Here is a 72,089-nt window from a genome sequence, read left to right on the forward strand (position 1 = left end):
TGATAAATGTCAGGCTGAGCAGGGTACACTACTCCACTGCTTTGCCCTATGCTCTGTATGGTTATTGGTGTGGAATTTTTGGGGTCCTCTCTGTAGTTCTGGAGACTTCAATAGACCCAGACCCGCTTCTGATAATCCTGGGAGTGTCCGAATCCCTAAACGGATTAACCAACTCCCAAAAACAACTAATCTCTTACAGTCTCATTTCGGCCAAAAAATTAATCTTGTTGTTTTGGAAAAGGAGGGAAGCGCCCTCTACCAAATTATGGCTCAGCGAATTGGCAAACACTGTACACTTAGAAAGAATTAGATATATTCTGAACAATAAATGATCAACATTTGATCAAATCTGGCAGCCTTTCCTCTCTTACTTGGACCAGTCGGCGCTGTGAATTTGTACTTTTTAACGCACTCTCAATTGTCATATTGTAATCTACCTTTGGGCAGCGTGTGCTGGCCCCGCCACCCGAGCAGTCGGGAGGGGAATAGGGTGGAATATGGGGGGGGATAAAGGGGGGTATAAGTATAAGTGGGGGGGTACATCTACCCTTTTTCTTTCTACCTGTCCCTGTTCTGTATGTCCTGTTTTGTAATATTTGTTTTGTGCCCATAACTCTGGGTCTTGTTGTTCATATCTGTTCTCTTATGTTTAGATAAGAACTGTACACGTGTCTTTCATACCTATACAACATTCTTGTGTGTGTTCAATAAAAAATATTTGAACGAGAGAAATTAACATTAAATTCTCTGGCAACAGCTCTGGTGGACATTCCTGCAGTCAAAACTTGAGACATCTGTGGCATTGTGTTGTGTGACAAAACAGCACATTTTAAAGTGTCCTTTTCTTGTCCCAAGCACAAGGTGCACCTGTGTAATGATCAGGCTGTTTAATCAGCTTATTGATATGCCACACCTGTCAGGTGGATGGATTATCTTGGCAAAGCAGAAATGCTCACTAACAGGGATGTAAAAAAATGGTACCAAAAAACTTGAGAGAAATAAGGTTTTTGTGCATATGGAACATTTCTGGGATATTTTATTTCAGCTCATGAAACATGGGACCAACACTTTACATGTTGCGTTTATATTTTTGTTCAGTATAACCTGTCAGAAATGTCTAGAAATGTCCAGATCAAAACAGCGTTTTTTAGTTAGGTTTTTTAGCCCATAGATTTCTAGTAATGTTCGAGTCACTCAAATATCACATGAATACACATTAGACATGGACAAATGTATAGAATTACAAGAACATTTGCTTTAAAGCTGCAAAATGTTCTCTGCACCCCATGACAAAATGTGTAGAATTGCAGGAAATAAGCTTAAATCTGCAATAAAAATGTCTCTCCGCCAACAAGAGTGGTGTGAACAGTTTGTGTCATGAACAGTGCTTGTGCCCATAGATATACTGTACAGGTGGCGTGCGCGGGATATTGGCCTGAGTGAAAAAGTTTGGGAACCCTGGTGTAGTGTATGAATGGATCGTGTCCAGGAGTGTGTGTACCATGGGAGACGATGTGCTTACAGCCGTCAGACGGGCCAGTCAGACCTGACCCCATTTAGCACATTCCGCTGACCCAGTTACCCATGGGCCAGGCTTTTTTGGGCCACCTTGGACTCAAGAGCACAATCTAGTACGCTTCTCACTGCAACACACATTTGCCTACACCAGCTGCACTATGCGCATAGTACAGTTGAAGTCGGAAGTTTACATACACTTAGGTTGGAGTCATTAAAACTTGTTTTTCAACCACTCCACAGATTTCTTGTTAACAAACTATAGTTTTGGCAAGTCGGTTAGGACATCTAGTTTGTGCATGACACAAGTAATTTTTCCAACAATTGTTTACAGACAGATTATTTCACTTATAATTCACTGTATCACAATTCCAGTAGGTCAGAAGATTACATACACTAAGTTGACTGTGCCTTTAAACAGCTTGTAAAATTCCAGAAAATGATGTCATGGCTTTAGAAGCTTCTGATAGGCTAATTGACATCATTTGAGTCAATTGGAGGTGTACCTGTGGATGTATTTCAAGGCCTACCTTCAAACAGTGCCTCTTTGCTTCACATCATGGGAAAATCAAAAGAAATCAGCCAAGACCTCAGAAAAATAATTGTAGACCTCCACAAGTCTGGTTCATCCTTGGGAGTAATTTCCAAACACCTGAAGGTACCATGTTCATCTGTACAAACAATAGTACGCAAGTATAAAGACTGTGGGACCACACAGCTGTCATACCGCTAAGGAAGGAGACGCATTCTGTCTCCTAGAGAAGAGCATACTTTGGTGCGAAAAGTGCAAATCTATCCCAGAACAACAGCAAAGGACCTTGTGAAGATGCTGGAGGAAACAGGTTCAAAAGTATCTACAGTATATCCACAGTTAAACGAGTCCGATATTGACATAACCTGAAAGGCCGCTCAGCAAAGAAGAAGCCACTGCTCCAAAACTGCCAATAAAAAGCCAGACTACGGTTTGCAATTGCACATGGGAACAAAGATCATACTTTTTGGAGAAATGTCCTCTGGTCTGATGAAACAAAAATTGAACTGTTTGGCCAGTTCAATTTGCGGGGGCACCGGCTAGTTGAGATAGTTGAAGTAATATGTACATGTGGGTAGAGTTAAAGTGACTATGCATAAATAATTAACAGAGTAGCAGCAGCGTAAAAAGGATGGGGTGGGGGGGCAGTGCAAATAGTCCGGGTAGCAATGATTAGCTGTTCAGGAGTCTTATGGCTTGGGGGTAGAAGCTGTTGAGAAGTCTTTTGGACCTAGACTTGGCACTCCGGTACCGCTTGCCGTGCGGTAGCAGGGAGAACAGTCTATGACTAGGGTGGCTGGAGTCTTTGACAATTTTGAGGGCCTTCCTCTGACACCGCCTGGTATAGAGGTCCTGGATGGCAGGAAGCTTGGCCCCAGTGATGTACTGGGCCGTACGCACTACCCTCTGTAGTGCCTTGCGGTCGGAGGCCAAGCAGTTGCCATACCAGGCGGTGATGCAACCAGTCAGGATGCTCTCGATGGTGCAGCTGTATAATTTTTTGAGGATCTGAGGACCCATGCCAAATCTTTTCAGTCTCCTGAGGGGGAATAGGCTTTGTCGTGCCGTCTTCACGACTGTCTTGGTGTGTTTGGACCATGATAGTTCGTTGGTGATGTGGACACCAAGGAACTTGAAGCTCTCAACCTGTTCCACTACAGCCCCGTCGATGAGAATGGGGGCGTGCTCAGTCCTCTTTTTTTTCCTGTAGTCCACAATCATCTCCTTTGTCTTGGTCACGTTGAGGGAGAGGTTGTTGTCCTGGCACCACACGGCCAGGTCTCTGACCTCCTCCCTATAGGCTGTCTCATCGTTGTCGGTGATCAGGCCTACCACTGTTGTGTCGTCGGCAAACTTAATGATGGTGTTGGAGTCGTGCCTGGCCATGCAGTCATGGGTGAACAGAGAGTACAGGAGGGGACTGAGCACGCACCCCTGAGGGGCCCCCGTGTTGAGGATCAGTGTGGCAGATGTGTTGTTACCTACCCTTACCACCTGGGGGCGGCCCGTCAGGAAGTCCAGGATTCAGTTGCAGAGGGAGGTGTTTAGTCCCAGGATCCTTAGCTTAGTGATGAGCTTAGAGGGCACTATGGTGTTGAATGCTGAGCTGTAGTCAATGAATAGCATTCTCACGTAGGTGTTCCTCTTGTCCAGGTGGGAAAGGGCAGTGTGGAGTGCAATAGAGATTGCATCATCTGTGGATCTGTTGGGGCGGTATGCAAATTGGAGTGGGTCTAGGGTTTCTGGGATAATGCTGTTGATGTGAGCCATGACCAGCCTTTCAAAGCACTTCATGGCTACAGACGTCAGTGCTATGGGTCGGTAGTCATTTAGGCAGGTTATCTTAGAGTCCTTGGACACGGGGACTATGGTGGTCTGCTTGAAACATGTTGGTATTACAGACCCAGTCAGGGACATGTTGAAAATGTCAGTGAAGACACTTGCCAGTTGGTCAGCACATGCTCGGAGTACACGTCCTGGTAATCCGTCTGGCCCTGCGGCCTTGTGAATGTTGACCTGCTTAAAAGTCTTACTCACATCGGCTACGGAGAGCGTGATCAAATAGTCATCCGGAACAGCTGGTGCTCTCATGCATGCTTCAGTGTTGCTTGCCTCGAAGCAAGCATAGAAGTGGTTTAGCTCGTCAGGTAGGCTTGTGTCACTGGGCAGCTCGCGGCTGTGCTTCCCTTTGTAGTCTGTAATAGTTTTCAAGCCCTGCCACATCCGACGAGCGTCAGAGCCAGTGTAGTACGATTCAATCGTCACTCTGGAGAAGAGCGTCCGCTAAATGACTAAAATGTAAAATGTAGGTATGGGTTTGGTGTTAGTTGTGTGTCTTTGTGTGCATACTGCTCATATTCTGTATGCGTGACATATAAGTGTGTCGGGTAAAGTACAAAGTACAGTGCAAATAGTTCAATTCAACATCATTGATTATAATTCCCTTATTATACACAGTCCATTTATAAGATTATTATCACATTTAGCAAGGTACATTAACTTACATTACAGCATTTTCTGTGTAGGACCAAGAGTTTTAACTCACCTAATGTCTCAAGTGGAAATGCCTGAGAGATGTGAGCATGTTAAGTAGGCTATGTGTGGTGTAGAACATTACAAACCCTGAAGAAATTAATAAAAAAGAACTTAGATAGAACACCGGAAATGTCCGTTGTGTGACCTGCAGGCCAATTCGATAATAAAGGCCAATCATAGTATAGCAAAGGTATATCATAATAAGCATTGTTTATACTTTTTAGACACGTACTTTAGACCTAATTAATTCTCAAAGCTTTCTCGTTCTCAGCCTGCTGTGACAGTCTTTCTCTGCTACTAATTGTTTTCCACCATGGGTCTTCCAGGTCATTTACATAAGAAAAGGACCAACCGCTCCAGAACTTTAATGAAGTCACTGCCGAGGAAATAACAGGCCAATCCACAAAGCGGCTTCCTGCGACTCTGCATGGCGATAGGGCATTTGCATGGGAATGACATGAAACCAGCAACAGTCTGGTTTCTTTTCCATAGATATTGTAGTAGCCTGTATGTATTGTATGCTTACAGAGCAGACTGGAATGAAATTAAATATCATAAAAGAGAACATTGCAAAAGGATCTCCACATCCCAAAAACCTGTAGGCTATTTTAAGTATGAGCAATATCACTCCCAGCACTTATGCTCTTAAATACACAATCGCAAAAAATATCACAAAAATGGGGTCGGGTGAATGCGTTGATTTTCATATTCTTTTGACTTACAGCTCGAATTGACCTATGGTTGGCCGAAACTGTCTGCGTGAAGGCGGGGCGTAAAGCAGTCAGTGGAGGTTAGCGCTATTCGGCTCTAAATGTGTGTTGAAACATCCGTAGTGAGAGGTTACTGAGTGGACGGGAGATAAGTGCATAACTTTTTGTTTCTTGTTTATTTTTCAGGAGTGATTTGTCGTTCAATTTTTCTTTCAGCTCTGTGATTTGTAAATCATTCTACATAATTGGAAACAGCCTAAAGACAGGGGCAGAGACACGCAGTTGTACCCGACCATCTATCGACTTAATTTTTGGGGACGATTTTTACAGAAATATTCATACAATTCTGGATCTGGTCGTTTGTAAAGAAAGTAGACTACCGAATCGAACAGAACACAGCAGTAACATGGTTTTCATTCATCTTGACAATTGAGTTTTTTGCAAGTGCCTTGATTACGGAGTCATGTCATCGAATTGAGAGGAAATTTTAGGGAAGTCGTTGAGGGTTCATGGACAAAGAGTGGACCGAATACAGCCCAATGATACGATAAGTTTCACCTACATGCGTCCCCTTTCTTGAATGTGACAGTGGGGACATAGCACAAGATCATAGGACAACTTTGCTATATAATTGTTAGCCACTATATGCAATATGCTCTAGCGCTATAAAGGAACGTTTTTCCTAGTATGAAAGTTAATACTTTATTGACTATTCTAGATTATTATTTTTTTAAACAGGTGGTTGTCTATTTGTATCGACTTATTCCATGAGACATTGACTTCCCACCGTCCGTCAGTCAAAGCGAGGTTTTCCTTGTAATGTTGTGACCACACGTTTTTTTCACTCATTCCCCAGTGAAACTGGTGTTTGAACTGTTGTCGGTGTCAGATGTGGTCAGTGTTGCGGCCAATGGGTACACGGCCCAGCTGACCGTGCCAATAAATTTACAGTTTAACTTTTTTGACACACACAATCGTTGGAGTTCGTTCATATTACGGATATTCTGGATGCCATTATGGAGTTCATATCCAGTCGAATTGCCCCACTTTGGCTGGTCCTGCTGGAGTGTTTGCTTCTGTCGACAGCAGAGGAAGGTAGGTCGGATGGGTTCGTATTACCTCTACAACGTTCTCAAATAAAAGGCTGTTTCATGTGCTGTCGCCATGCTTATTCTCGACGAAAAATGTACTGTGGGGTTATTAGGCTACCTAATAGCTTATTGAAAATATGATTTAGCCCTCTTTTGTCTTCAACTTCAGATTATTGTTACATTGTAACAGCATCACATATTACATTGTAACAACTGCACTGTTTTGTATTTGTATTTATTATGGATCCCCATTAGCTGCTGCCAAGGCAACAGCTACTCTTCCTGGGGTCCAGCAAAATTAAGGCCGTTATACATTTTAAAAACATTACAATACATTCATTACAGATTTGTGTGCCCTCAGGCCTCTACTCTACTACCACATATCTATAACACAAAATCCATGTGTACGTGTGTATAGTGCATATGTTGTCGTGTTTTTGTATGCATGTGTCATTTAGTAAAAACATTTTTTACACGTGCTTGTTACAATGTGACATGCTAGTTGTACATCATGATGGCTAATCAATCCTACACTCCTACATTTTTACTGTATAGTATTTTTATTTGTATGAAGAATCATAAGCCTCCTCTATCTAACTATTGCAATTAAACTCTGAGTGAGACTTCACCATTAATGAAGATTCACTTTTCACTTCTTGCAAGTTTCTTTATATATATACTGTATATCTTTATATGTCTTTTAAAAACAGTCCAAGACAACATACATACATGGATTAATTTAAGATAGAGAGGTGACAATGAATTAGGTGTGTGTGTATGTGTGTGTGTGTGTGTGTGTGTGTGTGTGTGTGTGTGCACATTGTTGAATTTGTGCTTGTCTGTGTGTGTGGGAGCATGTGCGTTCTGGAAAGGTGACCCAGAGGCTGGTATATATCCACCCTGCCCAGTTCTGTGGTGTTCCACTACCAATCAATCCTGAACGGCATGGCTCGGATTAGTTCCACATTACATGCTGAAATGGTGACACCTGGTCCCTTCTATCTACAAACAATTAACATGGTTCTGTTTGACAGGCATCGATAACACCCGAGCACGGCTATGGTATTACAGGAGACTTGAAGGGATTAGTTTGGTATGCCTGCTACAAGGTCACTTTAATTAGCCACAGTAACGCCAAAATCAATTCATGATTATGTTTCAGTTTTTTCCCCCTTCAGTTAAGGTCATTTTAGAGGTCTTGTTGTCCCCTGCCTCAATAAGTGTTTGAACTATTACGATTCACTCTGCATCCAGGCCTGCAACGATACTTTGTAGGCCTGCTTCACTTACCATTGAGAAGAGTTATGAGGATCTAGGCCTAGACTGTATCGTTTTCCTGTAAAAAACCCACCTCTAACATCTGTTCCCTAATTCCCTTCTCAACTCAACAGGTTGAGAAGGAAGAGAAACAGTAGGCTGGGAGTTAAGCTAATCTATTGAATGTCACCTCTTTCCCTTAGCTGTGTTAGGTTCTGAACAAACAAAGTAAAAACTCAAACTGGCGACTAGAAAAAGCTCAAACCAAGTTTATTCAACCCACTGGGTGCCTCAGCTGCAAGCACAACATACAAGTCACACAAGCACATATGTATACCCTCCGACTAAGCGGAGTCATCTCCTTGCATGTCAAAGATAAACAATCCTTAGGTCGATTCCTCTTACTGGTATTGTGATGGCCCTGCCTAAGTCTAGGACCCTCATGGGCGTGGAAGTGAGTGTGTATGGGATAGGACTGTAGTCAGATGGTCTTCGGGGTGGGCCCCTATGGCCCCCCTCCCACCAGTGTCTTCTCTCTTCAACTGTTATCCTTCTTTCGTGCTGAGTTCCACATCCCTAGTTCCACTGCAACTTGCCTGCCTTATCAGTAACTGAAACTAGACTGTTGCTCTTTGCCTCCTTCCTTAGAAATATGAATATTCAGCAATAACATGTTTGAACAGAATATTAACTTTCTGCACATTCGCTTGTCTTACTCAGTAACTTTCTATACACAGAGTTCCTATTCACCCTTCATTGACCCCCAACATATACATTTCTTATACATGTAAAGTAATCAATAAGTTCTAGTATAGTAACATTAATAAGTATATTTCAAGCCAGAATCCAACAGCTGTTAAAGATCTTATTGACTTTTTATATAATATTCAAACAGCATTTGATGATTTTTGAAGTGTTACCTCCATGTGGTCACTGCAGGACTGTGAAGGTATAAAAAAAGGGCAATGCTGGTAATTATTAATTTGGCCAAGTTAAGCTTGGCGTTCGTGGGGGGTAGATTGGATTCGGTCCACAGGGTAAAATCCTCAAAAGGGCCCCAAACCCTCTGAGATTAGTGTGTGTGTGCGTGCGTGTGTGTGTGTGCGTGTGTGTGTGTGTGTGAATGATTAAACAAAGGTTGATCCCTGCGCATATCGTATAACAGATATTTAGTGGTCTTTGTCGAGAAGAGTTTGAAGAAAAAACAGACTTCCACCCGAGTGAGCCAGTGAGCCTTCACAATCAGCCTACAAGATTAACTAACCCCCCAAAAGACACCACTCTAAAGGCTCATCCTCTCTCTGTTACTTTTCCTCCATCTCCTCTTTTTTCTCATCACTCCCTCTGTCTTTCTCTCTCTTCATACCTTCTCTGTGGATAGAGTGCCGCAATGAGTGACATTCTGCTTCACAACCCATAAACTCAGTGTCTAAAACCAGCAAATGCTGAAATAATGTTTTTTATTCAGAATACAAGAGGCCCTTATGTGAAAGAGTTAGGGCCTCGTTCCCCCTCCCCTGAACTATTTTATTTTGTTACTCTTTCCATCGCCTCTCTCTCTCTGCTGTGTGAGTGCGGCAATGCAGTCAGGACTTGCCGACTGTCTCCCCTGCCGCGGAAATGCGGATCTCTTCCCAGAAATCCTATTAAATGGAACCGATTTTTATAAGAAAAGGATTTGCATTTAAAGCAATCCTCCCCCCTCACTGACACCCCCAGCCATCATCCTCTGTGGCTTAATCCCATGATTAGCCCCTTGAAGAGTTAAACAGGCATCCGAGTGACGCAGCTATAATCTACAGGCCAATCGGCCTCTGCTCTCCAGCAACACTTGTTCTCTCTCTCTCTCTCTCTCTCTCTCTCTCTCTCTCTCTCTCTCTCTCTCTCTCTCTCTCTCTCTCTCTCTCTCTCAATTCAATTTAAGGGCTTTATTGGCATGGGAAACATATGTTTACATTGCCAAAGCAAGTGAAATAGATAATAAACAAAAGTGAAATAAACAAAACAAAAATAACAGTAAACATTACACTCACAAAAGTTCCAAAATAATATAGACATTTCAAATGTCATTTTATGTCTATATACAGTGTTATAATTATGTGCAAATAGTCTCTCTCTCTCTCTCTCTCTCTCTCTCTCTCTCTCTCTCTCTCTCTCTCTCTCTCTCTCTCTCTCCCCCCCTCTCTCACTCTCTCTCTCTCTGATGAAGTTGTCTCTGCAGACTGTGGCCTCGTCCTAGGCAGATGGGTTTCTGAGTGGGTCTGGGTTGATTATCAAGAATATTTTAGTCACAAATGAGATGTGATGCACATGGAAATGTGACAGGTGGACAGTAGTCTGTGTTGATGATGGGAATGATAAAAAAAACAGCCCACAACCACCAATCCCCCAAGCCATGCACCAATGTCCGTGACACACTGACAGGCAGGCGGAGGGGGGGGCAGGCGACCCAAGTGCTCTCCCCTGCACCTCCACCCACACGCCACTCACTGTGAGAGGGGGCACACAGAGGAGAGGGAATGAGGCCACAGCCTATCAAATAGGACAGGGACAGAGAATGACACTTATGGAGAGGGTCATTTCTGCCAGAGGGTGCCGAGGAGAGACTGCTATCAAGTCAAGTAGAAATTAGAAACGGGCTGACGGAAAGTGAGAGGGTGTGTGTGTGTGGTTTAATATGTGTGTGTGTGCAGTAGGTTCCCAACCTTTTTCAGTTACTATACCACCAACTGAATTGTGCTCTGCCCGGAGTACCCATGTAGTACCCCCTCATGTGCATTTGACCAGTAAGCCTATGGTCTCATGAGTCTTCTCAAGTACCCCCTGTGGATAGCCCAAGTATCCCCAGGGGTCTTAGTACCCCTGGTTGGGAACCACTGCAGTAGGTGATGATCTGAAGCACCTAGTTGTGAGACAGAGGGACTTCCCATGCCTGTGTGCTGTGATTCAGACACACACACACACACACACACACACACACACACACACACACACACACACACACAGAGTATACACACAGAGTATACACACAGAGTATACACACAGAGTATACACATTGCATGCTCACACTAGTTTCACCATTTCATCATACAAGGTCTTATTTCAATGTGGAACCTAAAAACCTATTTCAAAGGTTTTTTGCATTTCAAATCCCCCTGTCTTGAGCCTTTAAGAGCAGAGAACAGTGGAAGGAAGATCTTGAACTGTACCCCTCGATATGTCTGGTTTCCTTGGCTGGTGAAAGAGAGGGAGAGGAGGATGTGTCAGAATGAAAGAGGAGACCCATGCAGGGCGGGTATTCTCTTGTATCTGGGCTTGGATGTGCTGATCTTTGGATGTTTTTTTAGCCTGAATCCGTTCTACCATTCAGACTGACTGTCCTCCAGAGTCAAGCTGTCCACCTCCCACTGCGGATTAGTCACTGAGTGTGTATGTGTGTGTGCGTTTGTATTACTCTGTAACCAATGAGGATCCTAACATTGATATGGTTAATAAGGCAGATGTTAGAGAGTGTGACCTGACAGTAGATGTTGGTCATATTATTTTTGCAGTCGATGCGTGTACTTTTGCGTCAGAGCATATTTGAGTGCGTTTTTAGAAGTGTGAGTGAGAGCTGACCTTTTGTTTGGTATCTTTCCCAGTCTTTAGTGGGCAGGAGGAGCTCCCAGTCTGACTGACATGGAGATGCATGCAAACCATTTACTGTCCAGAGTTTATTATAAGGATGTGACTTGAGTGCTGAGATGGGGAGAGAGAAATGGGTTGTAAATTAGTAAAGATTGAACAACAGAACCACAAAGAGGAAAATAACCACTAAAACACAACAGACAGTAAACATGCTGAATGGAGATTGTGCACTTTGAAAACAGACCTGTAACCAGGACCAAAGTGTGTTTCCTTCAGCACATGATGATAATTGTGAACTACTCTTTATGAACTCTTTATAAACTCGTTATAAATCCTTATAAATATAATGAGTTATCTCCGTCAGATTTGTTACCATTGAGTCCCTATCAGTTAAACAGAAACAATCACAGAGAAACACAGCTGCCTTTGATTTGAGGTTGACTTAATTCTAAACCCTTTGTTCTAAACATACACAGAGACACACACACTGGTTTAGTTACGATGCCTATCAAACCATGCCAACTGTACCACTGTTTTCCCTCAGTAATCAGTGAGGTTCCTTGATCTTGTAGAAAGCTGTTCCACTGTGTCTCTCTGAGCTTCTTTGTTCTACTCCAGCTCTCCTTAATTGGTCTTTTATGAAGTTTAATCTCACCCATAGTCAGTGTCTTTTGTTAGCCAGGGAGGGAGATGTGGGAAGTCATCTGGACTCTTTCAGATCACCCCTTTGGTGTGAGATTAGCTACAGAACTAAAATCCAACCAGGGAGAAACAAACCCAGAACATTACTACTGTCAACTGCTGAACAATCTCAGCAATTAGCTAGCTGCAATGTGACAGAAATGTTGAGTTAAAGCTGCAATATGTAACTTTTTGGATGACCCGACCAAATTCACATAGAAATGTGAGTTATAAATCTGTCATTCTCATTGAACGCAAGTCTAAAAAGCAGTAGATATGTTCTATGTGCGCTATTTCTATGCTTCCCATTCATAAGTTTCGTTTTTGCGTCTTTTACTTTAGGTTTTGTACAACAGCTTCAAACAGCTGAAAATACAATCATTTTGGTTATGGAAAATATATTTAACAGTGGTTTAGATGGTACAATGATTCTCTACACTATATGTCTTTGTTTTGTCACATAAACTGAAATTAGGCAAACTATTAGAATTTTAGCAACCAGGAAATGGCGGAGTGATTTCTGCATAGTGCACCTTCATTTTCCAATGTTCTGCAGACAACAGTCTAGGATTGTTAAATACTTTTGTCTGCTGTGTGGAAATGCTGCAGTTTCTACTTCAATATGTTCTGCTGTGGCACAGACATTTCAGCCACCATATTAGAACGTTACCCAGAATTCCAGGCATTGAATCAATTGTAACTTGCACATTTCTGAGCCCAAATGAATGCCAGACATGGAGGGTAGGTTTAATACACTAAATCCCCACTGCTAAGGTCAGCCATTTTGGTTCACAGCTGTGTTATTCAACTCTGGCTGCACACCCACACAGAAACGGACCCTGTCCAGTAGCCAGTAGCCAGTAGTCTGCTCCCTACAGTAACTGGGTCAGGTTGTGTCCTGGGAGAGGAGAGAACAAGGACAGTAGTACCACCGAGCTGTTTGACATGCTTCCCTGAAGAGGAATAGATGACTAGGAGTAAAGGAGTAAAACATTTGTCTTTGTCTTTGTCTCTCTCTCTCTCTCTCTCTCTCTCTCTCTCTCTCTCTCTCTCTCTCTCTCTCTCTCTCTCTCTCTCTCTCTCTCTCTCTCTCTCTCTCTCTCTCTCTCTCCCCCCCCCCCCCTCTCTCTCTCTCTCTCTCTCTCTCTCTCTCTATCTCTCTCACTCTCTCTCTCTCTCTCTCTACATGTAAATACTCACACAGGTCCATGCGCTATCATACGTGGCCCTTATTATAAGATTAGAGAGTGAAGTGTAATGTTTTCTCAGAGGGCCTCTCGCTCCAGTAGGTATGCTGAATGCAGTGTGAGGATGTCAGTGGCCAGTCCATCACTCCTCAGCTCCCTCCAGACCAGGGAAGCAGGAAACAGGGAGGAGGGGAGTGGGATTAGAGTAGAGGGGGAGACCTAATCTCACAGGCTCAAACAGACACACATCAGGTTTTGAACATACACTACAGATGTAGGATCTTAATTTGAGCCATTTTGCTACAGCAGAAAAATAATCCTGCAGCAACAGGAAATGTGAATTACTATGTGGGTTATAATGAATGGACATTTTTGTAGGGGTTGATACACGTTAGGGCAAATCAAGTCTGAAATTTCTAAGTGGAAATTACAAACTTTAAAAGCCTTTTAAAAACTCAAATACACTGCAAGTTTCCATTTCCTGCTGTGCAGGATATTTCTCAGCAACAAAAGAGTGATCAAATTAAGATCTTACATCTGTATTGTGATATATGACGCACACTCTTGTGCGTGCAGACACACAAACACAAACACAAACACGAAGACTGCAAGGCGGTGTCTTAGTGGCCAAATGCCCTGATAAGCTCCACTAGTCTTTTTTCATCTCCTTCTCTCCCTTCATCTGTTTCTGTCTGTCTCTCCCTCCCAGCACTCGCATAAATCCTTAACCCAGGTCAGCCCTGTCCAACACACCCGCACTCTTCTCCCCACCCCTGTCTTTCTCTTTCCCGCTCTCCTCTCAGCATGTTCTCCCATCCTACTCTGTTCTCTCCTTCTCAGCCACCCTCCCACTTTATCTCTTCCCTTCTCTCCCCTCTTCCCTTCTCTCCCCTCTTCCCTTCTCTCCCCTCTCTGTCTCTCCTCTCTCCATCTCTCTCTAGGCGTGTAGGGGGTAATTGGCACTCTAGGTTTCCTTAATTAAAGCAAGGGTCTAATTGTAGCCGATGCAGAGTGAAGGCTCACAGGCCTATAATTTCCCTATGACACTCCAGAGCAGCCAGAGAGAGAGAGAGAGAGAGAGGAAAAGCGAGAGAGTGGAAGGGCAAGTAGCGGAGAGGTAGAGAGGAAAGTGAAGAAGTCGGTCTGTAATTAAAGAGAGGGTTTGTGTTCCAACTCAGAATCGGTTAGGGCCTTGCAGCAGCTATCATATTCAAGGTCACGTATTTAAAGACCGGAGACATTTGGGTTTATTCACCTGCTGTGTGGAGTGGCTGGAGTTGGAGTCTACGGAACAGAGCCTTTACTGCTCTTTAGGGTGGAGGAAGGTCAGGAGTCTTTACTGCTCTTTAGGGTGGAGGAAGGTCAGGAGTCTTTACTGCGCTTTAGGGTGGTGGAAGGTCAGGAGTCTTTACTGCTCTTTAGGGTGGAGGAAGGTCAGGAGTCTTTACTGCGCTTTAGGGTGGAGGAAGGTCAGGAGTCTTTACTGCTCTTTAGGGTGGTGGAAGGTCAGGAGTCTTTACTGCTCTTTAGGGTGGTGGAAGGTCAGGAGTCTTTACTGCTCTTTAGGGTGGTGGAAGGTCAGGAGTCTTTACTGCTCTTTAGGGTGGTGGAAGGTCAGGAGTCTTTACTGCTCTTTAGGGTGGTGGAAGGTCAGGAGTCTTTACTGCTCTTTAGGGTGGTGGAAGGTCAGGAGTCTTTACTGCTCTTTAGGGTGGTGGAATGTCAGGATGAGGGACGGCTCCAGCTTACAGGGATCAGTCTTTGGTCTACAAAAACCAGCAGGCTGTGTGTGTGTGTGTGTGTGTGTGTGTGTGTGTGTGTGTGTGTGTGTGTGTGTGTGTGTGTGTGTGTGTCAGAATTTAATTGAGAATGCCTCATAAATTCCATTAATTTCTTGAATTGGAATTTAATTTGAATTGAAGTATTAAACAGGATACAGAATTGCAATTCAAATTTGAAAGAAAGGAAATAAAATTGAATTCAGTGAAATGTAATGAAATGAAATTCAAAGGTCTCTTCTATTCAATATTAGGTGTAGTCTACACAAATATACATCTTGTACATAAAACATCAAACATTGTCACGCCCTGGCTCTGGGGACTCTTAAATGTTGAGCCAGGGTGTGGACTTGTTATGTTTAGTTTTCTATGGGTTTTGTTCTAGATCGTTTATTTCTATGTTGGCCAGGGTGGTTCCCAATCAGAGACAGCTGTAGCTCGTTGTCTCTGATTGGGGACCATACTTAGGCAGCCTGTTTTCACCAGTTTATTGTGGGATCTTGTTCCGTATGGTTTGTTGTATTACCTAGGACTTCACGTATCGTTTTGTTGTTTTTGTTCGTGTGTGTACACTTAATAAAGTATGTACGCCTATCATGCTGCGCCTTGGTCCGCTTCACATAACGATCGTGACAAACATGTCGTTATATACATGCATAAAAAATATTGTTGAAACAATTGATTCCTGACAAACTGTTAAAATTAATGATAAAGGAAAAAACAAAACTTGTATGTGAATATTCTAAGTTATTATATTGAATTAATCACTTACATTTTGTTCAATATGGGGTGGAAATACTACATTACCCAGAATGCATTAGTTTAACCCTCAAGTTGACCCAAAAGCCTTCAAAAAGAAGCCAAACAAATGAAATGGTTGGTGGAAATATACTGTAATTGGCTATTCTAAGCACTAAGGTTGAAAGAGTATATAAGAATTGTTTCTAGAGAAAAGTGATATATTCTTTGGTATCTGGAAGTGTGAACTGTCAGATTCAATTAAACTCTCATGTTCTATGACTGAGTGGAATTTATTTGAATTCTACTTCCTGTCACTCAAACTCAAATTCTATATATCCTGTGGGGTGTGGCCGATTCAATTTCAACTCATGAGTTGAATGGGAGTCAATTCCAAAATTCTGAATTGAGCCCAACCCTGCACTCTTAGAAAAAACAGTGCTATCTTGAACATTAAAGGTTTCTTTGGTTGTCCCCATAGGAGAACCCTTTGAAGAACCCTTTTTGGTTCCAGGTAGAACCCTTTTGGGTTCCATGTAAAACCCTTTCCACAGAGGGATTCTACCTGGAACCAAAAAGGGTTATCCTATGGGGACAGCTGAATAACCCTTTTGGAACCCTTTTTTCTAAGAGTGTGGTGTGTGTTTGTGTGTGTGTCTGTGCATGTGTGTGTCTGTGTGTTCAGTCAGCCCCCCGTCTCAATGATATCCTCCATTTACTGTTGGATGGGCTGTACTGGATCATATAGCGGTACATGTCTGTACATGCATATATAGAAACCCTCAGACATCCTGTCTCATAAAACATAATGATAGAGCAGTGATTAACACTGATTACACACACACCTCATACACACGGCTGACGTACTGGGCTGTGCCTGGAGGGGGTGACCGCTGTGTTTCCGCTGCTCCTTATAAATGATCATCATAGGACATCAGCAGGTGAGGAATGGCACAGTGTGTGTGTGGGTGTGTCCGTGACTCAATTTTAAAGTGGCACACCAGTTACCACCATGAAGACGGTGTATAAATTGTTTTCCTGTGAACTTGAGACAGAACACAGACTGGGGAAACACCAGGTGAGATGGTGTTTTCTCCAACCCTCCATTTCCACCTCACCACCATACCTTCCCATTCCTCCATTCCCTAAGGATGGAGTTAAACTTTTTCCACTCCTGTCTAAAGCTGAGAGCGACCCTGCCGCCCCCTACACAACCCTTCACCCCTCATCCTTCTCCCCCTTCACCCTTCATCCTCCTCACCAAATCACCCCTAATCCTCCTCACCCATTCACCTCTCATCCTTCTCCTCCCATCACCCTTCATCCTCCTCACCCCTTCACCCCTCAGCCTCCTCACCCCACCCACTCTCCTTGCCTCCAGAGTGTTGATCTCTTTATTCAGGGTGTTGGACTGTGGTTATCAGCCCTCTGCAGCCTGCTAGTCCCAGGGAAGGATGGGAGAAGAGTGTGTTTGAGAAACGGAGGGAAGGATGGGAGAGAGAGAAGGAGGGAGATGTCAGGGCTCTCAGGGACTGTCAATGGAGATGGAGAACGCAAGAGAGAGAGAGAGAGAGAGAGAGAGAGAGAGAGAGAGAGAGAGAGGGAGGGAGATGTCAGGGCTCTCAGGGACTGTCAATGGAGATGGAGAACGCAAGAGAGAGAGAGAGAGAGAGAGAGAGAGAGAGAGAGAGAGGGTTTAGCTTGTAAGAGACAGGGAGGGGTGACTGTTAAAGCCGGGCGCATGTATCAAATGAGCCTTAGTGTAACGACAATCTGTCAAACCTGCAGGATTCTTATCAAATCGGAATTATTGATGGCATGGCGCTGCTCTGTTCTAAAGACAGCTCACCCAGAAATCACACAAGTGATAGAAACCTTTCATTTTATCTTTACAAAAGCAGACTGTGCCAGAGAGTAGTGTACCAAGACAGATACAAGTAATTCCCTTTTGAGACAAAGGCAGGGTGGGGTGAGAGAGAGAAGGAAGGAAGGAAGGAATTGAAGAGATAAAGAGAAAATGTAGTATTTGTGTACGGTGCTCTGAAGAGGTGTAATCATAGATCAGAGGAAGCCTGGTAGTGGGGAGACGATGTGGGCACGGCCGGGGATGGTCATGTGACTGTCGTACCTGCAGACAGCCTGACCCCTGAGAAAGATCCCTGCAGGGAAACCCCTTAGGGATGGACAAACAGGACATGGCTTTAAAACACACCACTGCAAGGAAACCTCCTCCCATCAATAACTAATGGGCAGCTCACAATACAGGAGAGAGCCAGTCTACTAAGGGACGGCTGGGTGAAGAGACATTTTCACAGGAAAATAAATAATTTCAGCTCCGCTTGCCTGTGATATTTCTGCATTGTTCCTCTTCTGGTCTCAGTCCGTATTGAATTACTCAATCATAGCAGAACTGTTCTGGCTGTTAGAGAGCTGGTATTAGGCCGACGCTTCAGGAGATTACACAAAATCATTTCATTTTTAATCACAGCTCACGGCTGGAGGGGTGTGCATGTTGTGCAGTAGGTGTATGCACAAGACAAGCATGTTTGTGTGTGCACTGTGAATACATGAGAATGAGCTTGTTTGTTGTGTGTGTGTGTGCATGTGTCTGTTGTGTTGTGTATGTGAATTTGGAATATCCCCTTGTTCTCACAGCTAGTCCCTATGTCCCCCTTTCCCCCTGAGGACAGAGAGGTTTCTCAGCAGGTTATTTTTAATCTAGAAACAAGGGAGGAGGCATTAGGCCAGACCTGTACGATACTGACCACATACATGGAGGAGTGGGAGGGAGGGAGTGAGGGAGGGGAAGGGGTGTAGGGGAAGAGAGCTAAAAGGAGGGGAAAGAAGCAGGGTCTATTTGGCACAGTACTCTGTTTCTCACTGTTTAATGTCCCTCTCAGTAGTGACCGTACCCCCCCTCCCCCCCCCCCAGACCCAGAGACAGTATTAAAATGTCTCTGGGTCTACCGTTGAAGTGTGTGTGTCCTTCTTTACCATATGTGTAATAACATGTTGTTCCGCGTCTGTCTTCACAGAGGTCCTGATGAACACTAAGACAGAGACGTCAGATCTGAGATGGACCATCTACTCCCATGACAACCCTCAGGTGTGTATACTGACCCCCAAATGTATCATCTCATTCTCTTCTATTTTCTCACTGGGAGATTCTCAATTGGCGAAAAGTCTGTCCTCTCCTCGACACCTCTGTCCACAATGGTCTGGGTAGCCATTTGATTAGCTTGAGGGTAGTCTTATGGCTTGAGGGTAGAAGCTGTTAAGAAGCCTTTTGGACCTACACTTGGCGCTCCGGTACTGCTTGCCGTGCGGTAGCAGAGAGAACAGTCTATGACTAGGGTGGCTGGAGTCTTTGACAATTTTTTGCGCCTTCCTCTGACACAGCCTGGTATAGAGGTCCTGGATGGCAGGAAGCTTGGCCCCAGTGATGTACTGGGCCGTACGCACTACCCTCTGTAGTGCCTTGCGGTCAGAGGCCGAGCAGTTGCCATACCAGGCAGTGATGCAACCAGTTAGAATGCTCTCAATGGTGCAGCTGTATAACTTTTTGAGGATCTGAGAACCCATGGAGTGCATTAGAGATGGCATCATCTGTGGATCTGTTGGGGCGGTATGCAAATTGGAGTGGGTCTAGGGTTTCTGGGATAATGGTGTTGATGTGAGCCATGACAAGCCTTTCAAAGCATTTCATGGCTACAGACGTGAGTGCTATGGGTCTGTAGTAGGGGTGTAACGATTCGTTTTAACAACGATTCGATTTGTATCACGATTCGTGGTTGTCGATACGATTCAAGGACGATATTGGTTCATTTAGAACGATACGATCCGAAACGATTCAGTGACTTGAAATCGATTCAGTAACCTTTTAGCCAAAAATTCAACCAGTGTGACTGAAATAAATACCTGGAAACTGGACAGTGCAGGTGAAGTTTCCTAGATTCCTGTTTCTTGTAAGGACCGCAATGGTGGCTTGATAATTTCTCGCTCGTCGGCTTCTCCTGTGTCGTCCGCCATGCTATGTTTTGTTGTCTTGGCGCCTTTGCGCTGCTGCTGGCGCGATGACGTCACGGATAGGCAGACTGAATCGAGTAATGTTTAAAGCCTTTATCATTAAAAGTGCTAAGAAAAAACATCCATATAAAGTCTGACGTGCTTAAATCCAATGGGTTATTTCCTAGTATCGATACAATCGATTTATTACATTTTAAAACGATGTTAGATCGATATATGTTGTCCAAAAGGCCAACTTGCCGAGCACAGATCGATGTAGTTGGATCATAGGAATATAAATCGATACATCGATGTAGTAGATGGATCGTTACACCCCTAGTCTGTAGTCATTTAGGCAGTTTACCTTAGTGTTCTTGGGCACAGGGACTATGGTGGTCTGCTTGAAACATTGGTATTACAGACTCAGTCAGGGACAGGTTGAATATGTTAGTGAAGACACTTGCCAGTTGGTCAGCGCATGCTCTGTGTACACATCCTGGTAATCCGTCTGGCCCTGCGGCCTTGTGAATGTTGACCGGTTTAACGGTCTTACTCACATCGGCTATGGAGAGCGTGATCACACAGTCATCCGGAACAGCTGATGCTCTCATACATGCTTCAGTGTTGCTTGCCTCGAAGCGAGCATAGAAGTGATTTACCTCGTCTGGTAGGATTGTGTCACTGGGCAGCTCGCAGCTGTGCTCCCCTTTGTAGTCTGTAATAGTTTGCTGCCACATCCGACAAGCGTCGGCGCCGGTGTAGTACGATTCAATCTTAGTCCTGTATTGACGCGTTGCCTGTTTGATGGTTCGTCGGAGGGCATAGCGGGATTTCTTATAAGCGTCCGGGTTAGAGTCCCGCTCAGTGCGGATGTTGCCTGTAATCCATGGCTTCTGGTTGGGGTATGTACATACGGGGGGGGGGGGGGGGGACGTCATTGAGGCACTTGATGAAGCCAGTGACTGATGTGGTGTACTCCTCAATGCCATCGGAAGAATCCCGGAACATATTCCAGTCTGTGCTAGCAAAACAGTCCTGTAGCTTAGCATCTGCGTTATCTGACCACTTCTTTATTGACCGAGTCACTGGTGCTTCCTGCTGTAGTTTTTGCTTGTAAGCAGGAATCAGGAGGATAGAATGACTATATGATGATGTTTCAGTGATGGTATTACTGTCTAACCATCTCTTCTCAGTGGGAGGAGGTGAGTGGTCTGGACGAGGAGAACAACAGTGTGAGGACCTATCAGATCTGCCAGATGGACGGCGCCTCCAGCCATTGGCTGCGCAGCGGGCTGATCCAGCGTCGGGGAGCTTCCCAGGTGTACGTGGAGCTGCGCTTCACCGTGATCGAGTGTTCCTCCAGAGTCACACACCACCGCAGTTGCAAAGAGACCTTCAACCTCTTCTACTACCAGGCCGACTCTGACGAGGCTACACCTACACACCCATCCTGGATGGAGAATCCCTATACTAAGGTACACAGCTATAGTAACAATGGCGCCGGAGGGAATGGGCTCCTAACCAACTGTGCTATTTTGTGTGTTTTTTTTGCATTGTTTGTAACTTATTTGTACATAATGTTTCTGCTACTGTCTCTTATGACCGAAAAGAGCTTCTGGATATCAGAACAGTGAGTACTGTGACAGTGTGGGACACTAATCCGGACCCTTATAAGTAATCCCGCAATGCCCTCAGACGAACCATCAAACAGGCAAAGCGTCAATACAGGACTAAGATTGAATCCTACTTCACCGGCTCTGACGCTCGTCGGATGTGGCAGGGCTTACAAACTATTACAGACTACAAAGGGAAACCCAGCCGCGAGCTGCCCATTGACGCGAGCCTACCAGACGGGCTAAATGCCTTTTATGATAGCTTCGGACGACTGTGTGATCACGCTCTCCATAGCCGATGTGAGCAAGACCTTTAAACAGGTCAACATTCACAAGGCCACGGGGCCAGACGGATTACCATAACGTGTACTCAGAGCATGCGCTGACCAACTGGCAAGTGTCTTCACTGACATTTTCAACCTCTCCCTGACCGAGTCTGTAATACCTACATGTTTCAAGCAGACCACCATAGTCCCTGTGCCCAAGAAAGCGAAGGTAACCTGCCTAAATGACTACCGCCCCGTAGCACTCACGTCAGTAGCCATGAAGTACTTTGAAAGGCTGGTCATGGCTCATATCAACACCATCATCCCGGAAACACTAGACCCACTCCAATTCATATACCGCCCCAACAGATCCACAGATTACGCAATCTCAATCGCTCTTTCCCACCTGGACAAAAGGAACACCTATGTGAGAATGTTGTTCATTGACTACAGCTCAGCGTTCAACACCATAGTGCCCACAAAGCTCATCACTAAGCTATGGACCCTGGGACCAAACACCTCCCTCTGCAACTGGATCCTGGACTTCCTGACGGGCCGCCCCCAGGTGGTAAGGGTCGGCAACAACACATCACCAACAAACTATCATGGTCCAAACACACCAAGAAAGTTGTGAAGAGGGCACGACAACACCTTTTCCCCCTCAGGACACTGAAAAGATTTGGCATGGGTCCCCAGATCTTCAGAGGGTAGTGCGTACAGCCCAGTACATCATTGGGGCCAAGCTTCCTGACATCCAGGACATATATACTAGGCGGTGTCAGAGGAAGGCCCAAAAAATTGTCAAAGACTCCAGCCACCCTAGTCATAGACTCTTCTCTCTGCTACCGCACGGCAAGCGGTATCGGAGCGCCAAGTCTCGGTCCAAAAGGCTCCTTAACATCTTTTACCCCCAAGCCGTAAGACTGCTGAACAATTAATCAAATGGCCACCCGGACTATTTACATTGCCCCCCCCCTCCTGCTTACACTGCTGCTACTCGCTGTTTATTATCTGTACCCCCGCACATTGACTCTGTACCGGTACACCCTCGTTATTGTTATTTTATTGTGTTACTTTTTATTTATTTTTTACTTTAGTTTATTTAGTGAATATTTTCTTAACTCTATTAATTGAACTGCATTGTTGGTTAAGGGCTTGTAAATAATAATTTCACGGTATTCGGCACATGTGACAAATAACATTTTTATTTTATTTTATTTTGTATACACACACACACACTAACATACACACACACATCAACAGTCAACAACAAAACCCTCCTCGATGGAGAGAACCCCTACACCACGGTCAACAGCTGTACACATACTGACATACACAGCTGCCCTGGATGGAAAACCCCTACACCAAGGTACACAGGTACTGAACACACACGGACCCACTGGAATGTGAGCTCTTCAAATAGACTGTTGGGATGTAGGATTCCATGTAGAGATATTACTTCCTGTGTTTGTGTTGACCGTCTGCCTCTCCCTCCTGTCATCCTGTAGGTGGACACAGTGGCTGCAGACTTCCTGCTGAGGAAGGGCGGGGAGCGTAAGTTCAATGTGAAGACCCTGCGGCTGGGGCCTCTGTCTAAGAGGGGTTTCTACCTGGCCTTCCAGGCCCAGGGAGCCTGCATGGCCCTGCTGTCTGTCAGGGTGTTCTTTAAGAAGTGTCCCGCCCTGGCCAGCTCCCTGTCCTCCTTCCCTGAGACCGTGCCCCGCACCCTCGTACAGGAGGCCCAGGGGGTGTGTGTGGACAACGCCGCCCAGCAGGGGCCCCGGCCACGCCCACCCAAACTATTTTGTGGAGAGGATGGCCAATGGGTGGGCCAGCCCACTACTTCCTGTGGCTGTCTGCCCGGGTACGAACCCGCCGACGGACACACCCGCTGCTCAGGTAAGGAGGGGGGCGGTTGGAAGACAAGAGAGTATGGTATGCTGTCTCATCTGTTTAGGTGGGAAGCTATTCTCTCTGTCCTTTCACACACACTCAATTCAATTTCAATGTCAATTTAAGGGCTTTATTGGCATGGCAAACATGTTACCATTGCCAAAGCAAGTGAAGTAGATAGTAAACAAAAGTGAAATAAACAATAAATATTAACAGTTAACATTACACTCAGAAGTTCCAAAAGAATAAAGACATTTCAAATGTCATATTATGTATATATACAGTGTTGTAACAATGTGCAAATAGTTAAAGTACAAATGAGAAAATAATAAACATAAATATGGGTTGTATTTACAATGGTGTTTGTTCTTCACTGGTTGCCCTTTTCTTGTGGGAGCAGGTCACATATATTGCTGCTGTGATGGCACACTGTGGTATTTCATCCAGTAGAAAAGGGAGTTTATCAAAATTGGGTTTGTTTTCAAATTATTTGTGGATCTGTGTAATCTGAGGGAAATATGTGTCTTTAATATGGTCATACATTTGGCAGGAGGTTAGGAAGTGCAGCTCAGTTTCCACCTCATTTTGTGGGCAGTGTGCACATAGCCTGTCTTCTCTTGAGAGCCAGGTCTGCATACGGCAGCCTTTCTCAATAGCAAGGCTATGCTCACTGAGTCTGTACACAGTCAAAGCTTTCCTTAAGTTTGGGTCAGTCACAGTGGTCAGGTATTCTGCCACTGTGTACTCTCTGTTTAGGGCCAAATAGCATTCTAGTTTGCTCTGTTTTTTTGTTAATTATTTCCAATGTGTCAAGTAATTCTCTTTTTGATTTGATTGGGTCTAATTGTGTTGTTGTCCTGGGGCTCTGTGGGGTCTGTTTGTGTTCATGAAGAGCCCCAGGACCAGCGTGCTTAGGGGACTCTTCTCTCTGTAGGTGATGGCTTTGTTATGGAAGGTTTGGGAGTTGCTTCCTTTTAAGTGGTTATAGAATTTAACATATCTTTTCTGGATTTTGATAATTAGCGGGTATCAGCCTAATTCTGCTCTGCATGCATTATTTTGTGTTTTTTTCCCGTTGTACACTAAGGGTATTTTTTTGCAGAATTCTGCATGCGGTCTCAATTTGGTGTTTGTCCCATTTTGTGAATTCTTGGTTGGTGAGCGGACACACGCTCTCTCTTTCTCACTCACACAGAGAGAGCTGAGGCCTAAACAATGAAACAATGGAGAGGTGGCGGGTGGGGTTGGAGGGCGGGCGGGGGACAGAAGAGAAGAGGCTTACAGAAGCAGTATTACCAGGGAGCGTGATGGGGCAGGGCCTGGGATACTGAGGGGACTGAGGGAGGTCAGGGGGAGAAGGGCAGAGGTCAGAGGTGAGGGCGGTGTCACAGGGCTGGGCGGCTGAGGGTGGCGTTTAGGACATGTCAGGACTGTCTGTCATACCCAGTTACACAGCCATTAATGGAGGGAGGAGAAAAGAGGAGGAAGGAGAAGAGAGGAGGGAGGGAGGAGAAGAGAGGAGGGAGGGAGGAGAAGAGAGGAGGGAGGGTGAAGGTAAAGAATCTACCCATTACCGGTACATCAAAGCCAACCTGACAACAGAGAGAGAAGCAGGGGGGTTTTCTCTCTGGGGCTCTACATCTCCCATAATGAGATGAATTATCCATGTACAGCCACACACACACACACACACACAGGTGGCGAGAGACAGATGGACAGAAATGCAGATAAAATGTTTTACTCATTTCCTCTTGCTCTATCTTATCCTCCTCCATTTCAGTGGTTAGATGCAGTGTGTTGCTGCTCTGACAGGTCACTCTCAGCAGGTCACTACAGGCACACCACAGCAGAGGACTGAAATGTAGGATAAGAGCACGATAAGGCAATAAATCTCTGCCATGCTAACACAAGCACACACAAGCGCACACACACAGTGCAGACCACTCCTCTTCCTCATATCCACACCATCACACACAAAATGCCACAGGCGGTGGGTTGCCTCTGTCTAGCTAATTACTGTGCTCTTATTTCACTCTTTCAATGTGTGTCTATTGTGAAATGGGCCTCCACCTGTCTCCCACTCCCCCCTGGAGAAATGGAAAGGGAGGGTCACAATAGGGTCACATTTAGGGTTGCAAAATTCCGTGAACTTTTCAATAAATGTCCCTGTTTTTTCCGAAATCCCGGTTGGAAGATTCCCGGATTGAGGAAGGAATAAGCAGGAAATCCGGAATCCTCCAACCAGCATTTCTGGAAAACCAGGGGATTTATTGAAAGTTCCCGGAATTTTGCAACCCTAGTCACATTCCACACACTACTCTAAGGAGAAAGGTAACACACTCTCTCTCTCTCCTCTCTCTCCCCTCCTCTCTCGCTCTCTCTATATCTCACACGTTGCTGCCTCACTAGCACATCAGCATAAACACACAGCCAAGCATATAATTCAGCAGACAGTGTTTTAGCTAACTTCTATTGCTGTCTTCTTGTTTTAATGTACCAAGTTTGTCATCTCTCTCCACCAGAGAAGAGGGAAGCGTGTGGAAAAAGGCAGCGTGTGTGTTGATGTATTGAGAGTGTGCCATCAGCGGGGTGGAGATAGGCCATAAAGCTCTTTAAGTGGCCCGGCTCGAGCCTATCTGTTAGCTATAAACTTCTTCCCCCTGCAGCATCCCACCAGCAGCCAGCCAGTTAGAGGGTATTTATGAACAGCACTCTGATGTCTCTGTCTCTGGGTGGCTGTGTTGCTCCCTGTGCTCTGGTCAGAGGTTAGGTCTGTTAGGGGAAACTACAGATGTAGGATCTTAATTTGATCACTCTTTTGTTGCTGAACATTTTCCTGCAAACTTGTAGTGTATTTTAGTTTTAGAAAGGCTCTTAAAGTTTGTAATTTTCACTTTGATATTTCAGACTTGATTTGCCCTAATGAAAAATTCAAAATTCCTGTTGCTGCAGGATTATTTTCCTGCTGTAGCAAACTGGCTCAATTTAAGATCCTACATCTATCAGTATGACCCTAAGAGCAGCTCCACTCTCTGTCAATGCCTTTTATTAAGATACATTGTAGACTCTATGCAATATCGAGGTAAGGTTTCTTTTATGATTCTTTTGTGATTCTTTAGAGATACTTTTGTGTTGTACTCTGTAGCTGTTTGCACATTTTTTTAACCCTGCACTGCTCAGGTACATGTGCTCTTCTTATACAAAGGACCAGCTCAGACACAATAGGGAGAGAGGGAAAGAGAGAGAGACAGGTAGAGAGAAAGAGAGAGAGAGAGGTAGGGAGAAAGAGAGAGGGTGAAAGTTATTCCCTGTACACGGATAACAAAGAGAAAGTATATTTATACTGTCTGGGAAAGGAAGGCCAGGGCCACTTGAATTGTAATGATGTCATCTTATTCAGTGATTAGGCTGACGCAGGGCTTTTTTCTGCCGACATGTAGCTTCCTGCCTGGCAGAGTTAACGCCTTAACTGTTTAGCCTCTCTATTTGGTTAATGATAACTTGGCTCCTGTGAGTCGTAGAGTCCTCCACTGTTAGGCAACCTGGCTTTGTTTTAACCCTACAACAACCCATTAAACACAGACGCTGTACAAGTAGAATAACAACCAAAACTGTAGCCCTACCTCACTACTGATGATAAGCGTTACCATGTTATTCGATAAAGTACAATAAAATCCAACTTTATTGTCCCTCATGGGGAAATACAATTCGTAGATAACAACTAAAACAATGTTCCCACCAGACTGTTCCTACAACCTAATGAAACATTCTGGGAACCTTTAAAGAACAGACAAACTGTGTTCTGGGAACGTTCTTGTTACATCAGGTGAATGTTTTTTGCACCCTAAAATAAACATTGTAGAATAGTTTTTTTGTGTTTTGGGAACTTATCTTTTGTGATGTCCCAACAATGTTCCCACCAGACTGTTCCCACAACCTAATGAAACATTCTGGGAACCTTTAAAGAACAGACAAAATATGTTCTAGGAACGTTCTTGCAACATCAGTGGAATGTTTTATACAAACATTATATAATCCGTATGACTGGACAGTTTCTGTGTTATGAGAACATTTGCCGCAACCTAACTAATGTTCTGGGAAATTTCACATATCAAATTTTGGTTTGCTCGGAAACATTACTGGTACATTGTGTTATTAAATTACCTGGAAACCTAATGAGAACTTTTGGGGAATGTTCTGTGGTGGTTGTTACAGATGTTATGCACAACATTTTAGTGAATGTTAGGAGAACAGTCCAAGGATATTTCATTTCAATAATTTTTTGCAAAAAATATTTTGTTATCAAAAACATTATTTCAATGTTTTTGGGATGTTATCATCCTAATATTAGATAAACCCCTAACTAGAACTTAATGGGAATCTTACCTAATGTTCTGGGAATGTTCCCAGTTTGCTTGGTCAGGAGTCTAATATTACTCCTGACTTCACAGGCTAGAATTAGACCTTCAATATCCACAAATGAATACCCTTGCCAAATGAATACAGTTATGTATTAGATCTATTTGAGTAGACTTTTATTCAAACAAAAAGTGAACAGAGCAGATATTGCAATAACACACTCGTACACACTTGCTGTGCGGATCCCCCTGGCTGAATGAGCCTAGTGTGTCAGGGAGCAGGCTCGGTTTATAGGCTGTTTACACTGAATGAATATGGGTGTCCGTGTGAACGAGGGATGTGAGCGAAGAGAGGAGAGCACATTCACATCCATTTCATTGTGTTTATTTATCTTGGCAGTTATTAAAGAGCATTCCTGTACTGTTTGTCTTTTTTGGGATGCTTTTTGTCTCCCGACCTGACGCGCTATGATGGGACACTGTGCTGCTTGAAGTGATGGTTTCTGATGCTGCGGTTTGTGGTGATGTTCAGGGCCATGCTAACTTTCCTTCTCCCTCCCTCCCTCCATACAGCCTGTTCTGTGGGTCAGTTTAGGTCTGGCTCGGGGGGGCAGTGCCAGGCCTGTCCAGGGTTCAGCCATGCTGTGGTGACAGGCTCACCTGTGTGTCAGTGTCGTCCAGGATACCTCCGCGCCAACTCTGACACCCCAGATACCCCATGTACCAGTGAGTACAAACATTATTACATACATACTCTAACCTCTATTTGTTTTCACCTGATACTCTCTTTCTCTCTCTCTTTCTTTCTCTCTCTCTCTCTCTCTTTCTCTCTCTCTCTCTCTCTCTCTCTCTCTCTCTCTCTCTCTCTCAATTCAATTTCAATTTAAGGGCTTTATTGGCATGGGAAACATATGTTAACATTGCCAAAGCTAGTGCAGTACACTACCAGTCAAAAGTTTGGACACACCTACTCATTCAAGGTGTTTTCTTTATTTCTTACTATTTTTTACATTGTAGAATAATAGTGAAGACATCAAAACTATGAAATAACACATATGGAATCATGTAGTAACCAAAAAAGTGTTAAACAAATCAAAATATATTTTATATTTGAGATTCTTCAAATAGCCACCCTTTGCCTTGATGACAGCTTTGCACACTCTTGGCATTCAACCAGCTTCACCTGGAATGCTTTACCAACAGTCTTGAAGGAGTTCCCACATATGCTGAGCACTTGTTGGCTGCTTTTCCTTCACTCTGTGGTCCGACTCATCCCAAACCATCTCAATTGGGTTGAGGTTGGGTGATTGTGGAGGCCAGGTCATCTGATGCAGCACTCCATCACTCTCCTTCTTGGTAAAATAGCCCTTACACAGCCTGGAGGTGTGTTGGGTCATTGTCCTGTTAAAAAACAAATGATAGTCCCACTAAGCCCAAACCAGATGGGATGGCGTATCGCTGCAGAATGCTGTGGTAGACATCCACTGCAGGAGGCCGGTGACTGTTCTAGTGCCCTCGCCAATTTGTTGATATAAACTCAGCAAACTGCGTTTATTTTCAGCAAACTTAACATGTGTAAATATTTGTATGAACATAACAAGATTCAACAACTGAGACATAAACTGAACAAGTTCCACAGGCATGTGACTAACAGAAATTGAATAATGTGTCCCTGAACAAAGGGGGGGTCAAAATCAAAAGTAACAGTCAGTATCTGGTGTGGGCACCAGCTGCATTAAGTACTGCAGTGCATCTCCTCATGGAATGCACCAGATTTGCCAGTTATTGCTGTGAGATGTTACCCCACTCTTCCACCAAGGCACCTGCAAGTTCCCAGACATTTCTGGGGGGAATGGCCCTAGCCCTCACGCTCCGATCCAACAGGTCCCAGACTTGCTCAATGGGATTGAGATCCGGGCTCTTCCCTGGCCATGGCAGAACACTGACATTCCTGTCTTGCAGGAAATCATGCACAGAACGATCAGTATGGCTGGTGGCAATGTCATGCTGGAGGGTCATATCAGGATGAGCCTGCAGGAAGGGTACAACATGAGGGAGGAGGATGTCTTCCCTGTAACGCACAGCGTTGAGATTGCCTGCAATGACAACAAGCTCAGTCCGATGATGATGTGACACACCGCCCCAGACCATGTGGGACCCTCCACTTCCAAATCGATCCCGCTCCAGAGTACAGGCCTCGGTGTAACGCTCATTCCTTCGACGATAAACGCGAATCCAATTATCACCCCTGGTGAGACAAAACCGCGACTCGTCAGTGAAGAGCACTTTTTTGCCAGTCCTGTCTGGTCCAGCGATGGTGGGTTTATGCCCTTAGGCGACGTTGTTGCCGGTGATGTCTGGTGAGGACCTGCCTTACAACAGGCCTACAAGCCCTCAGTCCAGCCTATTGCGGACAGTCTGAGCACTGATGGAGGGAGTGTGCATTCCTGGTGTAACTTGGGCAGTTGTTGTTGCCATCCTGTACCTTCCCGCATGTGTGATGTTCGAATGTACCGATCCTGTGCAGGTGTTGTTACACGTGGTCTGCCACTGCGAGGACGATCAGTTGTCCGTCCTTTCTCCCTGTAGCGCTGTCTTAGGCGTCTCACAGTACAGACATTGCAATTTATTGCCCTGGTCACATCTGCAGTCCTCATGCCTCCTTGCAGCATGCCTAAGGCCCATTCACGCAGATGAGCAGGGACCCTGGGCGTCTTTCTTTAGGTGTTTTTCAGAGTCAGTAGAAAGGCATCTTTAGTGTCCTAAGTTTTCATAACTGTGACCTAAATTGCCTACCGTCTGTAAGCTGTTAGTGTCTTAACGACCGTTCCACAGGTTCATGTTCATTAATTGTTTATAGTTAATTGAACAAGCATGGGAAACAGTGTTTAAACCCTTTACAATGAAGATCTGTGAAGTTATTTTGATTTTTACAAATTATCTTTGAAAGACAGGGTCCTGAAAAAATGACTTTTCTTTTTTTGCTGAGTTTAAATATTGAAGGGGGTGGGACTTAGGCTGCTTCCCTGTCGCACCCCACGGCCATGTGGAAAGAAATGTGTGTGTTTTTTGCCAATTTTTACCGCACACTTGTTGTTTGTGTACATTTTATAATGTCGTATGTTTTTCCCCCAACACCACTTTCCATCAATTTGTATAGCAGACCCTCATGCCAAATTGAGTCAAAAGGTTTTTAAAATCAACAAAGCATGAGAAGACTTTGCCTTTGTTTTGGTTTGTTGGTCAATTAGGGTGTGCAGGGTGAATATGTGGTCTGTCGTACGGTAATTTGGTAAAAAGCTAATTTGACATTTGCTCAGTACATTGTTTTCACTGAGGAAATGTACGAGTCGGCTGTTAATGATAATGCAGAGGATTTTCCCAAGGTTGCTGTTGACGCATATCCCACGTAGTTATTGGGGTCAAATTTGTCTCCACTTTTGTGGATTGGGGTGATCAGTCCTTGGTTCCAAATATTGGGGAAGATGCCAGAGTTAAGGATGATGTTAAAGAGTTTAAGTATAGCCAATTGGAATTTGTGGTCTGTATATTTTATCATCTCATTGAGGATACCATCAACACCACTGGCCTTTTTGGGTTGGAAGGTTTGTATTTTGTCCTGTAGTTCATTCAATGTAATTGGAGAATTCCGTGGGTTCTGGTAGTCTTTAATAGTTGATTCTAAGATTTGTATTTGATCATGTATAGGTTTTTGTTGTTTGTTCTTTGTTATAGGGCCAAAAAGATTGGAGAAGTGGTTTACCCAACTCCGTTTTGGATAGATAACTCTTCGTGTTGTTGTTTGTTTAGTGTTTTCCGATTTTCCCAGAGGTGGTTACAGTCTATGGATTCTTCAATTACATTGAGCTGATTTCTGACGTGCTGTTCCTTCTTTTTCCATAGTGTATTTCTGTTTTGTTTTACTGATTCACTTTGCATTCTTCATCAAACCATTTGTCATTGTTGTTAATTTTGTTCGGTTTTCTGTTTGAATTTTTTTGATTTGATAGGGAAGCCGAGAGGCTAAATATACAGTTTAGGTTTTCTACTGCCAAGTTTACACCTTCACTATTACAGTGAAACGTTTTGTCCAGGAAGTTGTCTAAAAGGGATTGAATTTGTTGTTGCCTAATGGTTTTTTTGGTAGGTTTCCACAATACTTTCCTTCCGTCTATAGCATTTCTTAATATTATTCAGTTCCTTTGGCTTTGATGCCTCATGATTGGGTATTGCTCTGTTCAAGTAGACTGTGATTTTGCTGTGATCTGATAGGGGTGTCAGTGGGCTGACTGTGAACGCTCTGAGAGACTCTGGGTTGAGGTCGGTGATAAAGTAGTCTACAGTACTACTGCCAAGAGATTAGCTATATGTATACCTACCGTAGGAGTCCTCTCAAAGCCTACCATTTACTATGTACATACACAACGTGCGACAGAGCTGCAGGAGTTGTGACCCGTTTTTGTTGGTTATGTTGTCGTAGTTGTGCCTACGGGGGCATATGGGGGAGGGAATGCTGTCATCTCCAGGTAGGTGTTTGTCCCCCTGTGCGCTGAGGTGTCAGGTTCTTGTCCAGTTCTGGCATTTAGGTCGCCACAGACTAGTGCATGTCCCTGGGCATGGAAATGATTGATTTCCCCCTCCAGGATGGAGAAGCTGTCGTCATTAAAGTATGGGGATTCTAGTGGGGGGATATAGGTAGCACAACAGGAGGACATTTTTCTCTGTGAGATCACTTCCTTTTGAATTTCTAGCCAAATGTAAAATGTTCCTGTTTTGATTAATTTAGGTCTGCTCTATACCAAATTAGCATACACCCTGAGACCCTTCCCTGTTTCACACCTGGTAGTTTGGTGGATGGAACTACCAGCTCTCTGTAACCTAGAGGGCAACCAGTGGGTCCATCTCCTCTATACCATGTTTCTTGTAGGATGACAATGTCTGTATTTCTGATTGCTTTGGTGAAGTCTAGGTTCCTGCTCTTTAGGCCAAAGGCAGATGACCTCAGGCCTTGGATATTCCAGGATGAGATAGTGAAGGCTTTGTGTTCCATAAAGTGTCCAATGTTGTTAGTCGTGTGGTTTGGCCTCAGACCAGTAAGTGTGAGCAGAGCCTGCTGAGCATCTGGTATATGCCTCTCTCTCTCTTTCTCTTTCTCTCTCTCTCTTTCTCTCTCTCTCTTTCTCTCTCTCTCTGTCTCTCTCTCTCTCTCTCTCTCTCTCTCTCTCTCTCGCTCTCTCTCTCTCTCTCTGTGTCTCTGCCCTACTTTCACTTTCAACATGTTTCTCTTGTTCCCCTACCTCCTTTGTTGTCCCTTGCTTCTCTTCAGCTTCTCTTTTCCTCTGGTGTTGCTCTCACCTGCTCTTAGGTCAGGGCTGAGAGTATTGAGATGCGGCTCCTTTGTGGCGGTGTAGAGGGGGCGGGGCAGAGCCTGGTGGTCACTCCCAGTAAGGGAAGCATTGATGGCCCTGAGTGACACCTCCATGTGGATTCAGGAATTTCAATTCAGCCACGTGTGAAAGGGGAGGCATTTTTAATTGGGCACACTCACTCAGAATGGCCATGAAAAGACTTCGGAACCAACAGCAATTGGCAGAAGACTGAAACCCTGTCGAGGACCAAAATAATTCCCTGTGTAGACTCTGCTAACCTATTACACCACAGGTTTAATTAAAGCTGTCTCTAATTAAGACAGACAGTTGAATTATTTTAATCACTCCTGATATTTTTGCTAATCACAGCCCCCCCCCAACACGCCCCCCCCTAAATGTTGACTTTTTTAATTTGACGTAAATTCAACCTAAATTAAAGTAGGTCCATGTGATGGTACACAACTGTCTCCTACTTGTGGCCACCCCAACCTCCCAGAGAGCATTGTGCCACACAGCCTCATTGGCAGGAGCAGGAACTAATTCATACTGGCTGGTTGGCGTTGCAATTGTGGCAGAAATCACAATCCCCCTACTACAATCTTCAGCTGCTGATCATTATCAAAATATAGACGCATGTAATTGGAGCACCAATTCAATCCTGCATCACAATGTTGTTTCCTGCTGTGCCCCTCAGCCCCTCTTCCCCGGCGGCTCCTCCAGACGCTAGCTGAAATGTGTCTGGAGCGTAACAAATAGCAAATAAAATGCAAGTGATTTAATTGACAATGCAAATCTGAAACAGAGGAACAGTAATATGGCACATCGGGCCAGTAAAGTGCCTTCAAATGGAAAATGTCTTAGTACTTTTGGCTGATGAAGTATTTATGATTGCTGATTGCCTAATGAGGTGGTGTGTGACCCTTTCCTCTCCCCCCCTGTCCTCCAGGACCCCCCTCTGCCCCACGCAGCATCGTGACCCAGATCAACGACACCACGGTGACACTAGAGTGGAGCGAGCCCATGGACAGCGGCGGCAGGACTGACCTGAGCTACTCTGTGGAGTGTTCTCTGTGTGGGACCCCTAGGGGTCCGTGCTCCCCCTGCGGGGACAATGTCAGCTACAGACCCTCTCAGCGAGGCCTGCTGGGCCGCAGGGTGGTGGTCTGGGGCCTCATGCCTCACACCACATACACCTTCTCTATCCAGGCCCTCAATGGGGTCTCCCCGTCCAATGGCAAAGGGGCACCCAGCGATAGAGTTAACATCACCACCAGTCACGAGGGTGAGAGAGGGATGTTTGGGTTTGTGGTTGGTGTTGTATGGTTAGAAGAGGAAGTTGAGTGTTGTTCTATCTTTTAAAGTTGTTTAAATGTGTTTGTCAGTTCCAGTGCTGGTGTCTGTGATCAGGAAGAGTATCTCTACAGAGAGCAGTCTGACTCTCCACTGGTCAGTTCCAGCCCAGCCCCACTACACCATCCTGCAATACCAGCTACGCTACTGTGAGACGGTAAGGATGACCAGACACACTATCTCTCTCTCTCCTCCCATTGTTAAATAATACTGTAGCACTGACTCCCCTCAGGTCTTAGGGAGTTGACTGTTCTATCTGTGTCCATCACTCTTACCTCTCTCCCACTGGCTCAACCCGTTGTTCTTATCTGCTTTTGTTCTCCCTCCATCCCTCTCTCCCTCCATCCCTCTCTCCATCCATCGTCTATCTCTCCCTCCATCCCTCTCTCCCTCCATTCCTCTCTCGCTCCATCGTCTCTCTCTCCCTCCATCCCTTTCTCCGTCCCGCAGGAGCGTCGAGGTGAGGAGCAGTTGTGTCGCTACAGGGAGAGTGACAGTAACCAGGTGGTGCTGAGTGATCTCCGCAGGGCCACTCAGTATGAGGTGCAGGTCCGGGCTCGCACCATGGCCGGCTATGGCAGCTTCAGCCCAGCAGCCTCCTTCAGAACCCTGCCTGACGGTAAAGAAAGGCCCAGGCTTCACTCTCTCAGAGAGGCCTGTACATATCCAGGCCAACAAAGTCTTCTAGGTTTCTTCTAGTTTTGTGTGTGTTAGTTCCACCCTGTTGTTCTAGTTTATTTGCCAGAATACATTAGTTAATCAGTTACAACATTTGTTTTGGTGTATTTTTGACGTTTCCTTGTTACTAATTTTTCTATTTTTCCCTGTACCTGCACCCCCCCTACTTTTCTCTCCTTTTCATCCTTTTTTCAGGGGACGACTCTCCTAACCAGCTACTGATGACCAGTTTCCTTATCGCCATGGGGATGCTGCTGCTCATCACTGTTGTCACTGTGGCTGTCTTATGCATACGGTGAGAGCCGGGGAGAAAGAGAGGGCGAGACAGGGACATAAATTCTGTAATGTGAATAAATAAATAAATAACATATGGATCTTATCTTAACTTTGACATTTTTGTAACCTCTACCAATCGTATCTTATTGAGCTTAGATAATAACTCTGCTACCTACAAACAGTATGTCATATTTGAGCAAAACTCTCACAGAACCAAATACATTTTCTTTGTGCTTTGGAGGCTAGAAGTTATTCCACTCACTACAACCCTTTCCCTGGGCCTCATTGTTTCAGCAAACAGCCACACATGCCCTCTGAAAAAAGGTTATGGGAACATGGGGAACCAGAGAGTGAGGAAGAGAGAGAGGAAGAGAGAGAGAGGGAGGGAGAGAGAGAGAGAGAAAGAAAGCGAGAGAGAGCGGGAGGGAGAGAGAGAGAAAGAGAGGGGGGGGAGATGGAGGGAGGGAGGCGGTCAGTGACAGGATGCAGCCGTCCCAACCCTGTCTCCACAGGACCGGAGAACAATAGTCCTGACCTTGGGGCACACACCATACACACACCATACACACACCATACACACACCATACACAAACCGTACAGAGTTGTGCACATGAATACATTCATACACAAATATGCACACATACAGTACACATACATTGTGTATTTGCACATACTCTGAGAAATACACAGATGTGTGCAATCACATTGAAACACATACCCGCATGCACACAAACACACATTCTCACTCACAGTAGAGGCCTGGACCAACCGCCAGCTGAGGGTGGGACAGTATTGCTATTTTGGGCCTGTGAGGAAGAAAAGAGGAAAAGAAGAGAGAGAGAGAGAGAGAGAGAGAGAGAGAGAGAGAGAGAGAGAGAGAGAGAGAGTGAGAGAGATAGAGTGAGGGAGAGAGAGAGAGAGAGAGAGAGAGAGAGAGAGAGCGAGGGAGAGAGTGAGGGAGAGAGAGAGAGAGATAGAGTGAGGGAGAGAGAGAGAGGGAGAGAGTGAGGGAGAGAGAGAGGGAGAGAGAGAGTGAGAGAGAGCGAGGGAGAGAGTGAGGGAGAGAGAGAGAGGGAGAGAGAGAGAGAGAGAGAGGGAGAGAGAGAGAGAGAGCGTGAGGGAGAGAAAGAGAGAGAGAGCGTGAGGGGGAGAGAGAGAGAGAGAGAGAGAGAGAGAGAGAGAGGCAGGGGTCCAGTAGCTACAGGGCTGTACAGTCCTACTGGGATGGGGCCAAAGGAAGTCTCACTAATGGAGGCCTCCAGCACAGTGCACAGCAGACACAGACACACAGTCAGCCACACAGAGCAGAGTGGCTCCTGAATGGGGGAGAACAGTAGAGGAGAGCCCAGGGTCAAGGCATTACTTCATCTACCAGTCATGTATTGTGTCTGAGACAGAGAGATACCAGCTTGTTTGTGACACATAAAAACACCCAGGGAGAGATTAGAGACAGTGTTATGTCACCGGACTAACAACCTCTTTCTTCCTGTCTCTCCCTCTATCTCTCTTTCTCTGACACCTTGACGCTTTTCTCTCGTTCCCCCTCTCTCTCCTTCTTCTCCCACACTCTGTTCTTTTCCACAGCAGACACAGTAGAATGAAGGACCCAGAGCTGAGTGACAAACATGGACAGTACCTCCTGGGCCAAGGTGAGTACACACACACACACACACACACACATGCACACACACATGCACACACGCAAATAGTGCATACAGATTTGTTCAAAGTCATGTTTTTCATCTTTTAGTCTGTATGTGACCATGACTGGTTTGTCGTTTAATTCCCCCCCCCTCCTCTCCTCAGGAGTCAAGGTCTATATTGACCCCTTCACCTACGAGGACCCTAACGAAGCCGTACGGGAGTTTGCCAAGGAGATCGATGTTTCCTTTGTCAAGATCGAGGAGGTCATTGGTGCCGGTGGGTCTCACGCTTTCTCTCTGTGATGTTATTTCTTGCTGCCTGTTAACAGACTGGTTGATAGGGTGCTGTACTATCATGTATGTATTGTAATGAGTAATGTTTCCCTGGCTTGTCTCTAGGGGAGTTTGGGGAGGTGTGTCGGGGCAGGCTGAAGGTCCCAGGGAAGAAGGAGAACTACGTGGCCATCAAGACTCTGAAGAGCGGCTACACGGACAAACAGAGGCGGGACTTCCTGTCGGAGGCTAGCATCATGGGCCAGTTCCAGCACCCCAACATCATCCACCTGGAGGGCATCATCACAGCCTCCTGTCCCGTCATGATCCTCACTGAGTTCATGGAGAACGGAGCGCTTGACTCCTTCCTTAGGGTCAGTATCTACAGTGGGGAGAACAAGTATTTGATACACTGCCGATTTTGCAGGTTTTCCTACTTACAAAGCATGTAGAGGTCTGTAATTTTTATCATAGGTACACTTCAACTGTGAGAGACAGAATCTAAAACAAAAATCCAGAAAATCACATTGTATGATTTTTAAGTAATTAATTTGCATTATATTGCATGACATAAGTATTTGATCACCTACCAACCAGTAAGAATTCCGGCTCTCACAGACCTGTTAGTTTTTCTTTAAGAAGCCCTCCTGTTCTCCACTCATTACCTGTACTAACTGCACCTGTTTGAACTCGTTACCTGTATAAAAGACACCTGTCCACACGCTCAATCAAACAAACTCCAACCTCTCCACAATGGCCAAGACCAGAGAGCTGTGTAAGGACATCAGGGATAAAATTGTAGACCTGCACAAGGCTGGGATGGGCTACAGGACAATAGGCAAGCAGCTTGGTGAGAAGGCAACAACTGTTGGTGCAATTATTAGAAAATGGAAGAAGTTCAAGATGACGGTCAGTCACCCTCGGTCTGGGGCTCCATGCAAGATCTCACCTTGTGGGGCATCAATGATCATGAGGAAGGTGAGGGATCAGCCCAGAACTACACAGCAGGACCTGGTCAATGACCTGAAGAGAGCTGGGACCACAGTCTCAAAGAAAACCATTAGTGACACACTACGCCGTCATGGATTACAATCCTGCAGTGCACGCAAGGTCCCCCTGCTCAAGCCAGCGCATGTCCAGGCCCGTCTGAAGTTTGCCAATGACCATCTGGATGATCCAGAGGAGGAATGGGAGAAGGTCATGTGGTCTGATGAGACAAAAATATAGCTTTTTGGTCTAAACTCCACTCGCCGTGTTTGGAGGAAGAAGAAGGATGAGTACAACCCCAAGAACACCATCCCAACCGTGAAGCATGGAGGTGGAAACATCATTCTTTGGGGATGCTTTTCTGCAAAGGGGACAGGACGACTGCACCGTATTGAGGGGAGGATGGATGGGGCCATGTATCGCGAGATCTTGGCCAACAACCTCCTTCCCTCAGTAAGAGCATTGAAGATGGGTCGTGGCTGGGTCTTCCAGCATGACAACAACCCGAAACACACAGCCAGGGCAACTAAGGAGTGGCTCCGTAAGAAGCATCTCAAGGTCCTGGAGTGGCCTAGCCAGTCTCCAGACCTGAACCCACTAGAAAATCTTTGGAGGGAGCTGAAAGTCCGTATTGCCCAGCGAAAGCCCCGAAACCTGAAGGATCTGGAGAAGGTCTGTATGGAGGAGTGGGCCAAAATCCCTGCTGCAGTGTGTGCAAACCTGGTCAAGACCTACAGGAAACGTATGATCTCTGTAATTGCAAACAAAGGTTTCTGTACCAAATATTAAGTTCTGCTTTTCTGATGTATCAAATACTTATGTCATGCAATAAAATGCAAATTAATTACTTAAAAATCATACAATGTGATTTTCTGGATTTTTTTTTTAGATTCAGTCTCTCACAGTTGAAGTGTACCTATGATAATAATTACAGACCTCTACATGCTTTGTAAGTAGGAAAACCTGCAAAATCGACAGTGTATCAAATACTTGTTCTCCCCACTGTATATAGCGCTCTCTCTGAGCCTTCCACACACACACACAAACACACACACACACACACACACACACACATAACTCCTTCCATTCTTTCACTATGTCACTTCTGGTCTCTGACTCTCCCTCAACCCCACCCCTCTTACACATATTTAATTGTTTCTCCCAGATCTCTAACTCTTTCGTCTTCCCTCTCTGTAGTTGAACGATGGTCAGTTCACTCCCATCCAGCTGGTGGGCATGCTGCGTGGCATCGCGTCGGGAATGAAGTATCTGTCTGAGATGAGCTATGTCCACAGAGACTTGGCCGCCCGCAACATCCTGGTCAACAGCAACCTGGTGTGTAAGGTGTCTGACTTCGGCCTGTCCCGCTTCCTCCAGGAGAACTCCTCAGACCCCACCTACACCAGCTCTCTGGTGAGACTACTGCACCCCGTTCTTCCTCAACACCAAGCCCATATATGGTTATGGTGTGTGGTTGTTGACTGCATATGGTTATGGTGTGTGGTTGTTGACTGCATATGGTTATGGTGTGTGGTTGTTGACTGCATATGGTTATGGTGTGTGGTTGTTGACTGCATATGGTTATGGTGTGTGGTTGTTGACTCCTCTCTTTTATCAGGGTGGTAAGATCCCCATCCGCTGGACCGCCCCAGAGGCCATCGCCTTCAGGAAGTTCACCTCAGCCTCCGACGCCTGGAGCTACGGCATCGTCATGTGGGAGGTCATGTCCTTCGGAGAGAGGCCCTACTGGGACATGAGCAACCAGGATGTGATCAACGCCATAGAGCAGGACTACCGCCTACCGCCGCCCCCTGACTGCCCCACCCACCTCCACCAGCTGATGCTGGATTGCTGGCAGAAGGGGCGCTCGGCCCGCCCTCGCTTTGCCGCCATCGTCAGCGCCCTGGACAAGCTGATCCGCAACCCTGCCTCACTCAAGATCATGGCCCAGGAGGGTGCAGGGTGAGTGGGCACAGATCTATAGGCGAGAGGGGTGGGTGTGGAGGGTGCGTGGAGAGTCAGAGAAGGTAGTGTGGGTTTAAACACAAAGCATGAGGTAAAGACAGGGAAATGACTGTCTAACCACCTGGAGTATTGTATATCCTGTCCCCTAATAGAGCCCCAGTCTTCCTTCCAGTACTTCATTCCTAGAATACAGTCCTGTCTATCAGAGAGTCAGTCTACATGAACCTCCTACTGTCCCTCCTCTGTCCTGCTCCTCTGTCCTGCTCCTCTGTCCTGCTCCTCTGCCCTGCTGTGACCTGTCAGGCTCTAGCTGTGCCCATCATCTCCCCCTCTCCCACCCCAAATACTGACCTGTCACTCACAGCCTGGCCCACGCCCCCTCCCCTCCAGCAGCCATTGTTGTTACCTGTCACTCATGCAGCCTTAGATCCCGCCCCTATTCCGTGGACATGCCTGTGAGGCCGCTGGTGTGCTGGTGACAAAGAGTGTGTGTGTGACGTGTCCCTGTGTGTGTCCCCTGTCCCCAGGCCGTCCCACCCCCTGCTGGACCAGCGGGCCCCCCCGGCCCCCTCAGCGTGTGGCTCCGTGGGGGAGTGGCTGAGGGCCATCAAAATGGAGCGCTATGAGGACAGCTTCCTCCAGGCTGGATTCACCTCTGTAGACCTGCTGGCCCAGATCACTGCTGAGTGAGTTCACACCTACAACAATGTAGCTGTCTGTCTGTCTCTGGGTGTCTTGAAGTTGAGTCACTCTCTACGACCATAGCTCTGTATCTCTGTCTGCCTGTCTATCTGGCTGTCTGTCTGCCTATCTGTCAGTCTGTCTGTCAGTCTGTCTGTCTGCCTGTCTGTCTGTCTGTTTATCAGTCTGTCTGTCTGCCTATCTGTCAGTCTGTCTGCCAATCTGTCTGTCTGCCTGTCTGTCTGTCTGTCTGCCTATCTGTCTGTCTGTCTGTCTGCCTATCTGTCTGTCAGTCTGTCTGCCTATCCGTCAGTCTCTCTGTCTGCCTATCTGTCTCTGTCTGTTTATCTAACAGTATGTCCTTCTCCTCAGGGACTTGCTGCGTCTGGGAGTGACCCTGGCTGGACACCAGAGGAAGATCCTGTCCAGCATCCAGACTCTGACCATGACCAAGAGCCCTGTAACCATACGCTTCTAAACCCGGCACAACTCACCTTGACCCCTGACCTCTTACCCTGACCGAACACAGACACCAGCACGCACACAGCACACAGAACATCGCACACCCATGGACCTAGCTAGCACCCTGTGGTGCTACACCCACGCAGTCCCTCACCCTGGCACCAGCCGGCCCCTTCTCAGCGTAGTGACAGAGCCTCAATACGAACTTATTATAGATGACCTTCCCTACAACCTGTTCAACCTGTCCTCATTGACCACCGAGCGGTCAGTCAGGCCTGGTGCTGGGGACTGGTAGGAGGCTGCTGGAGACTCTCAGACTGCTTCGCTGGCCAGTTCACCCTCACTACTCCTCCTCTGCTTCACTGCTTGAATGTTTACCTGTGGTCCTGAACAAACTGGTGATACTAGTGGAAGCACAGATCAATGCCAACGCCAACCAAAGGACTAAAGCTTTTCTATTGGTGTATTTCATGATGAAGAACTTGAACTAGACACTTTCACAAACATGGTGACACTTTCACAAATGTTTTGTCTTGGATTATTCATCCATGTGCATTATACGATGATGTGGATGACAGCTCTTTCAACGGACTAGAAAATGTGTGTTTGGACTCTTATCGGATGGGCCTCACGTTTTCCTTTGGTTTCAAAATGGCCTCACCTTTCCTCAGGTGTTATGGGTAATATAGGCATTTAGACCAGAACAGACTGTAGTCATACAAGCCTTCCTCTCATCTTCCTCAGTGACTGTGTGTGACCCTCCTGGGTCAGCTGTGTGGGAGGAGAGCAGGACTGAGATCAGCACTTTTATAGATTGAACAGAGAAGTTGGGTTTTTTAGTCAGATATAGAGATATCTCTGTCTGTCTACACCTCTCCTCCTCTCAGCAGCTGCAGTACTTCCTGTGTTTCTCTTGGAGTATGGCTGGCTGGACATTTCCACTTCCTGTTGCTGCTGGACTGGGCAGCTCACTTCCACACACTCAGACTGAACGAGGTCCCTGACCGTGGTTACCGAGACCAAGAGAACACTGCTTAAGTATTTTCTAATTGGACGACTTTGACCAGGAAAGACATCAGTCTGGCCTCTCATTGGTTGATATTATTGGTGGTGTGTTTCCATCTTGCTCGAGTGCCATTTGATCTTCTATGTGAATTGAAATCAAAATGCCTGTTCTATAAAGTGGAAAGCCCTCCCAGGGTAATAAAGTTTGATCTGCCATACAAAGTCCCTTCAGATGCCACCAGTTTCACATGTTTGGGGAGATTGTGTGGTTCCTTGTTAACTAAAGGATTGTGGGACATGTGATCTTCACATTGAGGATCTGTTATAAAAACAGGGACCTATCTTTTATAAAGTTGCCTTTTAAAATATTGTGTAGATAAGTATGTTTTGATTCCCCCATCCTTTCTGTGTGTAATGTGTATTCAGTCACAATAAAGACACACACCAGTGTTTATCACCTAGGACTCCTGCTCCTCTTTTAACAGGCAACTGAGCTTGTAATAACACTCACATTACACACACTCCCTCTAAAGTTCTCAAATGCACACACACACACACAAATACAAAGTGAAACACATTTAAACACACACACTCTCATGCATACTATGTGAAGCATCCCAAAAGTGCACACACACTCACACATATGCACAGCCAGCTTCAGGATATTAACCATATTCCTGTAATTGTTTTAAGGTGATCCGTTTCCTTGGCAGCTCTTATTTCAAACATTCCTCCCCACAGATACTGTGACCTCCACAGTGAGGGAGTGGGAGGGGGGTTATGGTTTGGGAATTGAGCCCTTAGCTCCCTCGCGGACATTCCTCTCTCCTGCTCCTTCCTTCAGAGGGACAGCCCGTACCCCTGATCGCTCTCAGCCTGTCCTTGGCTCTGTTCTCTGACACTCTCCTGTGTGTTCTCCCCTCTGCTCCTCAGTCCTCTGGAGTAGTCCCTGCTCTCACCATGCCCCTGCTACTAACTACCCTGTTAACAGCATGTCCACAGCCCCATCTCAGAGCAGAGCAGCCCACAGAGAGCTCACCACGGACTGTTTTCTGCTGTTTTCGACTCTCTCTCTCTACTGCACCTGCTGTCTTGACCTCTGAATGCGTGGCTATGAAAAGCCAACTGACATTTACTCTTGAGGTACTGACCTGTTGCACCCTCTACAACCACTGTGATTATTATTTAACCCTGCTGGTCATCTTGAAGAACAATCTTGCCTTAATGGCCATGTACTCTTATAATCTCCACCCGGCACAGCCAGAAGAGGATTGGCCACCCCTCAGAGCCTGGTTCCTCTCTAGGTTTCTTCCTATGTTCCTGCCTTTCTAGGGAGTTTTTACTAGCCCCCGTGCTTCTACATCTGCATTGCTTGCTGTTTGGGGGTTTAAGCAGGGTTTCTGTATAGCACTTTGTGACATCTGCTGATGTAAAATACATTTGATTGATTGACTTACTCACACAGACTGTAATCTTACTCTGGGTGTTGGGTTTTGCAAAGCATTAAAGCTAATGTAGGTGCTTCTATTATCTGTGTTGTTGCTGAGTCAGTCCCAGGTCCCATGGCCCTCCTGTGCCCTGCGCTCCGCTGTTACAAAGGAAGTGTGTCACAGAAGCTTTCATGTGCTGCAGATAAACAATGAGAGGATGACCCCTCCGAGCCACCTGACCTCTGACCCTTCCCCCAATGTAAAACAATAAATGCCCTCTCCAGACCCACACTTCGAATCAAATCAACGTTTATTGGGGGTTTCTGTAGAAATCTGCCATTCAGTCCTGCTGTTAAATCCCCTCGCTAACAAAAGAGTTGGAGTGTCCCAGTTTGAAATGGTTTTATAATTGGATATTTTCAACATAGGCAGGCCCAGGCGGTGTGCCTGCATGTGGGTGAGTGTGTCTGTGTGTGAGTGGGTGTGTGAGTGTGTCTGTGTGTGAGTGGGTGTGTGTGAGAGAGAGAGATGGATAGTGAGCTAGCTCTGGTTCCTAGGGTCTGTCTGCGTGACCTTTAACCCCTATCTGAATGCCTATCCATTAGGGCTGTTGTTGAAGAGATAAAAGACTGGGCCAATCAGGTTTCAGCACTTAAAGGATTGTGTCATTCCCCTTACATTCCTGTGTGCACTCAAGTGTGGAGCCAGGGTGGTGGAGGCCTAGGAAGAGACAGAGGAGAAAGACAGGTGTGTATGTGCGTGTGAGAGAGTCTGTGTATAAAGTGGGGGTTGTTAAGAACTGTGTCTGCTTACTTTATAACAATCATTCCATATAGACCTCTTCTTATGGGCAGATGCTACGGAGAGTACCTCTCTGTAGTTGGGGATGAACATTACATCATTTCGTTTTATCCATTCAATTGTAAGTATGTCCATCCATCTCTCTGTCAACCAGTCTGTCTTGTGTCCACAACCAGTCTTTACTCAAGCTTACGTTTGTGTTTATATAGTCATCATCTCATATCCCTCATCCCCCTTGTCTGTCAATAACTTCCTCTATCCATCTTTCCCCCTGTCCACACATCCACGCCATCCCATCTTGTCCCCTGTCCCTTTATCTCTCCCATGTTGGAAGATCTTCCCCCACCATCTAAGGAGGAAACGAAGGGGCCTTCCTGCTCAACCTGGACTCAAGGGTAGAAGTAACATAGTAAATGTAAATCTGGGCTCTCCAATTATTAGTATGATATGTTAAGTTTCGTATTGTATGTATTCATTTGTGAATGTCCCTCATCCATTTCGTATGATATGTTACGAATTACAATTCATATGATATGTTACGAATTGCAGTTCGCACAATATGTTACCAATTTGCTAAACTTATTATATGTTACGAATTCCAATTTGTTGTGGCTAACGTTAGCTAAGTGGCTAACGCTAACATTAGCTAGGTGGCAAACGTTAGCTAGGCTAGGGATTAGGGTTATTGGTTAAGGTTTGGGTTAAGGTTAGGAGTTAGGTTAAAGGGTTAAGGTTAGGGGAAGGGTTAGCTAACATGCTAAGTAGTTACAAAGTAGCTAAAAAGTAGTAAGTAGTTGCAAAGTTGCTAATTAGCTAAAGTTGTCCGTAATGAGATTCGAACACACAACCTTTGGGTTGCTAGATGTTCGGGTTATACGCCCACCAATCACCCTACTTTCGTTTCTGCGTTAAGTAACCTTCTGTCTTATGTAACCATACCGAACATATCATATAGAAATTTGTGTGTCCCGGATTTACATTTACTATGTTACTTCTACTCTATGAGACCAGGCTGTCCTGCTACCCATACCCTGCCTCCACCTCCCAGGCCTGCCCTGTGCTTCAAGCCCCTCTGGCTCTTCCGGGAACAGGGTAGTAGTGAGCAGGAGAACACTAGAGTTATTCCAAGAAAAATCTAAAAAGAGTCAGAATCAATGACTTTAGGTGAGAGGAGTTATATGACGTGATATATTTTATGTGTGTGTGTCTGTAGTGGGGGATGTTGAAATGTGGCCATGGTCTACAGCTGAGTGCCTGTGATGACCTCTCATAACTTTCTTATCAAGGTTCGTTCTGTTTTAAAGATTAGCTTGGCCCCACTGCTGCTCTTAATTCTCACCAAATAGTCAGACAAGGGGATTTCTTCACTATATAACTTAACCCCTTCTTCACCTTTTAATTCCACTTCATGACTGACAACTCCAGCTGAACTCTGTGATCCCATGACAGCATTTCACAGGGCTCTGCTCCGCCATTTTATAGGCCTACAAACCTCCCTCAAAGAGAACATCTGACCTCCAAATGATCTTACCTCTTACCTTTTACCTTCTCCAAAGATTGAAGTTGGGCAGGATACAGAGTATGTGAGCGGAGTTGAAATGAACTATTTAGGCTATATTATTAGCCTATTATTTCAATTATTTGAAGGTTATAGCCTACAAATAAATAAATTGTGACGAATTTGCAAGTGTGACACACTAGGCTGGCAGGAACAATAAGCGCTCAGCATTTAAACAACATTTTGTTGTAATAAATCATTATAGTCTATAAACTGCTGTGACTTAGAATTGAATAAAAATGTACCTGGTGGTCCTCGGTAGCTCAGCTGGTAGAGCACGGCGCTTGTAACGCCAAGGTAGTGGGTTTGATCCCCGGGACCACCCATACACAAAAATGTATGCACGCATGACTGTAAGTTGCTTTGGATAAAAGCGTCTGCTAAATGGCATATTATATATACCTAAAAATGCCAGAGTCTTCAGTGTCTTTGAATTCCCTTTTAGAAACACCAGTTTGGCCAGAGTCTGTGGCTTCAGGCTCATGCGATGGTGCCTGGAGAGCATGGCAGCAGCGAGAATACCCTCGCTGCGCTTGCAGAGCCACTGGGGATGCTAGGGGATGGTAAACACCCTTCGGGCCACTCTCCCTTTCACCTCATCTAACACCTGATTTACTTAACAAAAGGGACATCTCAATAAGTGGTCCAGGTAGGTCAAGACATAGCACAAGTGGGGGAGGGTGGGCTTTCCTCTTTTGTTCTCTATTGCTCCTCTGTTGTTCCTCAAGCAAGGGGGGAGGTCGAAGACATCATAACTTCCCATCAAACCAACTCCTTGAATGCCCTACTCCTTGAAGTTTGCAGTTATGTCTAAAAAACTCTATTGTGCTCAAAACATGTTTGTTTTACTCTTTAGTGTATGCACTTAACACCTTAGCACACATGCACTCACTCATGCACACACCCACACAGACATAAACACATACACATACACATATACAGAACCTTCATGCAACACACAAATCACAACTGCTGCTACCAGACTCTTAGTATGATTGCTAAATACTGCGCAATTAAACACTTGCCCCCAAATCCCCCCTTCCCCAAAACGTGTAAATATTGGACTATAAATTGTGCCTTCCTGTATTATACTGATGCACAGGGGCGCAACTTTGGTTTTAGAAGTGGGGGGGATTGGGGGGCAAGATCTAATTGAAGTGGCACCGGAGAAGATGGCTGCCGTTTTACAGCCCTCTAACCAATTTGTAAGGGATCGGGGGTTGGCTGGGTCTAGTCAGAGTCTGACACTTCCCCGATCTACAGAGAGGGGGAGTCATCAGACTCGATCTGGTTCACCTGAGTTCTGAGCACACCTGTCAGTAATTAGTGTAGGATTTAAGGTGTGCTCAGAAGTTCAGTCGGTGCGAGGTATTGTTCCATTGTGACTTGCTAAGCGTTTTGTTCCGAGAGAGAGAGAGAGTTTGTTGTTTTTGATTACCCGTGTATCCGACCAGTGCCTTGTTGTTTGACTCCCCGTATTGCTTAACCCTCTGCTTGTCTATCTCAGTGATTACCGTACTCTGACCCTGTGCCTGTGCCCTCGACTACGACTACGCCCGCTCCCTTGGTACCTCTGCCTGTCTATGCCTGGCCCGGTTTTGACCACAGCCCGCCCGACCACGATTAAGCTATTCCCTTGTCTGTACTCTAATAAAGCATCGCCATTCTGCGATTGGATCTTACCACTCTGTCCGAGTATTCATTACACAATTGTACTATTATGTGTGTTTTTCGCGTTATTTGTAATTTATTCTGTACATAATGTTTCTGCCACCGTCTCTTATGACCAAAAAGAGCTTCTGGATATCAGGACAGCGATTACTCACCTCGTATTGGACGAAGATTTTTTCTTCAACAAGCCGGATACGAAGGATATCCTACAGACTCCCGACAAGGCCCAAATCCCCGTCACTCGCATGAGAAAGAGATGGAGATATCGTGGACGTAGGTCGGGGTGCCTTGTAAGAATCCGATGGCAAGCGAGTAAACTGCCTCTTCCATCAATCCTATTAGCCACTGTTCAATCATTTGAGAACAAATTGGATGACCTAAGATTACGGTTATCCTACCAACAGAACATTAAAAACGGTAATATATTATGTTTCACCGAGTCGTGGCTGAACGACGACATGGACAACATACAGCTGACGGGATATACGCTAGATCGGCAGGATAGAATGGCTGACTCCGGTAAGACAAGGGGTGGCGGTCTGTGTATATTTGTAAACAACAGCTGGTGCACAAAATCTAATTCTAAGGAAGTCTCAACGTTTTGCTCGCCTGAGGTAGAGTATCTCATCATAAGCTGTAGACCACACTATTTACCAAGAGACTTTTCATCTATATTTTTCGTAGCTGTCTATCTACCACCACAAACCGATGCTGGCATTAAGATTGCACTCAATGAGCTTTATAAGGCCATAATTAAACAGGAAAACGTTCATCCAGAGGCAGTGCTCCTAGTGGCCGGGGACTTTAATGCAGGGAAACTTAAATCCGTTCTACCTCATTTCTACCAGCATGTTAAATGTGCAACCAGAGGAAAAAAAACTCTAGACCACCTTTACTCCACACACAGAGACGCATACAAAGCTCTCCCTCGCCCTCAATTTGGCAAATCTGACCATAACTCTATCCTCTATTCCTGCTTATAAGCAAAAACTAAAGCAGGAAGCACCAGTGACTCGGTTAATAAAAAAGTGGTCAGATGATGCAGATGCTAAGCTACAGGACTGTTTTGCTAGCACAGACTGGAATATGTTCCGGGATTCTTCAGATAGCATTGAGGAGTACACCACATCAGTCACTGGCTTCATCAATAAGTGCATTGATGATGTCGTCCCCACAGTGACCGTACGTACATACCAGAAGCCATGGATTACAGGCAACATCCGCACTGAGCTAAAGGGTAGAGCTACCGCTTTCAAGGAGCGGAACTCTAACCCGGACGCTTATAAGAAATCCCGCTATGCTCTCCGACAAACCATCAAACAGGCACAGAGTCAATACCGGACTAAGGTTGAATCGTACTACACCGACTCTGACACTCGTCGGATGTGGCAGGGCTTGAAAACTATTACAGACTACAAAAGGAAGCACAGCCGCGAGCTGCCCAGTGACACAAGCCTACCAGATGAGCTAAATCACTTCTATGCTCGCTTCGAGGCAAGCAAAACTGAAGCATGAATGAGAGCACCAGCTGTTCTGGATGACTATGTGATCACGCTCTCAGTAGCCGATGTGAGTAAGACTTTTAAGCAGGTCAACATTCACAAGGCCACAGGGCCAGACGGATTACCAAGACGTGTACTCCGAGCATGTGCTGACCAACTGGCAAGTGTCTTCACTGACATTTTCAACATTCCCTGACTGAGTCTGTAATACCAACATGTTTCAAGCAGACCACCATAGTCCCTGTGCCCAAGGACACTAAGATAACCTGCCTAAATGACTACCAACCCGTATCACTCACATCTGTAGCCATGAAGTGCTTTGAAAGGCTGGTCATGGCTCACATCAACACCATTATCCCAGAAACCCTAGACCCACTCCAATTTACATACCAACCCAAATAATCAACACATGATGCAATCTCTATTGCACTCCACACTGCCCTTTCCCACCTGGACAAGAGGAACACCTATGTGAGAATGCTGTTCATTGACTGCAGCTCAGCGTTCAACACCATAGTACCCTCAAAGCTCATCACTAAGCTAAGGACCCTGGGACTAAACACCTCCCTCTGCAACTGGATCCTGGACTTCCTGACGGGTCGCCCCCAGGTGGTAAGGTTAGGTAACAACACATCTGCCACACTGATCCTCAACACGGGGGCCCCTCAGGGGTGCATGCTCAGTGCCCTCCTGTACTCCCTGTTCACCCATGACTGCATGGCCAGGCACGACTCCAACACCATCATTAAGTTTGCTGACAACACAACAGTGGTAGGCCTGATCACTGACAACGATGAGACAGCCTATAGGGAGGAGGTCCGAGACCTGGCCGTGTGGTGCCAGGATAACAACCTCTCCCTCAATGTGATCAAGACAAAGGAGATGATTGTGGACTACAGGAAAAAAAAAGAGGACTGAGCACGCCCCCATTGTCATCAACGGGGCTGTAGTGGAACAGGTTGAGAGCTTCAAGTTCCTTGGTGTGCACATCACCAACTAACTACCATGGTCCAAACACACCAAGACAGTCGTGAAGAGGGCACAACAAAGCCTATTCCCCCTCAGGAGACTGAAAAGATTTGGCATGGGTCCTCAGATCCTCAAAAAGTTCTACAGCTGCACCATCGAGAGCATCCTGACTGGTTGCATCACCGCCTGGTATGGCAACTGCTCGGCCTCCGACCGCAAGGCACTACAGAGGGTAGTGCGTACGGACCAGTACATCACTGGGACCAAGCTTCCTGCCATCCAGGACCTCTATACCAGGCGGTGTCAGAGGAAGGCCCTCAAAATGATCAAAGACTCCAGCCACTAGTCATAGACTGTTCTCTCTGCTACCGCACGGCAAGCGGTACCGGAGTGCCAAGTCTAGGTCCAAAAGGCTTCTCAACAGCTTCTACCCCCAAGCCATAAGACTCCTAAACAGCTAATCATTGCTACCCAGACTTTTTGCACTGCCCCCCCCCCCCCCCCCCTATTTTACGCTGCTGCTATTCTGTTTATTATTTATGCATAGTCACTTTAACTCTACCCACATGTACATATTACCTCAATTACCTTGACTATTTTATTTTACTGCTGCTCTTTAGTTATTTGCTTTTATATTTTTTTACTTAACACTTAAAAAAAAAAAAACTTTAAAAAATGCATTGTTGGTTAAGGGCTTGTAAGTAAGCATTTCACTGTAATGTCTACACCTGTTGTATTCAGCGCATGTGGCAAATAAAAATTGATTTGATTTGATTTTATATAATTTTATATTTTTTTGTATCCAATCGGATAAACACTCCAAACAGCCTACCCGACCGCTTGGAGGCTTCCGCATGGTCCTAAAGACCACCGTTGCCTCGTTTTGTATCACATTCCAATTATAAAACAGGTGGGAACAAAAATGCAATTTCAGAATGTGGGGGAATGTCCCCAGTGAAAGTTGCACCCCTGCTTATGCTAAAATGTTTATTATATTCTACTGCCTTTTACTTTATGTGGGTATTATTTTCTTTTATGATTTCTTATCGTTGTTGCATTGTCGAGAAGGAACCTGCAAGTAAGCATTTCATTGGACGGTGCATACCATGTGTATACTGTACATACGACTAATATAACTTGAAACTTAAACTGAAACTACATTACTGCATGTATACTTGGGATATCGTTTTTCAACAAGAAAAGTTCAAAAATCACTGGAGGACGTCTTTAACCTTTCACACAGGCCCCAGCTTAATCTCCCATTTTAACTCCAACCCCTTCTCACCTCTGACCAACCACTCCTCACCTCTGACCCCCACAAGTGTAAATCCCTTTAGCCAATCCCCCTTTTCTGTGCTGCTACAGCACCCTGTGTTTCTCTGCCTTTTCTTCTGCTGTTCTCTCCTCTAGTAAGCTCTGTTCTTTCTGAGGTCTGGCTGTCCTTCATCCTAACAGGGTCTGGTCCTTATCCTATCCTGGTTTACTCTCTAGCCTATCTGGATTTGTTATCTTTACTATTGTCTGTTCTTTAGACCACTCCACCCAGGGCCACATAAATAACTGTTATTTGTCCTCAAGCAGGTCTGGCTCTTCATAGAACTGCCCAATAGATGACCGACTCAACGGATTGGGTCAGAATTAGTAGAATGATGATGCCTGTCGGTATTCAATCTAGGGCTCTATTTTAACTAACCGGCTAAATTGAGCAGCGACTAGAGTGGGCGGACTGCAGCTCTGACATCACATAAAATTAAGTTTTTATTTTGAAAAACAATGTATTTCAGCACCCAAAGAATAGCTCGCAATTACACAAAACAATGTTGTGTGTAATTGTGGGCTATTCTTTGGCTGCTGAAATAAGTTGTTTTTGACAAAAAATGTATGTGATGTCGGAGCTCCAGTCCACCCACACTAGTCGCGCACTCAACTCCATCGTAAATCGCGGAGTTGAGTTTAATCGGCTCTGTTTTAACAAACCTAATACATTTGGTAAATCTTAGCGCTATAGGTTCGAGTGTGTCAGAAATATCTTTGCTATTTTCACAACCGGAATTATGGGCGCAGTAGCTGGCAGTGGCGCGAAAGGGATGAATTTTGTTGTTGTTGTAGGTTGTAGGTGTGTCAAGGCTTGATCCCTCACTGGCCAATCAGAACGTGCTCTATGGCTAAATATGTGGTTGCTTCAAGTTGTCTATTTACATTATTTTATGTATTGCGTTGTCATCAACTCCAATTCATTTACATTTACATTTACGTCATTTAGTAGACGCTCTTATCCAGAGCGACTTACAAATTGGTGCATTCACCTTATAGCCAGTGGGATAACCACTTTACAATATGTTTTGTTTTTTTCGGGGGGGGGGGGGGGGGGTAAGGGGGGGGTAGAAGGATTACTTTATCCTATCCCAGGTATTCCTTAAAGAGGTGGGGTTTCAAGTATCTCCGGAAGGTGGTGAGTGACTCCGCTGTCCTAGCGTCGTGAGGGAGCTTGTTCCACCATTGGGGTGCCAGAGCAGCGAACAGTTTTGACTGGGCTGAGCGGGAACTGTGCTTCCGCAGAGGTAGGGGGGCCAGCAGGCCAGATGTGGATGAACGCAATGCCCTCGTTTGGGTGTAGGGACTGATCAGAGCCTGAAGGTACGGAGGTGCCGTTCCCCTCACAGCTCCGTAGGCAAGCACCATGGTCTTGTAGCAGATGCGAGCTTCAACTGGAAGCCAGTGGAGTGTGCGGAGGAGTGGGGTGACATGAGAGAACTTGGGAAGGTTGAACACCAGACGGGCTGCGGCATTCTGGATGAGTTGTAGGGGTTTAATGGCACAGGCAGGGAGCCCAGCCAACAGCGAGTTGCAGTAATCCAGACGGGAGATGACAAGTGCCTGGATTAGGACCTGTGCCGCTTCCTATGTAAGGCAGGGTCGTACTCTCCGAATGTTGTAGAGCATGAACCTACAGGATCGGGTCACCGCCTTGATGTTAGCGGGGAACGACAGGGTGTTGTCCAGGGTTTCGCCAAGGATCTTTGCACTCTGGGAGGAGGACACAACAGAGTTGTCAACCGTGATGGCGAGATCATGGAACGGGCAGTCCTTCCCCAGGAGGAAGAGCAGCTCTGTCTTGCCGAGGTTCAGCTTGAGGTGGTGATCCGTCATCCACACTGATATGTCTGCCAGACATGCAGAGATGCGATTCGCCACCTGGTTATCAGAAGGGGGAAAGGAGAAGATTAGTTGTGTGTCGTCTGCGTAGCAATGATAGGAGAGGCCATGTGAGGATATGACAGAGCCAAGTGACTTGGTGTATAGCGAGAATAGGAGAGGGCCTAGAACTGAGCCCTGGGGGACACTAGTGGTGAGAGCACGTGGTGCAGAGACAGATTCTCGCCACGCCACTTGGTAGGAGCGACCGGTCAGGTAGGACGCAATCCAAGAGTGAGCCGCGCCGGAGATGTCCAACTCGGAGAGGGTGGAGAGGAGGATCTGATGGTGACACAGAGAAGAGCAGTCTCAGTTGAATGACCAGTCTTGAAACCTGACTGGTTTGGATCAAGAAGGTCATTCTGAGAGAGATAGCAAGAGAGTTGGCTAGAGACGGCACGCTCAAGAGTTTTGGAGAGAAAATAAAGAAGGGATACTGGTCTGTAGTTGTTGACATCAGAGGGATCGAGTGTTGGTTTTTTGAGAAGGGGTGCAACTCTCGCTCTCTTGAAGACGGAAGGGACATAGCCAGCGGTCAAGGATGAGTTGATGAGCGAGGTGAGGTAAGGGAGAAGGTCACCGGAGATGGTCTGGAGAAGAGAGGAGGGGATAGGGTCAAGCGGGTAGGTTGTTGGGCGGCCGGCCGTCACAAGTCGCAAGATTTCATCTGGAGAGAGAGGGGAGAAAGAAGTCAAAGCATAGGGTAGGGCAGTGTGAGCAGGACCAGCAGTGTCATTTGACTTAACAAGCGAGGATCGGATGTCATCAACCTTATTTTCAAAATGGTTGACGAGGGAGGATTCAACAGGGAGGAGAAGGTGGCAAAGAGCTTCCTAGGGTTAGAGGCAGATGCTTGGAATTTAGAGTGGTAAAAAGTGGCTTTAGCAGCAGAAACAGATGAAGAAAATGTAGAGAGGAGGGAGTGAAAAGATGCCAGGTCCGCAGGGAGTCTAGTTTTCCTCCATTTCCACTCGGCTGCCCGGAGCCCTGTTCTGTGAGCTCGCAATGAGTCGTCAAGCCACGGAGCAGGAGGGGAGGACCGAGCCGGTCGGGAGGATAGGGGACATAGAGAGTCAAAGGATGCAGAAAGGGAGGAGAGGAGTGTTGAGGAGGCAGAATCAGGAGATTGGAGGGAGAAGGATTGAGCAGAGGGAAGAAACGATAGGATGGAAGAGGAGAGAGTAGCGGGAGAGAGAGCGCGAAGGTTGCGACGGCGCATTACCATCTGAGTAGGGGCAGAGTGAGTAGTGTTGGAGGAGAGCGAGAGAGAAAAGGATACAAAGTAGTGGTCGGAGACATGGAGGGGAGTTGCAGTGAGATTAGTAGAAGAACAGCATCTAGTAAAGATGAGGTCAAGCGTATTGCCTGTCTTGTGAGTAGGGGGGGACGGTGAGAGGGTGAGGTCAAAAGAGGAGAGGAGTGGAAAGAAGGAGGCAGAGAGAAATGAGTCAAAGGTAGACGTAGGGAGGTTGAAGTCACCCAGAACTGTGAAGGGTGAGCCATCCTCAGGAAAGGAACTTATCAAGGCGTCAAGCTCATTGATGAACTCTCCAAGGGAACCTGGAGGGCGATAAATGACAAGGACGTTAAGCTTGAATGGGCTAGTGACTGTGACAGCATGGAATTCAAATGAGGAGATAGACAGATGGGTCAGGGGAAAAAGAGAGAATATCCACTTGGGAGAGATGAGGATTCCTGTGCCACCACCCCGCTGACCAGATGCTCTCGGGGTATGCGAGAACATGTGGTCAGACGAGGAGAGAGCAGTAGGAGTAGCAGTGTTTTCAGTGGTAATCCATGTTTCCGTCAGCGCCAAGAAGTCGAGGGACTGGAGGGTAGCATAGGCTGAGATGAACTCTGCCTTGTTGGCCGCAGAACGGCAGTTCCAGAGGCTGCCGGAGACCTGGAACTCCACGTGAGTCGTGCGTGCAGGGACCACCAGGTTAGAGAGGCAGCAGCCACGCGGTGTGAGGCGTTTGTATAGCCTGTGCAGAGAGGAGATAACAGGGATAGACAGAGGCATAGTTGACAGGCTACAGAAAATGGCTACAATAATGCAAAGGAGATCGGAATGAAATGAACTAAACATCTGGGAAAGCGAGAGAGCGGGGCCTCCCTCACTTACGTTTCACTGAAACACCCAAATATAACTCTCCCAACTTCCACCTCAGAAACTATAATTGTTGTAAACTACAGCGGTTCAATGTTTTCTAGGAATAGACTAACTTAGTTTATTCAGCTAGCTAACTTGGTACAGTATTCTTCCGTGAAAACCGTCCAGGGCACCTAGTCATATGACTAGCATGCCGGACTCCAGCAACACGGTTTAGCACCAATTATCGGCCACAACAAACCACCAGTGTATCAACACGCCAAGCAGATCATTCGTGTCCGTGTCTAACGTTGTGGGTTAGTCCCGACAGCTTGAGCGAGTCCGTCGTCAACTTATTCAGCCAGTTAGTTAGCTAGAATAGTTAGCATACTAGCTAGCCATTGCTTTCTGCCTACGAAGAAACCCGTCCTCCCACGGCACGAACACACAGAGAGAGCCAAGCTAACGTTAACTAGTCACCCATGTCCAGAATTCCCTTGAACGACTCTGGTTACCAGTATGTAAAAACAAAACACAAATGTAGGTTATAACTTACCGCTAGCAGCTACTGTTAGCTAGCCAAGTGCAAAGCTAGCCACTGAATTGACTCAGCCAGTTCGCATCTGTTCGGTAGGTCGTTCCAGCTATTGTTTAGTAGCTATCCAGGTAGCAACAAGCTAGCTACATTTCGAGCACAGTAGATACTTACTACCTAACGTTAACGCTTCAGACAATGAGGTTAGAAAAACAGCTGAATGGTAGGCATTATTGTATGTAATTATTGTAGGCAGATAGCTGGCGTAATTACAGGTACTCTCAGGGGTGAAACAACTATCCACAGTTGCTAATAGTTACCAGTAGCTACCCGCTAGCTAGTCCAGGTAGTGGGTTAGCTAGCTTTGTGCTTCACCGGGCTCAGCCGAATACAATACCTACAATAATTACATACAACAACCCACGATAACTACCTACAATACCTAACTACAATCTAAATACACTGCTCAAAAAAATTAAGGAAACACTAAAATAACACATCCTAGATCTGAATGAATGAAATAATCTTATTAAATACTTTTTTCTTTACATAGTTGAATGTGCTGACAACAAAATCACACAAAAATTATCAATGGAAATCAAATTAATCAACCCATGAAGGTCTGGATTTGGAGTCACCCTCAAAATTAAAGAGGAAAACTACACTACAGGCTGATCCAACTTTGATGTAATGTCCTTAAAACAAGTCAAAATGAGGCTCAGTAGTGTGTGTGGCCTCCACGTGCCTGTATGACCTCCCTACAACGCCTGGGCATGCTCCTGATGAGGTGGCGGATGGTCTCCTGAGGGATCTCCTCCCAGACCTGGACTAAAGCATCCGCCAACTCCTGGATAGTCTGTGGTGCAACGTGGCGTTGGTGGATGGAGCGAGACATGATGTCCCAGATGTGCTCAATTGGATTCAGGTCTGGGGAACGGGCGGGCTAGTCCATAGCATCAATGCCTTCCTCTTGCAGGAACTGCTGACACACTCCAGCCACATGAGGTCTAGCATTGTCTTGCATTAGGAGGAACCCAGGGCCAACCGCACCAGCATATGGTCTCACAAGGGGTCTGAGGATCTCATCTCGGTACCTAATGGCAGTCAGGCTACTTCTGGCGAGCACATGGAGGGCTGTGCGGCCCCCCAAAGAAATGCCACCCCACACCATGACTGACCCACCGCCAAACCGGTCATGCTGGAGGATGTTGCAGGCAGCAGAACGTTCTCCACGGCGTCTCCAGACTCTGTCACGTCTGTCACATGTGCTCAGTGTGAACCTGCTTTCATCTGTGAAGAGCACAGGGCGCCAGTGGCGAATTTGCCAATCGGTGTTCTCTGGCAAATGCCAAACGTCCTGCACGGTGTTGGGCTGTAAGCACAACCCCCACCTGTGGACGTCGGGCCCTCATACCACCCTCATGGAGTCTGTTTCTGACCGTTTGAGCAGACACATGCACATTTGTGGCCTGCTGGAGGTCATTTTGCTGGGCTCTGGCAGTGCTCCTCCTGCTCCTCCTTGCACAAAGGCGGAGGTAGCAGTCCTGCTGCTGGGTTGTTGCCCTCCTACGGCCTCCTCCACGTCTCCTGATGTACTGGCCTGTCTCCTGGTAGCGCCTCCATGCTCTGGACACTATGCTGACAGACACAGCAAACCTTCTTGCCACAGCTCGCATTGATGTGCCATCCTGGATGAGCTGCACTACCTGAGCCACTTGTGTGGGTTGTAGACTCCGTCTCATGCTACCACTAGAGTGAAAGCACCGCCAGCATTCAAAAGTGACCAAAACATCAGCCAGGAAGCATAGGAACTGAGAAGTGGTCTGTGGTCACGACCTGCAAAACCAGTCCTTTATTGGGGGTGTCTTGCTAATTGCCTATAATTTCTACCTGTTGTCTATTCCATTTGCACAACAGCATGTGAAATGTATTGTCAATCAGTGTTGCTTCCTAAGTGGACAGTTTGATTTCACAGAAGTGTGATTGACTTGGAGTTACATTGTGTTGTTTAAGTGTTCCTTTTATTTTTTTGAGCAGTGTACATAGTTTAAGCTTTACTCGACAAAGCTTAAACTATGTACAGTGGGGAAAAAAAGTATTTAGTCAGCCACCAATTGTGCATGTTCTCCCACTTAAAAAGATGAGAGAGGCCTGTAATTTTCATCATAGGTACACGTCAACTATGACAGACAAATAGAGAAAAAATAATCCAGAAAATCACATTGTAGGATTTTTAATGAATTTATTTGCAAATTATGGTGGAAAATAAGTATTTGGTCACCTACAAACAAGCAAGATTTCTGGCTCTCACAGACCTGTAACTTCTTCTTTAAGAGGCTCCTCTGTCCTCCACTCGTTACCTGTATTAATGGCACCTGTTTGAACTTGTTATCAGTATAAAAGACACCTGTCCACAACCTCAAACAGTCACACTCCAAACTCCACTATGGCCAAGACCAAAGAGCTGTCAAAGGACACCAGAAACAAAATTGTAGACCTGCACCAGGCTGGGAAGACTGCATCTGCAATAGGTAAGCAGCTTGGTTTGAAGAAATCAACTGTGGGAGCAATTATTAGGAAATGGAAGACATACAAGACCACTGATAATCTCCCTCAATCTGGGGCTCCACGCAAGATCTCACCCTGTGGGGTCAAAATGATCACAAGAACGGTGAGCAAAAATCCCAGAACCACACGGGGGGACCTAGTGAATGACCTGCAGAGAGCTGGGACCAAAGTAACAAAGCCTACCATCAGTAACACACTACGCCGCCAGGGATTCAAATCCTGCAGTGCCAGACGTGTCCCCCTGCTTAAGCCAGTACATGTCCAGGCCCGTCTGAAGTTTGCTAGAGTGCATTTGGATGATCCAGAAGAGGATTGGGAGAATGTCATATGGTCAGATGAAACCAAAATATAACTTTTTGGTAAAAACTCAACTCGTCGTGTTTGGAGGACAAAGAATGCTGAGTTGCATCCAAAGAACACCATACCTACTGTGAAGCATGGGGGTGGAAACATCATGCTTTTGGGCTGTTCTTCTGCAAAGGGACCAGGACGACTGATCCGTGTAAAGGAAAGAATGAATGGGGCCATGTATCGTGAGATTTTGAGTGAAAACCTCCTTCCTTCAGCAAGGGCATTGAAGATGAAACGTGGCTGGGTCTTTCAGCATGACAATGATCCCAAACACACCGCCCGGGCAACGAAGGAGTGGCTTCGTAAGAAGCATTTCAAGGTCCTGGAGTGGCCTAGCCAGTCTCCAGATCTCAACCTCATAGAAAATCTTTGGAGGGAGTTGAAAGTCTGTGTTGCCCAGCGACAGCCCCAAAACATCACTGCTCTAGAGGAGATCTGCATGGAGGAATGGGCCAAAATACCAGCAACAGTGTGTGAAAACCTTGTGAAGACTTACAGAAAACGTTTGACCTGTGTCATTGCCAACAAAGGGTATATAACAAAGTATTGAGAAACTTTAGTTATTGACCAAATACTTATTTTCCACCATAATTTGCAAATAAATTCATAAAAAATCCTACAATGTGATTTTCTGGATTTTTTTTTCTCATTTTGTCTGTCATAGTTGACGTGTACCTACGATGAAAATTACAGGCCACTCTCATCTTTTTAAGTGGGAGAACTTGCACAATTGGTGGCTGACTAAATACTTTTTGTCCCCACTGTATATAAGCCATATAAGCCAAGCTTACCTCCCGCCAGAGAGAGACACAACCTCACCCGACGACAACTCTAATTCGAATTATATAGCCTACAGAAACAAAATAACCAAATGTATGTGGGCCTACACCATCTTTGTCCGCATTGTAAGAAGCCTAATTGCATGGCTTCAATATCGAAATATATTGTTAAACATCGCATTTGCACTGACATACAGTAGGAGCCAGGCCTACAGTAAATTGCCTTATGTTTGCCATGTCTGAGTCATGGACATGCCAAATGTTGTCAATAAACAAGATTAAATTCACTATTGATAAGGCTTGAAAAGAGAGTGAATAATTTGAATCAAATTCTAATCAAAACGAAACAAAGACTTGTTTTAAATAGGCGAAATACAGTTAGAGGCACCATAGTTGCCCCACTGTGCATATAATATTAAGGCAACGCAGACAATGGAGGCTTTTATGCACATCCAAACTTTTCACAGAAGCTGGACAAAGATCCGATATAAAGAGAATCACCGTTATACTGCTCCCAAATGTAATGTTTTATAAACATAATGGAACCATCTTACAGATGGCATTCATACTTCTCCAGAAATTGCAGACGGCTCCTAAATTGCACCGCATGCAAGCTTGATGTTCACCATAAGGTGAATCATTCGAATAAGTTTTTTTTTTTCAAATTAAACGAAAAACAATATGTTTTTGTAAACAACAACAACAGTTCTAAATAGGTTGGGGTCAGATGCAATATATCATAAAATCGACAGGATCAAAAAGAAACGACAGATTGCTGTTGAAGCAGCCTCCGTAATAGCCTATAGGCCTAGGGTAGCCTACGGAGGGCTTGGTTTTGAATAATATATGAAACAGAAATCAAGCAATTGTTACAGGAAAAAAAGTTCTAAATACAAAGGTCACCAGCATCATCATATCTCTTGTTTCATGTTGGGCATATGAATAAATGTAGCCTACATGAAGGCGTTTTTTACACGTTTAAAGTTTTTAATATGATATCTGAGTGAGACTGACTAACAAAATCAATGGGACCCCCCCGGCTGGTAATTCGACCATGATTACTAAGTTTAGATAGCTCGCCACTAGACTAACATACCAATCTAAAAAATGTTAGCTGACATAGGTTATTGAGTCACTATCAGTGACTGAAATAACGAGAGAAAAACTGCTGATGCACAACCAAATTTCGAAATGGCACCTTGTGTTTTCTACTATACAGTAAGTTCAGACCCCAACTGAGTTCCTAAAATAACTTTTTTATTATTATTATTGATCCGAGGGCTTTCTATGTATTGCCCATCCCTCCGAAACATAAATAAAAGGGGATGTCCGCTCACTGTTTTGCTACTCTCAAACTTGATCTTTTAATAAAGCTTTGGTGATTGAGATGTATTTCAAAGCAGTCTAAAGAGACACAAGTAGGCTTGGTAACTTGGCGAACACATTGGACAAAAAAAACTGCCTTCATTGAGGGGAGGGAAGGCTATGCTTGGTATTTAATCAGATGAAACCAAATGGAAAAACACATTCGTTTTTTATGTTTATTAATACGAACAGCTATCATCAGTGACGTCTTTAGTTGATAAGACTAATTTACAGTGAGTGAATAGGAATCTCCCCCCTGGGCTCAGATCCCCCTCCAAGTCCCTCAGCCCTCTCTACTCCCCACTCCACCATGAGTCCCCCTCACCTGCCCCCTGAGTCCCCCCACCTCCCCCATGAGCCCCCCCCACCTCCCCCGAGCCCCCCACTCCCCCCTGAGTCTCCCCCATCTCACCCCTGAGCCCCCCCTCCCCCCTGAGCCCTCCCCCCCACCACATACGCCCTGAGTCCCCCCTCACCTCCCCCATTAGCCCCCCCCACCTCCCCCGAGCCCCCCACTCCACCATGAGCCCCCCTCACCTCCCCCCTGAGTCTACCCCATCTCACCCCTGAGCCCCCCCTCCCCCCTCCCCCCTGAGCCCTCCCCCCCCACCACATACGCCCTGAGTCCCCCCTCACCTCCCCCCTGAGTTCCCCCCACCTCACCCCTGAACCCCCCACTCACCTCCTCCTTTTCCTTTCAGACCCATGTGGATGATTTACAGCCCCTCATAATCACTCATTCATTAGACTGAAAACACATGCTCACTCATGCTCATTACTGACCTGTTCTACAAACCGCCAGCATGGTTTATGGGAACTCCCATCATGACGGTCTGCAGGGAACTCAATCGTTTATGCATGTGTATGTGTGTGTTTCTTTGAATCCCTGTATCTTTGTTCACCATGCACATACTTAGAAACTTGAGGACCGAGCACATGGTTTATCCGGCATCTGGTGGCAATATGCATGTTTTTCAGAGGTTGTGTGTGTGTGTTGTTGGTAAGGGGACCACTGAATTCCTCCAGGAGATCAGAGCACTCAGTATGAGAAGCATGTCTGAGGAAAGCTACTGCAGAAGTTCTTTGCTTATTTGACTCAGTCTGTAATGAAACTTAGCCAAACATATTCAATAGCCACAATAGTGTTTTTTCTCAAATTACAATGTATAACTTTGATTTGACTCATTTCAATACATCTCAGTAACTACAGGTGACAGTTCATAAAGATCTGTCATCACTTTCTGAAAAGCAGATTTCGTTATGTTCGATGAAGTTTTAAGGATAATGGAAGGTGTTGTTACACAAAATGGCTGCTGTAAATCATCCTGTGGATGCCTCAGTAAAATGGAGGGAGGACAACTACCTCATCCTTTCTCTGTTCAGTCCCACATTAGAGACAGAATATGCATGATGTCACTTTGTAGTGTACCTCACAATACCTGTATGTGTGTGTATGTTTAAAAAATAAATAATTATTTCACCTTTATTTAACCAGGTAAGCCAGTTGAGAACAAGTTCTCATTTACAACTGCGACCTGGCCAAGATAAAGCAAAGCAGTGCGATAAAAACAACAACACAGAGTTACATATGGGGTAAACAAAACATAAAGTCAAAAATACAAACAGAAAATATATATACAGTGTGTGCGAATGTAGTAAGTTATGGAGGTAAGGCAATAAATAGGCCATAGTGCAAAATAGTTACAATTTCGTATTATTCGTATGTGTGTGTGTGCGCGTGAGCGTGCGTGCGTGTGTGCGAGCGTGCGTGCATGCGTTTGTGTGCGTGTGAGATCACAGAAATGCGTATGTAACAGAGAACAGAACCTACCCTCTCCTTGAACCCCTAGCCCTTCTCTCTGCTGGTAATGAAAGGCAGGTTTCTCTGCTCACTTCTGTAACTAGCAGCAGACCCCTCCCCCAAGGCCCCTCTCTTCTAGTGGTAAACATGCAGAGGGTATGAGGAGAGTAGATAGCTAATCAAGCTGGTCATGTGCCTGCGATGGTGATGCAGAGGGAACATTTCATGTCAGTTTGGGCTCATTTTGAGGAAACCCTATCTGTGCTTTATGCTAGGTGCTAGGGCTCAGAATGTACTGATATGTAGGAAATGTTAGAAGTTAGATTAGCATCAAACCCTTTTTGTTCAGCTTTCTCTAAAATCCTACTTCCATTCAGATCTCTCTCTCTCTCTCCCTCCACCCCCCTCCCCCCTCCCTCTCTCCCCCTCTCTCCAATTACTGCATCTATAAGGTTACATAGCTGGCCTTACTTTCTCTAGGGGGCTGTGATATTGCATTATGATGCTATTTTGTCATTCTCTACAGTTCGTCCACTCTTCTTTCATGCTCAGTTTTTTTTAGGTTTCTCTCCACTATTCCTTATGCTTGCGAAGTGTAGGTCGTGCTCCACACATGTGGTTTGGGACATTGTTCCATATCTTACTTCCTTTCAGAGGCTTCCTAGTACAGATGTAGGGTCTTAATTTGATCACCCTGTTGCAGGAGAACTTTGTACTTGTAGTGTATTTGGCTTCTAAAGTTTGTCATTTCCACTTTGACATTTCAGACTTGATTTTCCCTTACTAAAAATGTATCAACTGCTACAAAAATGTCCATTAATTAAAATCCACATAATAATTCTGTTGCTGTAGGATCATTTTCCTGCAGCTGGATTCAGAGCACCTAGATCATCTTCTGTGACTCAGAGTCCCAAGAGTTCAGGCTGGCATTAATATCAGTTGTTTTATGAGGTGACATTAAGTTCCTGCTCTAACTGAGGTACCTGGAGTACTGTGGTCTCTGCTGACAACAGTAACTCACTTTCTCCATCACTGATTTCCCTTGTGGTTTTGAAAATTAGAGGCTCATCCATCAAACACGCTGTCACAATATTATTCTACCAATTATCCCTGGCTTTTTCCCTGCTTCTTTCACATTCCCAGACACAGTCCAGCCCGACCACTGCCTTCTCCCTACATTACCCCTAAAGACCATTATAATGACTACCATAACTGACTGTAATAACTGTGTGTTCATTTCTCTAATTGAGCCTCTTATTCCATGAAAGTCCTCAACTCCCCAAGGACGCACTGTGTGTGTGTGTGTGTGTGTGTGTGTGTATGTCCCCTGTAGCTCAGTTGGTAGAGCATGGCGCTTGCTACGCCAGGGTTGTGGGTTCGTTTCCCACGGGGGGCCAGTATGAAAATGTATGCACTCACTAACTGTAAGTCGCTCTGGATAAGAGCGTCTGCTAAATGACTAAAATGTAAAATGTGTGTCTGTGTGCTTGTGTGTGGGATGATGCCTAGTCACTTTATCCCTATGTACATAGCTACCTCAATTACCTTGTACCCCTGCACATGGACTTGGTCCTGGTACCCTGTGTATATAGCCAAGTTATCATTACTCATTGTGTATTTATTCCTCCTGTTATCATCTTTCTATCTTTCTCTCTGCATTGTTGGGAAGGCCCATCAGTAAGCATTTCACTGTTAGTCTACACCTGTTGTTTACGAAGCAAGTGACAAATCAAAAATGTCATTTGATTTAGATTTTCTTTAATACAGTAAGATTTATTTTTTTGTCCTCTGTGTTTATACTGCAAACCTCATCCAACATTCACAAATGACACACACACAAACATGTCTGTTCATCATTTCTCTGTTATGTTCTGCTCTCCCTGGTTTGTATACAACCACTTATTGGCCATTCAGTGACATAGGAGGCTGTTCAGCTGTAATCACTACCAGCCCATGAATTTACCAACCAGATCACAGCACTCCTCTACACCCTGCAAATCCCACTCACTCAATAACAACTGGCATATTTTCAAAGATGTCTTTACTCCACAGACTATAGAGACTATAATTGTCCTGATATTAAACACAAATATTATTCTAATTGTGTGTCTCTATGTTTAACACTTGTAACAATATTTTCTCCTGTCATTCAGGTTGGCTGAAACCCACTTTTGAGATCAAGCCTCACAAGCAATAATTCAGCTTGCTGTAGCAGATGTAAAGATCGATTATAGACCACCTGTCACTCACATACTTACCTCGCCCCTGCAGGGTGAGGAACTGCTTCATAATGACAGGGGAGGTTCTCTTTATGATTCTACACAGGTTTTCCCCTCTGTCTGTGTGTCTGTGTGTCTGTGTGTCTGTGTGTCTGTGTGTGTGTGTCTGTCTGTCTGTCTGTCTGTCTGTCTGTCTGTCTGTCTGTCTGTCTGTCTGCATTGTTTGCGTGTCTGTGTGTGTGCACAGATAAGACCTTCAACGGAGTCAGTTTAAATAATTGTTGTCTTTAAGCATGATATTGATTGTACACACAACTGACATTAAACAGAGCTCATTCTGAAAAATAGGGATTATCATGTCTTTGTTTGCGTTGAGATGTTGAGGGTGTGAAGAAGAACCAAGAGGGCTTGTCTTTTCTGCCTGTAGATTCTCTGTTCGATTGAACCCAGTGAATGAGGTAAAGTTGCGGAAAGACCTTTTCTCCAGGTCTTAGCAAACAAAGGTCACATGCACAACTGGACACACTGCGGCATCTGCCCACAGCTTAAAATATATGTGTGTTTTTGAACCTGGTCACTTGAAGATGACAGGAAAAGTACAGGGAAGCATTTTAAGAGGCTCAGTGGTTTGAGAAGGCCAAGGTTCCATAATGATATGTGCTTTACTTCTTGACCATCTGACCACTGGTCCAGAGAACTCTTCTTAGCTGATGAAGACTGTCTGTCACCATGTTGAAAACAATCTATAACCATCTCTATACTGCTGTGGTAGGTGATGAGCAGCAAGAACCAAGAAGCATGACAGAGCCAGGAATTAGTATCTGGGGGTGGTGGTTATATAGGGACTAATTGTGTGGAACCAGAGTGGTGTAACCACCATACTCATGTCTCTCTAGCCCCGTTTATACCTGATAATAACATGTGTCCATTGTCCTGATCTTGTCCACATTCTGATTGTGCCCACATTTTTTGACAGGTGTAGACGATTAAAAGAGGCATTGTGATCTGATTGTTAAGTGTATACGAACAAGATCAGGACAATACCGGGACGAAGGACGCATGTTAGAACCAGGTATAAACGAGGCTTCTGACAGAGCATAAGAGGCCTCTTCACACAACCTGTCTTCCTAAATGGCCTGAGGGACCAAATACACCCACTGACTGAAGTGTTGCTCATCTGTGGAGCCTCTCACATGTAGGCTGAGGCTGATGGGTACACCACACTACATAGAAATACGTATGTTGTGTGTTATACTGACTCAAATGCCTGCTTTAACTCATGTGTGCTATGTGAAGGGACTGTGCTGTATTCCAGGAGACAAGAGTAGAGTTGAGCTCATTGTCCTGGATTGTATGATCTAAATGTTAAAGCAGTGACTGCACCACACACTCTCGTTAACAGACATCTGACCACCACTTAGTCAACCTCTGTCCTTTGAGCATTAAACATTTCAATGTGTTTCCCGCTCTATGAGCTTTGATGTCAGGTTGGAAAATGTTCCACAGCGAGTGATTGTGTCGATCACAGTTTCCAGACCCATTGCCCGTGACTGGTTTTGGCACAGCAGTGTGTAATCACAAACTCATTCTAATGTCCCAACTCTTAACCATGGGGAAACCAATTGTTTAGATTACGAAGCCATTGCAATGTATATGAGCAGTTCTGAGCTTACGTTTTGTTAAATGTGTGGTCTCTGGGCCTATATAGTGTATACTAGTGTCTATTTGTGTTAGTACTTCCATAAAGTCCCATTTTTAAGCTTAGCTTTTTGTTCCTGTTTAAAATGTAGACTCGGGCAATTGCTGATTTGCTAATTTGCATGTATAATTAGCATCGTCTGTGCAAAAGACCTGCTCCCTAATTAGTTCTGATCAATTATGAATGAAGTCTCCATCACAATAAATCCCCCACTGGCTATCTGTGATTCTGTGTCCACTGTTTCTCTCTCGGGAAGTGATGTGAATCTTTACTGGGGATCATACCAGCATGCAGTTAACAGGAATAAATGAACTCCCCGAAGTACAGCAGCTTAGTCTCCCAGCATGTTGAAATCCATGGCGGTAAATTATAGCTGCTTCTGGGTTATTAGGATTTAGGGAGAGACTCAGATGTGAGATACCAGAAAGGATGAGAACGTGGAGGGGAATATAAAAGGTATAGAGAAAATAGTTATGGTGGAATAGTACTGGAAGGAAATACTGAGACCAGAACATCAGGCTATAGTGTTTGCCATGACGGCATGTTTAGTGTAGTGAAATAAAAGCACCAGGACTCGGATGTAGAGAATGAGACAGATAGACGCTAAGTCTGCTTGAGTGTAAACAGGGTTGTGGTCTGTGGTCAGTGAGTGTTTGTGTTCCTCTCCTTGAACCAATTCCTGAGGAGAGAGTGAGGGAGAAGGACAACAACATAACTGCTACTCCTGTGGTTATGGTGATAAATCATCAAATCTGCACTGACCATAAACACATATCTTCTACAGCTAAACATGGACCTCTCTCTCTCTCTCTCTCTCTCTCTCTCTCTCTCTCTCTCTCTCTCTCTCTCTCTCTCTCTCTCTCTCTCTCTCTCTCTCTCTCTCTCTCTCTCTCTCTCTCAATTCAATTTAAGGGGCTTTATTGGCATGGGAAACATATGTTTACATTGCCAAAGCAAGTGAAATAGATAATAAACAAAAGAGAAATAAACAATAAAACATTAACAGTAAACATTACACTCACAAAAGTTCCAAAAGAATAAAGACATTTCAAATATTATATTGTGTCTATATACAGTGTTGTAATGATATGCAAATAGTTAAAGTACAAAAGGGAAAATAATTATAAAACATAAATATAGGTTGTATTTACAGTGGTGTTTGTTCTTCACTGGTTGCCCTTTTCTTGTGGCAACAGGTCACAAATATTGATGCTGTGATTGCACTCTGTAGTATTTAACATATGGAAGTTTATCAAAATTTGACTTGTTTTGTGGGTCTGTGTAATCTGAGGGAAATATGTGTCTCTAATATGGTCATACATTTGGCAGGAAGTTAGGAAGTGCAGCTCAGTTTCCATCTCATTTTGTGGGCAGTGTGCACATAGCCTGTCTTCTCTTCAGAGCCAGGTCTGCCTACGGCGACCTTTCTCAATAGCAAGGCTATGCTCAATGAGTCTGTACATAGTCAAAGATTTCCTTAAATTTGGGTCAGTCACAGTGGTCAGGTATTCTGCCACTGTGTACTCTCTGTTTAGGGCCAAATACCATTCTAGTTTACGCTGTTTTATGGTAAATTCTTTCCAATGTGTCAAGTAATTATATTTTGGTCTCTCTCTCTCTCTCTCTCTCTCTCTCTCTCTCGCTCTCTCTCTTTCTCATGTTATATACAGTGTATTCGGAAAGTATTCAGACCCCTTGACTTTTTAAAAATTTTGTTACGTAACAGCCTTATTCTAAAATTGATTAAATCGTTTTTGTTTCTCATCAATCTACACACAATACCCCATAACCACAAAGCAAAAAATACAAAAAAACAACTGAAATATTACCTTTACATAAGTATTCAGACCCTTTAGTCAGTACTTTGTTGAAGCATCTTTGGCAGTGATTACAGCCTTGAGTCTTCTTGGGTATGACGCTACAAGCTTGACACACCTGTATTTGGTGAGTTTCTCCCGTTATTTTCTGTAGATCCTCTCAAGATCTGTCAGGTTGGATGGGGAGCGTTGCAGCACAGCTATTTTCAGGTCTCTCCAGAGATGTTCGATCAGGTTCAAGTCCGGGCTCTGGCTGGGCCACTCAAGGACATTCAGAGACTTGTCCCAAAGCCACTCCTGAGTTGTCTTGACTGTGTGCTTAGGGTCGTTGTCCTGTTGGAAAATGAACCTTCGCCCTAGTCTGAGGTCCTGAGCGCTCTGAAGCAGGTTTTCATCAAGGATCTCCCTGTACTTTGCTCTGTTCATCTTTCCCTCAATCCTGACTAGTCTCCCAGTTTCTGCCGCTGAAAAAACATCCCCACAGCATGATGCTGCCACCACCATGCTTCACCATAGGGATGGTGACAGGTTTCCTCCAAACGTGACGCTTGGCATTTAGGCCAAAGAGTTCAATCTTGGTTTCATCAGACCAGAGAATGTTGTTTCTTATTGTCTGAGAGTCCTTTAGGTGTCTTTTGGCAAACACCAAGTGGGCTGTCATGTGCCTTTTAAAGAGGAGTGGCTTCCGTCTGACCACTATACCATAAAGGCCTGATTGGTGGAGTGCTGCAGAGATGGTTGTCCTTCTGGAAGGTTCTCCCATCTCCACAGAGGAACTCTGGAGCTCTGTCAGAGTGACCATCGGGTTCTTGGTCACCTCCCTGACCAAGGCCCTTGTCCCGCAATTGCTCAGTTTGGCCGGGCAGCCAGCTCTAGGAAGAGTCTCGGTGGTTCCAAACTTCTTCCATTTAAGAATGATGGAGGCCACTGTGTTCTTGGGGACCTTCAATGCTGCAGATTTTCATTTTTTTTCTACGGACAATTCCTTCAACCTCATGGCTTGGTTTTTGCTCTGACATGCTGTGTCAACTGTGGGACCTTACATAGACAGGTGTGTGCCTTTCCAAATCATGTCAAATTAATTGAATTTACCACAGGTGGACTGCAATCAAGTTGTAGAAACATCTCAAGGATGATCAATGGAAACAGGATGCACATGAGCTCAATTTCGAGTCTCACAGAAAAAGGTCTGAATACTTATGTAAATAGGGTATATCGGTTTTTGCACAAACACAAAAAAAAGTTTTTGCTTTTTCATTATGGGATATTGTGTGTAGATTGATGAGGATTTTTATTTATTTTATCCATTTTAGAATAAGGCTGTAAAGTAACAAAATGTGGAAAAAGGGAAGGGGTTTGAATACTTTCCGAATGCACTGTAGATGGTCTTCTGACAGGGTTGGGACGGCTGCATCCTGTCTCTGACCGCCTCCCTCCCTTCATCTCCCCCACCCCCCCACCTCTCTCCCCCCTCCTCCATTTCTCTTCTCTCTCTCTCTCTCTCTCTCTCTCTCTCTCTCTCTCTCTCTCTCTCTCTCTCTCTCTCTCTCTCTCTCTCTCTCTCACCTTCTCTCTCTCTCTCTCCTTCTCTCTCTCTCACCCCCCACTCTCTTTCGCTCTCCCTCTCTCTCTGTCTTCCACCGTTGAAATTTCTCTGTAAATCACAAAACACAAAGAATATGAAAGACTGTAATTAATGTAACAGGAAGGGAACTTAAGTGTGTGTAGATAATTACAGACCTGAATGAGCCTGTAAAATGAGACAGAAACCGCAGGTCTGTAGTCTAGATTTGTCGTAGTAGTAGAAGAAGGTCTGTAGTCTAACAGGTCTGTATAACAGAGGTCTGTAGTAACAGAGGTCTGTAGTCTGTTCTCTCAGGATGACTCTGCCCTTCTCCCTTAAAGCAACAATAAGCCCAAGGCAGCGGTAGCCTGAGAATCGGTTCAATAAAAAACAAGGCAAAACCAGACGAAGAGAGGAATGTGGGTTTTCGCTGAATGTAAATATTATCTGTGAGCTCTGAGTCGGTTTATATGGCTCTGTCACAAAAAGACAGTTGTAGAAGCCATGCTTTCAAGCTTATACAATTAGAAATATACAATTAGATAAAAATCCAACATAAAGAGCCAGTGCACGATCCCCTTGAAATCCCTTTATCTATTAATCTTGCTTGCTTCATTTCCCATTATCTCTGTTGACTTCACTTTGCTTCATAAACATAGTTAAAAACACTTCTCAGCCATAACCTCACTTACAGCTAGAGAGACTAACAGAAAACCTGGGAGGCAAGATATCGTCATATCTTGCCTCCCAGGTTTTCTGGTAGTCTCTCTAGCTGTAAGTGAGATTTTGTCTGAGAAGTGTTTTTACTATGTTTATGAAGCAAAGTTTACAGTGCCCTCTAGAGTTTTATCCAGGACACATGCTATGTAGACCTTCAGACAGCTGGACATGAACCCATTTATGGATATTATTCTATTCTCAAGGTCTAAACTGTGAGCGGTTTTTCAGTGCCAGAGTAAGTGTTGTGTGTGTATGTATATAGGTAGGTGTTGTGTGTGTATGTATATAGGTAGGTGTTGTGTGTGTATGTATATAGGTAGGTGTTGTGTGTGTATGTCTATAGGTAGGTGTTGTGTGTGTATGTATATAGGTAGGTGTTGTGTGTGTATTTATGTGCCTTGTGTGTTTGGTGACCGTTCACCCTGTTCCATTGTATTCATTTCTGCTACGTTGCAGAGTGAATAATACCTGTGTGTCTATCCTGGCAGTGTACATGGTGGGAAAAGAGCTATCTAGAGATATGCCTTTGAACACTATCTAGGTCAGGGTGATCACTCCACTCTGCCTGGAAACCATAGAGATACAAGACCAACACATTTTTGTCAGTGTGACCATCTCTCGCTCTCAATTCAATGCTCACCTTTCTAATCTCTACCACCTCTGCTACCTTTCTTCTTTGCCTATTGTCAAGCTACTGTACATTTAACTCATTCATTTACTCCGAACATTGGTGTGGATAGAGCAGCTTGCTATGGAACAGGTACGCTACACTATATATACAAAAGTATGTGGACACCCCTTCAAATTAGTGGATTTCTCTATTTCAGCCACACACATTGCAGACAGCTGTATAAAATCGAGGACAAAGCCTTGCAATCTCCATAAATTTTACATTTACATTTAAGTCATTTAGCAGACGCTCTTATCCAGAGCGACTTACAGTTAGTGAGTACATACATCATTTTTTTTATACTGGCC

The 72,089-nt window shown here is 45.2% G+C and overlaps 1 protein-coding gene across 1 annotated transcript; it reads left to right on the forward strand.

Annotated features, from left to right (window-relative positions):
* The first annotated feature begins 5,445 nt into the window (after positions 1 to 5,445).
* LOC311100193 (ephrin type-B receptor 4a-like) lies at positions 5,446 to 42,932 on the forward strand. The gene is made up of 16 exons (XM_084140998.1): positions 5,446 to 6,387; positions 18,687 to 18,757; positions 20,850 to 21,131; positions 23,044 to 23,434; positions 28,360 to 28,512; positions 34,102 to 34,437; positions 34,538 to 34,662; positions 34,956 to 35,124; positions 35,379 to 35,478; positions 37,044 to 37,108; positions 37,266 to 37,379; positions 37,502 to 37,749; positions 39,560 to 39,775; positions 39,981 to 40,324; positions 40,855 to 41,013; positions 41,381 to 42,932. The coding sequence occupies exons 1-16, from the start codon at positions 6,309 to 6,311 to the stop codon at positions 41,484 to 41,486; spliced, it is 2,958 nt and encodes a 985-aa protein (XP_083997124.1). The 5' UTR covers positions 5,446 to 6,308; the 3' UTR covers positions 41,487 to 42,932.
* The last annotated feature ends 29,157 nt before the right edge of the window (positions 42,933 to 72,089 follow it).

The sequence above is a fragment of the Coregonus lavaretus genome, assembly GCF_964263955.1.
Source record: "Coregonus lavaretus genome assembly, chromosome: 24".
NCBI lineage: Eukaryota > Metazoa > Chordata > Actinopteri > Salmoniformes > Salmonidae > Coregonus > Coregonus lavaretus.

What these genes read in the sequence shown, in the direction of transcription:
- LOC311100193 (XM_084140998.1), top strand. Translation starts at nt 6,309, where the DNA reads ATGGAGTTCATATCCAGTCGAATTGCCCCACTTTGGCTGGTCCTGCTG. An exon ending in ACTCCCATGACAACCCTCAG is followed by an intron (nt 18,758 to 20,849) that starts GTGTGTATACTG and finishes ATCTCTTCTCAG; the next exon opens with TGGGAGGAGGTGAGTGGTCT. An exon ending in CGGACACACCCGCTGCTCAG is followed by an intron (nt 23,435 to 28,359) that starts GTAAGGAGGGGG and finishes CCCTCCATACAG; the next exon opens with CCTGTTCTGTGGGTCAGTTT.